Below are 72,089 nucleotides of genomic sequence, written 5' to 3' on the forward strand. Positions count from 1 at the left end.
CCCCCCCCCCCTGGAAAACCCAGCTCAGTAGCACCACCTGCTGGACGGTGCAGCTTGTTGCTACAGAAGCCATTGGGTTTCTAGAAAGAGGTTCTGTCCTTTGTAGATGCGGGTGTCTGTATAGTACATCTGGAATTCCTTTCCTGTTCATCTACAAGCTTCAGTAACATAGAGCAGCATGACCCCCATGTTCTCACAGCACAGTGGCCAGACAGATGCAGAGTGTGACCTCTGACCCCACTCTGTGGGTGGTTAGCTGGTGTTACCCACACAGCTGGAGCACATCCGCGAGAGACTGGCGGAGAACCTTCATCAGCTGAGGATGATGGAGGAGATTGATCTGGGCTGGACGCACGGCACGGTGAGTAGGACTGCCCACGCAGTCAATTTCTACAGCAGGGGAGGCCGGTGAAGGTTGAAATTGGAGGACGGGCTCATTGTAATGCATGGAACCTGCCTCCACTGTTGTATAAAACAATGAGTGTCAGTTACAGCCGTGTTTATCGTTGTTCAGTGAATGTCAGTGACTGCGGTCACATAGTGTTAGTTCAGTAGCTTGTCTTGACAGTGGCCAGTGTTGTCATGCAGGTGAGAGATGAGAGTAAGAGGCAGGATCCCTGTCTGGTGGAGTTCTCCAAGCTGACGGAGCACGAGAGGAAACACAACCTCCAGATGTCCCAGGACACTCTACGGTGAGCCCCTCCCACTCTCATCACTGTCTTGTTCTCAGTGACCTTGTCATGTCATGTCCAAGGAGGGAGAGAGAGGACAAGGTAGCACGTGATGCTGCTGATTACATAATCACAAAGATATTTTGACTTACGGAACCAGTGGAGGCTGGTAGAGGTAGAAATCGGAGGACGGGCTCGTTGTAATATGTGGAATGGAACACACGCATGTTTGATACCATTCCTCATTCCATCCTATGCATTACAACGAGCCTGTCCTCCAATTTCTACCTCCACCAGTCTCCCCCGTATAGAACCCTTTGTATCATACTTTATAGATAGCTGTTTCTAGTGTACTTTATATGTCTCTCTCTCTGAAGGACAATCCTAGCCCTTGGCTTCCATATTGGCCTGGCAGACGACCATGCTGATGAGGGAGTGAGATACATGAGGCTCTCCACCAAGTATGTTGCTCCCCAGACATTCACAGCTTAGGAGGTGTTGATGGGTTCATTCAGCCTCCTCTTCACTGTCACAGTACTCCAGCCACAGCTACTCCAATCGTACATACAGACCAGGGGAGGCTGGTGGAGGTCGAAATCGGAGCTCACTGTAAAGCAGGAAACGGAATGAGGAATGGTAAACACACACGTTTGATACCATTTGTGCAGGGTTCAGTGTGACGTAACCCACGTCTATGGTGGGCGTGCCATGTGTTTGATACCGTTCCTCATTCCGTTCCATGCGTTACAATGAGCCCGTCCTCCGATTTCTACCTCCACCAGCCTCCTCTGGTCCGTATTGTAGGATTGCTTTGTGTCTTGTGTTTTGTGTGGTCTTCGAGGAGCAGTTGCTGGAAAAAGCAATCCTCCGATGTCTAGCTCCCCGAGCTTCTCCTGATACTGTAGTGACCCTGTAGATAATCCAGTGTGGTTTGGATCGGGCTCTCTCTATACGTCTACGACGAGAGACACACCATGACCTCCCCTCTCCTCCGCCATCCGTAGGTACGAACAGCCGAGCGGGTACAGGCCCGCCCCCGTAGATGTGGGTCACATCACACTGATCCCTACCCAGGAGGCTGTGGTGGACCTGCTGGCTGAGAACGACCACAACGTGTGGTCCAGGGGCAGGATCAGGCAGGGCTGGACCTACGGCTCACAGCAGGTACTGTCGGGGTAGAGCTCGCCCCAACCCCTACTCTGTTTCACTTCATGTCTATTTATCAGTGTGAACCAGGGAAGGTTGGTGGAGGCAGAAATCAGAGGACGGGCTCAAACACGTGGTATCAATGGAACCCGATTCCATTCCGTGCATTACAATGAGCCCAGACAATTCAGACAAGGAACCGTCGCTACTAAACAAGGGTAAGTGCAACATGGGGATGTGATGAACTAACTGAGACTAGGCCACCTGTTTGTTTCATGAGGTCCTCAGTTAACTATAATGAACTCAGGTTCTACTATCAATGAGGGGGTTATGGGAGTAAGGCACACAATGCAACAATAATTTATTGTACAGCTTATAATCACACCATCTTCAGCTCTATGAGCTCAGCAAATATTTATCATTAAAGGCAGAATTTCAAATGTTAGACGTAGTAATGTATATATACTGTAGTTCAATGCGTACTGTAGCAACAGACTGTGTTGCAACTCTCCCTAGAAGGCTTGTCCACGGAGGAGGAGAGTGGATCCTGGAGGGAGATGGCCACTAAACACCTAAAAGCTACAATACAGATATATTAATTGGAATGGCTACATCAATGTTATTTTTAAGAAATATTAATCTGACCCAAGAACTATGTTTAACTTTAATATTCCGTTTCCGGGTTACGACGAGTGTTTGTTTTTGCTGCTGCAGCTCGACAGCGCTAGAATCTTAAAAACTGCTATCTATACCAAACTCTATTGAGAAAGCATTTTTTGTAAATAAATAGCTTTCCTATCCTATATAACATCGGGACCTCGCTCCGCCGAATCCGACGCCGGGAGGCTGAGTCGGGATTACCAGCGTTATTAGTTAGCTACCGCGGCTAACCAGCTAGCCACCTTTACACTTTTTAAACGGGCTTTTTTCTATCGGGATACCTCCCCGAACTACTAACTACCCCCACTAGACCACCACTACCCCTACTAGACCACCACTACCCCTACTAGACCACCACTACCCCTACTAGACCACCACTACCCCCACTAGACCACCACTACCCCTACTAGACCACCACTACCCCTACTAGACCACCACTACCCCCACTAGACCACCACTACCCCTACTAGACCACCACTACCCCTACTAGACCACCACTACCCCCACTAGACCACCACTACCCCTACTAGACCACCACTACCCCTACTAGACCAACACTACCCCTACTAGACCACCACTACCCCTACTAGACCACCACTACCCCTCTACTAGACCACCACTACCCCTACTAGACCACCACTACCCCTACTAGACCACCACTACCCCTACTAGACCACCACTACCCCTCTACTAGACCACCACTACCCCCACTAGACCACCACTACCCCCACTAGACCACCACTACCTCTACTAGACCACCACTACCCCTACTAGACCATCACTACCCCTACTAGACCAACACTACCCCTACTAGACCACCACTACCCCTACTAGACCACCACTACCTCTACTAGACCACCACTACCCCTACTAGACCACCACTACCTCTACTAGACCACCACTACCCCTACTAGACCACCACTACCCCTCTACTAGACCACCACTACCCCTACTAGACCACCACTACCCCTACTAGACCACCACTACCCCTACTAGACCACCACTACCCCTCTACTAGACCACCACTACCCCCACTAGACCACCACTACCCCCACTAGACCACCACTACCTCTACTAGACCACCACTACCCCTACTAGACCACCACTACCCCTACTAGACCACCACTACCCCTACTAGACCACCACTACCTCTACTAGACCACCACTACCCCTACTAGACCACCACTACCTCTACTAGACCAACACTACCCCTACTAGACCACCACTACCCCTACTAGACCAACACTACCCCTACTAGACCACCACTACCCCTACTAGACCACCACTACCTCTACTAGACCACCACTACCCCTACTAGACCACCACTACCCCTACTAGACCACCACTACCCCCACTAGACCAACACTACCCCTACTAGACCACCACTACCACTACTAGACCAACACTACCCCTACTAGACCACCACTACCCCTACTAGACCACCACTACCCCCACTAGACCAACACTACCCCTACTAGACCACCACTACCCCTACTAGACCACCACTACCCCTACTAGAACCTTATATACTTTTATATCACATATCTCTGAAATACTGATTGATCATAATCAAATTGTTTTTCTCTCTCTCTGCAAATAACACCACTTTTCTCTTTCATGGCCTGTCGGCGCTGCCTGGAGCTTAGCTACCAGGTTGAGGAGATGAAGGGACGAATCTCGAATCTACACCAGATCAGACAAGGGGAGTCGTATCTTAGTTCACTTTATGACACATTACATAAAACAATAATTACAGACATAGAAAGCACACAAACCACAACATCAACATCAAAGCCTCCACCTGTAAGCCCAATCCCAGGTGTAACTCACACTGTCCCTACATCACCAGGGACTTGGACCACCGTCAGGAAGAGGAGTCGTACCAACGACTCCTCTGGCACCAACCCCCATGAGGCCCTCCTGCTGCGGAACAGCTTCGAGGCGCTGCAGAGCCACCAGTCCACACCGAAGCCGAAGAGAGCCAGGGCCTGCACCCCCACCCCCAGAGACCACACGCCTGGCCCCGCCCCCGCCCCTAGAGACCACACGCCTGGCCCCGCCCCCGCCCCTAGAGACCACACGCCTGGCCCCACCCCCGCCCCAGAGACCACACGCCTGGCCCCGCCCCCGCCCCAGAGACCACACGCCCTCCCTCTCTCTCTCCCCCTCTCCCACCCTGGGCCCCCTACAGGTCCATCACGCCGCCAGCAGAGGAGACTACAGTTCGTATCTCCTCCCCCCCCCCGCACCCGCTCTTCTCCCCCCCCCCCCCCCCTCTGTGCTTGTAATAGGCTCGTCCATGGTCCGCCATGTTGCAGTCCCGAAGGCCATAACCCACTGCATCCCAGGTGCCAAGGTGAGGGACGTCGCCGCGGTAGTCCCGATGCTGGTGGAGGATGCTCCCCCCCAGGTCACCTCCGTCATCGTCCACGTGGGTGCCAACGACATCGGACGGGAGAGGTCGGAGGAGCTGAAGGACGACTTCCGAGCCCTCATCGCCACCGTCAAGGGCACAGGTAAGACCTGCATCATCTCGGGCCCCTTCCCGAGTCCCAGGTATGGCGACACCAAATACAGTAGAATTCGAAGTCTTCACCTTTGGCTACAGGGATACTGCTGTCATACGCAAATCCCATTTATAGACAATTTCACCACGTTCTTTAACCGTAATGAGCTGTTTGCGAGAGATAGGTTTCACCCAAACAGGTATGGTGCCCGCCTGCTGTCGATGTCCATGGACCTCGCTGTCCAGCCCTGGACCTGGCCGGTGCCCTGTCAACGCTGATGTGGGATGAGTCCGATCCATTCCTCTAACACCAAACATGCCATCCAGACTATTGTCTCCCATCGGACTCCCTCCACCACAAATAAGGCAATACATGGGAAATGTATTACCCATTTCATTAAGTATGCCCTCGAGTCAGTCCCAGTGTCAAAATGACATCTCCATGGCAATTTTGAATATCAGGTCCCTATCAAACAAAAAAACATTTATCATAAATGAGCTCATTTGTGATAGAAAACTCGACTGTATGCTACTCACAGAAACCTGGCTAGATACAAATGGAGCAGCAGCCCTTATTGAGGCATCTCCCCCCAACTACAGTTTTTTCCAATCAATCAGAAATGGAAAAACGGGGGGAGGAACAGCTACCATAGCTTCAAATAACCTAAACTGCAGGAGCATATCCTTTGATATATTCTCCTCCTTTGAATATCATGCCACAGTTATGGCATGCCAACCACCTATTCTTACGGTAACTGTATACAGGCCGCCGAAACCAGCCCCTACCTTCCTACCTGACTTCTCTGAGTTCCTATCCATTATCCATCCCAACTATGATAGGATTATTATCACTGGTGATTTTAACTTTCATGTTGATAATGAGGCTGACTTGAGGGCTAGGGAATTTATTGACCTCTTGGAATCTATGGATTTTGTCCAACATGTCAATGAACCCACTCACAATCATGGCCATACCCTTGATCTTGTGATTACAAAGGGTCTTGAGGTCTCAATATCAGGTATCAGCGACCTGGCCCTCTCTGACCATTTCTGTATTTTCTTTACCATTGTAACACGTAAAGCTGAAAGCAATGCTGAACGTGTTGTTAAAAAACGTTATCTTACCCCTGCAGTGGCTGAACATTTCAAAGCTTTAATGAACAGTATTCACACAACTCTCACGTTATGTGAAAACGACTTAGTAATTACCTTTAACAATAAAGTAAAAATGGCCCTAGACTCCCTGGCACCTACCAAACTAAAAAAGGTTGGAGCCAAGAGGAGAGCACCATGGCGAAACAGTGAAATAAATCTCCTAAAGAGAACATGTAGGAAAGCTGAGCGCAGATGGAGAAAGAGCAAATTACAGATTGATCAGAATATTTTTAAAGAACATCTATCTGCCTTTAACTTGGCAATGCGAAATGCTAGAAAAAATCACTTCTCAAAGATAATATCTACAAACAAGAATAACCCCAGGGTCTTGTTTTCGACAATTGATTGCCTTGTAAACCCTGCTCCTAGAACTCTAGACGGCGCAGCCTCTGTCACCAAATGCGAGGAATTTGCAGCCCACTTCAGGGATAAGATAACAAATATTAGAATGTGTATTACTCAGGAAAGACTAGGTTTGTGTAGCACCACAGATCCGCCACCACAGAACATGACTATGAGCATGTTCACCATGATTAGTACGGAAACATTAGGTAAAATTGTGTCACAGCTTAAACCATCTACGTGTCCTCTTGACCCTATTCCTACCACCTTTTTTAAGGACATTTTTGAATCTGTGTCTGATGACATACTAGGCATTGTAAATCACTCCCTACTTAAAGGGATATTTCCAGCGGCGCTTAAAACTGTCCTGGTTAGACCCACCCTGAAGAAAAGTAACCTAGATCCTTCTGATCCCAAAAACTGTAGACCAATATCCAATCTCACTTTTCTAAGCAAAATTTTAGAAAAGGCAGCGTATAGACAGCTTCATGAATTCTTAGTCCTAAATAATAGGTATGACCCACTTCAGTCAGGTTTCCGATCATACCACAGCACAGAAACCGCTTTGCTTAAGGTAACTAATGACCTTAGGATAAATGCAGACTCGAAAAAACTCTTGATTCTTGTACTCTTAGACTTAAGTGCAGCCTTTGATACGGTAGACCACTCCATACTTATTGAGAGACTTGAAAACTGGGTTGGCCTCTCAGGTCCGGTCTTAAACTGGTTCAGCACTTACCTGGCTGACCGAGACTACTTTGTAGCCCTTGGTGACCATAAGTCAAAAAATTATAGCACAACCTGTGGAGTTCCCCAGGGGTCCATTTTAGGACCGTTGCTTTTTAGCCTATACATGCTACCCCTCAGTTCTGTTATCAAGAAGCATAGCGTTAACTACCACAGCTATGCTGACGACACTCAGCTTTATATCTCAGTAACTCCCAACGACTACAAGATGATCGACCACCTGATAGACTGTATTGCCGATATTAATATTTGGATGACACAAAACTTTCTCCAACTCAATCAAGAAAAAACAGAGGTATTGATCATTGGCGAGAAAACTGGGAGAGAGAAATTATCTGCACACTTGAAAACACTAGCTCTTAACACTAAGTGTCAGGCCAGGAATCTTGGTGTCATAATTGACCCAGATCTAAATTTTGAAACTCATATTAATAACACTATTAAAACATCCTTCTACCATCTAAGAAACATCACTAAGGTACAATCATTTCTCTCCCAGGCAGACACTGAAAAATTAATGCATGCGTTTGTTACTAGTAGGCTAGATTACTGTAATGCTCTCCTGACAGGTCTCCCCAAAAAAATGATAAATAGACTACAAATGGTTCAAAATGCTGCTGCTCGTGTCCTTACTAGGACCAAACGGAGAGCGCACATCACACCTGTCTTGAGATCACTACACTGGCTCCCTGTCAGTCATAGAATAGACTTTAAGATCCTTTTACTAGTTTATAAATCACTTCACTGTGATGCACCCAATTACATGGTGGACATGCTCATAAGATACACACCAGCTAGACCCCTACGGTCTAGTGGCACGGAACTTTTAATAGTGCCAGAGGCTAGGACAAAGAGATTTGGAGGATCAGCTTTTAGCATATATGCTCCTAGATTGTGGAACACCCTACCTGAGGGCCTGAGGTTGTCTAAAACTCAGGACATTTTTAAGCGTGACCTCAAAACCTACTTATTCAATGTCGCCTTTTGATACTAAGGGAGACATTGGGCATTATAGAACTAGGATCACTAGGCCATTACACCATACTCGTGTTTTGAGATTTGTGTTGACAGGAAAATGGACCCGGGTGCTGATGAGGCACTGTCAGCTCCAAATAGCACCTAGAGCAGTACTGGAACCGGTACAAGGGTGTACCAGGACCACCATCAGGTTGTATTGCTGTCATCTTTATTGTCTCTATTGTGTTGTTGCATCATAACTGTGCTTAAGTTTATCTTTTGGCAGGACCTGTGACCATACTGGATGCAGAACGATGCAAATACAACACTAAATTTATGGACAGTGTGTACGCCGATAATATGCAAGGAATTTTTCCTGGATACATGGTGTACAGGTTTTTGCCCTTGCTTGCTTGCTTTGTGCCGGTGGTCCTTGGCCTCCACTGGGGGACCGCTGGGTACTGGTAAGCAAACTGGCTAGTAGTCGCTCTATTGGTAGAGGGCTGCAAGGGAATTTTTCCTGGCTACATAGTATACAGGTTTTTTACTTTTGCCTGCTCGCGGCTCTGTCAGTATTGATTGATTGATTGATTGATTGACTGATTGACTGAACATTTTCATTGTGTGAAGCGCATTGAGTTGCATCTTGTAAGAAATGCGCTATACAAATAAAATTTGATTTGATTTGATTTGATTTAATAACCTTTTTTCAATATCCTGACGACACACAGACACACTCATATGAACATGTGACTTCCATTATCTTCTGTTAAACATGTGGGAATGTTGGTGTCTTTGTGTTTGACAGGGTTCAGCAGGAGAGACCAGCCTCACCTGTACCCAGCTGTGTGTCCATGAAGAGTGACCGGTCTATGGATCATCCAATAACCTCCAGAGAAAGACCTCCTCCTTCTGATCAAAGTTCGAGGTTTAATCACCATAGTGGTCTATGAGGCTGCCAATAACATTCAGTAGTGGTATACACTCTTAACTTCTATTTGGGAAACTAGGCCTCATTCACACTTCTCTGGATAAATACATCTGCTTATTTTTTTGTTTTTACCCAGAATCCCCAGTGACAAGGTGGAGAGACCAGAGTCAGAGATTCCCAGTGGTCAGTCTGTCCAGAGTCAAAGTGAACTGGCCTCCATATTCAGGGTGAGCTAAAGAGAAAGTATGACATGGAACATGGCTAAGTAATCCCCATACAAAAGTGATTTATTTCTTGATTCAATTGCATACCAAAGTCAAGTGATGTGATGTTTGTATTCAGTCTCTCTACTGGGTGTAAAGGTTTACCTATTATTAACTATCTCACATCTTTTTTATCTAAATGTTTCAGTTGCTTGAAGACAATGTCATCACTTTAGTGAGAAATCAGCTGAAGAGGTTCAAGAGGCTTATTTCTCAAGACCACCCAGAGTGCCTTGAGAGTCACGGGGAGGAAGAGGAAGATGTAGAAGAAGAGAAGCAGGAGAGCAGTGCCAGAGAGGGGGCTCTGAAGATCACTCTGCACGTCCTGAGGAACATGAACCAGAAGGAGCTCGCTGACACACTGGAGAAACGTAAGAGACCTCATATGTTTTCACAGAGAAGTGTTACTGGGCTAAAATATTATTGGAAATATAAACACCACTAACTGTAATTACTACGTACTGTATATCCCTATTTGGTCAATCTTTATATTGTGTTGCCTCTATAACTTAGTATCTCTGTAATTATAGCAGGAACTATTGGTTGTTTGCGTATAATTGCAAAGGGTTGGACAGTTTCCTATATCATTCAACTACACGACATACTATGTAATTAATTACTATATAACAACTTGTTGATTAAACCAATGTATTTAAACAATGTAATAACAGTTACTGCAGGTATTGGGTCAACTTAATGTAAAGTGTGCCACGAATACTTTGTTAATTGTTTTGTCATTCAGATGAGCTCGCTGTGGTGTGCCAACATGAACTCCACATGAAGTCCACCCTGAAGAAGAGGTTTCAGTGTGTGTTTGAGGGAATAGCTGAGCAAGGCAAGCCAATACTTCTCGATAAGGTCTACACAGAGGTCTACATCACAGAGGGAGGAAGTGGAGAGGTCAATAACGAACATGAGGTCAGACAGATTGAGACAGCATCCAGGAGACCAGCAACGCAGGAGACACTAATCAAATGCACCGACATCTTCAAGCCTTTACCTGGACAAGACAAACCAAGCAGAAGTGTGCTGACAAAGGGAGTCGCTGGTATTGGAAAAACAGTCTCTACTCAGAAGGTCATTACGGGCTGGGCTGAAGGAGACGCCAATCAGGATGTCCAGTTCATATTTCCACTTCCTTTTCGGGAGCTGAATTTAATGAAAGACAAGAAATGCAGTTTGAATGAACTTCTTGGTCATTTCTTCATTGAAATAAAAGAATCAGGAACCTTCAACTTTGACAAGTATAAAGTTCTGTTCATCTTTGATGGTCTGGATGAGTGTCGACTTCCTCTAGACTTCCAGAACAACGAGACATGTTGTGATGCCACAGAGTCAACCTCAGTGGACGTGCTGCTGACAAACCTCATCAAGGGGAATCTGCTTCCCTCTGCTCTCCTCTGGATAACCTCCCGTCCTGCAGCAGCCAATCAGATCCCTCCTGAGTGTGTTGACCGGGTGACAGAGGTACGAGGGTTCAACGACCCACAGAAGGAGGAGTACTTCAGGAAGAGAATCAGTGATGAGAACCTGGTCAGCAGAATCAACACACACATGAAGTCATCAAGGAGCCTCCACATCATGTGCCACATACCAGTGTTCTGTTGGCTCTCAGCTGATGTTCTGGAGAGACTGTTGGGTGGAGCAGAGAGAGGAGAGATGCCCAAGACTCTGACACAGATGTACACACACTTCCTGGTGTTTCAGACCAAACAGAGGAATGTGAAGTACCTTGGAGACAATGACAGAGATCCACACTGGGATAAAGCGCTAATTCTGTCACTGGGAAAACTGGCCTTCAAACAGCTGGAAAAGGGCAATCTGATCTTCTATGAGGAAGACCTGAGAGAGTGTGGCATTGACGTCAGAGAAGCCTCAGTGTACTCTGGAGTGTGCACTCAGATCTTCAGAGAGGAGTGTGGGCTGCACAACGTGTTCAGCTTTGTGCATCTGAGCATCCAGGAGTTTCTAGCTGCTTTATATGTGTTCCTCACATTCAACGACAGCAATAAGAATTCACTGGTCAAACAGAAATCCTCACAGTTTAATCTATGGTCATCACCCAGACGCAAACCTCTAGTCGACTTACACAAGAGCGCAGTGAACAAGGCCTTACAGAGTGAGAATGGACACCTGGACCTGTTCCTGCGCTTCATCCTGGGCCTCTCACTGGAGTCCAATCAGAATCTCCTACGAGGCCTTCTGACACAGACAGGAAGCAGCTCACAGACCAATGAGGAAACAGTCAAGTACATCAAGAAGAAGATCAGGGAGAATCCCTCTCCAGAGAGGTGCATCAATCTGTTCCACTGTCTGAATAAGCTGAATGACCATTCTCTAGTGGAGGAGATCCAAAGCTTCCTGAGCTCAGGACGTCTCTCAGAAGCCTCACTCTCACCTGCACATTGGTCAGCTCTGGTCTTTGTGTTGCTGACTTCAGAAGAGGAGCTGGATGTGTTTGACCTGAAGAAATACTCCAGATCAGAGGAGGGTCTTCTGAGGCTACTGCCAGTGCTCACAGCCTCTAAGACAGCACTGTAAGTAGATGGACAGAATGACTCTATTAATTAGTGAATTAGGACGATTTCAGGGTTATGAAAATGCATTGTACAATAGTAATTAGTGAGTAGGCCGCTTGATGAAAAATACAACAAACAACAACAACTTCATAACAAAGCCTAACAAACAATACTTGGTGTGAAAAACAAAATGATCTTTTGGAGATTTTGATCACTGAAAATAATTTAATGATTATCTAAAACGTATTACTATTGTGTACTTGGTCAAACAACACATTCCTTGATTGGCTCCTTTTCATTTATACTTTATTGACACACAAATGTATAATTTATATCATAGTACACACAACAAACAATACATAATTCATGCAATAAGCAAGTGACTTTATGATCACTTATTATGATTTACAGATTAAACAGAAGAAATTGAGTTATATTATCTTTAATGTTTTATTGACACACAAGTATGTGACTTGCTCCATCATTTTCAGTCTCTTTGTGTCTCAACTCTCAATAATGAGCGAGAAAGAGACAGTTATAGTTGGAGTACTAAACACTTATTTGGAGGAATCCATTCCTGACATTTGCTTTATTTTTAACGTAATGACTATCGCATTCCACTCGCGGTACCCCGGATACTCACACCACAGCTCAAATGAAGACTTTTTGTCTGACATTAAGTATGGTGGAATGGGGGGGCTGCTCTGTCTGCACTCTGAATATGTTTGCCCTCCTCAAATCCTGACCCACCTGGCCTTAGCTCAGCACATGGGGCTACACAATGCTGCACTGAACCAATAGCTACCAAATACATTATACCAGACGTAGAAATCCAGTGACTTCAAATGTATCCATGGTTGCTTGCTTCCCTGTTGAGAGCAACTATAACTCTCACTAATGAATTCTTGCATCACAGTGATCGTTTGGCTAAATATATTTCTTTGTATTCCTCATTCAGGCTGAATGGATCTCACCTCACAGAGAGATGCTGTGAAGCGTTGGCCTCAGCTCTCAGCTCAGACTCCTGCCACCTGAGAGAGCTGGACCTCAGTAATAATTATCTACGTGACGGGGGGGGAAAGCTGCTCTCTGCTGGACTGGGGAGTCCACACTGTAAACTACAGACATTGAGGTGAGGTCTTTTGGGGTGTAGAAGCATGAGTTTTGGGGGTCATTATGATGCACTAGTTGTTCTTCACTTAAATACAATGTGTCTAGCCTTTCAACTGCTGAATTCAGGGGATTTACAGCTGTAAAGATGTACATTAGAGAGGAACAATCAGATTCTTGATAACAGATGGAGTCACACTATTTCCCCAGGTTGTCATTCTGTGGAGTCCCAGAGGAAAGCTGTGCTTCTCTGGCTTCAGCTCTGAGGTCTAACCCCTCCCACCTGAGAGAGCTGGACCTCAGCTACAATCACCCTGGAGACTCAGGACTGGCGCTGCTCTTTGCTGTACAGAAAGATCCACTCTGTAAACTACAGACACTCAGGTAAAGGCTGAATATGTGGCTGGACGCATCTATGAGATTAATGCACAGTATCTATTTCCCACATGATTGTGAGTGTGTCATCCAACCACTGTATGTTCTTCTGTGGTTGATATAGTGTGGACCCTGGTGGAGGGTGCTGGTTCAAACCTGGGCTGATCAAATGTAAGTCTCCAACACTGTAGAGAACAGGACTGTGATATTACTCAATAATCAGGGTACAGCTGAGTTCAAACAGAGCACCAGTATTGTATTCATTTGTAAATCTAAAATATTAGTAAATGTGAATTAGTTCTATCCCTTGTAAAATATTTTAAATTAATAAGTAATATTTAGTGAAAAACATGATGTTACCATATAAAGCCCAGTTCACATCTATGCGACGCAATGCGACAGAACTCGCAGTCACAAGGAATCGCCAGCGATTTGACATGTCAAATCTCAGTAGAACGTCCAGATTTTATGGAATGTCTGATATTTCTCTTCAGCCAATCAGGGAAGTCACTGTCGCTGTCAGCCATCTTGCAGGATAAACACAACTTATTTTGTTGTTATGGAAACCGTTGTTTGTGTCGTCTGTGTCTCGTTGCGTCTCATCACCCATCTGTCTCACCACCCATCTGTCTCATCTGTCTCGCCACCCATCTGTCTCACCACCCACCTGTCTCACCACCTATCTGTCTCATCTGTCTCACCACCTATCTGTCTCATCATCACCACCCATCTGTCTCACCACCCATCTGTCTCATCTGTCTCACCACCCATCTGTCTCACGACCCATCTGTCTCATCTGTCTCACCACCCGTCATTCGCAAGTAGTTGCCAAGTTTTTTCTCTGCGACGGTCTAAACGTTCTAAAACTGACCCGTCGTGTTGCGTTGCATAGATGTGAACTGGGCTTAACAAGATCACAATGTGAATATTGTAATTTATCCAATTGTATTGATTTGATGATTATTTTGGCCCTCTCATTCAGATGCCTGTGAGCTCACACTGGACCCAAACACAGCGAACAGAAGCCTCTCTCTGTCTGAGGAGAACAGAAATGTGACAAAGGGAGGAAGGCAGCCGTATCCTGATCACCCAGAGAGATTTGAGGGCTGGCCACAGGTGCTGTGTAGAGAAGGTCTGACTTGGTGCTGTTACTGGGAGGTAGAGTGGAGGGGAGATTCTAATATAGGAATGACATATAAAGGAATCAGCAGGAGAGGAGGGGGTAATGACTGTGTGTTGGGATACAATGACAAGTCCTGGAGTCTGGAATGCTCTGACACCTCTAACCGTTACAGTGCCTGGCACAACCATAAGAGAACTGTCATACCTTCCCCCTCCTCTGACTCCCACAGAGTAGGAGTGTATATGGACTGGCTGGCCGGCACTCTGTCCTTCTACAGGGTCTCCTCTGACACACTAACCCTCCTGCACACATTCCACTCCACATTCACTGAGCCCCTCTACCCAGGGTTTTGGGGCTCAGTGACCCTGTGTAAACTAGTCTAAGGGAGATCACACTGAACACCTAAGGCTCACACATGATGTCATGGTGTAGTTTTACATTCACATCAAGCTTCATACACTCAAACTCAAAGGTTGTGATTTTCCACTAAGATCAAGCCTACACACATGCACTTGGACAGCGGTGTGTTTTCCCTGAGATGTTGGATGTACAGATGTTCCCTCTCCCCCGTGTCTAGTGTGTAGGGGGTTATGTGCAGTGCTTAGGGGGTACTAATAGAGCTGGAAAAGTATTTACACAAGATAACGTTGAATTTACACAAGAATGTTGAATTTGAATTAAAATGTTTCGTGTAACTTTATCTATCTATAGGGACTTCGATGCTACTGGGATCTCATGTTATCTGACACACCAGCTTACGACGCCCTTTTTCAGGTCTGATGTTTCAGCTGCACTGTGTCGATCTTGTGTAAATACTTTTTCAGCTCTATTATTTAAGAGTTGGTCAGATTTTGTGTTTCCCACCCAGGATTCCCCCCCCCCCCCCCCCCCCACTGTCTCTTTATATTGTATGCTTATTTTATGTTCTTTTTTCAGGACTCATCTCTATGCATTAGGCTACATGGTATTTCTATCTAGCCTACACCGACAGATCTATTCATGTGCATAGAACCTTGAGTTAGTGCAGTGGTTCTCAAACTTTTTATGTCAAGCCCCCCTTGGGAGGACAAAAAATGTGTGAGCACCACCTCACCCCCAAAAAACTGTCACAACATGGGGCAATTTTACATGTATTGAACTGAACCACATAACACTGTCTCCCAACAAAAAACCTAAAAATACAAATAACACAATATAATAAATCAACACAATAACAATATTTTTCAATTACAATTCTCAAGAAAATGAACACTAACAATCAAGAACATCATAACATTACAGCATTGGTGGCTGCAATGAGCCTGTTTGGCACTGCAGATCTTTTCAAAACGGGGTAGCAGGCCTGACACTGCCACTCTCAAGTCCTGCTCAATGTTGAGCCTAGATCTGTACTTTGTTTTCAGTGAAGCAACAGCTGAAAAGCCAGCCTCACAGAGATAGGATGTGGCGAAGGGAAGTAGGATGCCGACAGCCCTCTGCCCTATGAGTGGATACTCCTTCTCCACACCAAGCCAGAATTCACTCAGTGTCTGACCATTGAACCTCAGCCTCAGGGTCGACTCAGAGGTCAGCTCGATGAGTTGGTCCTCTTCAGCAGAGCTGAAATCAGCAGGTGCTACGGATAGAGATACCTTATTTGTAATTAATTGCATATTAAACACAACATGATTCAATTTTACAACAATCCATTCCAGGTAGTTAGTTAGTAACATACATACAACATTAATAAAATATAGGCCTACAGCACAAAATATTCACAGTTATATTTAGTCATCAAAATTGCCTACCAACCTGCTGCATTGAATGGATCCACCACCCAGTCATACTCAGCAGTGTTGTGTGGGAAGTATTTCTGGAACAATGCTCCCAGGGAAGAGATGTGTTGCTTCAGGCAGGGGATCACTGTGGTGGCATCACAATCACTGCTTTCTACAAACGTGGTCAGGTTCTGAAAAGGATCAGTATTTCCTTCATCAGAGCGCCTGCCCCACACCTCCAGCTTTCTGGTGAATGCGCTGACCTTATCTGCCAGGTGGGGTAGGTGTTTGTCTTTTCCTTGAAGCTGAAGATTCAGCTCGTTGAGCTTTCCAAACACATCACTGAGATAGGCCAGTTTCATCAGGAATTCTAAATTACTGAACTTGCTTGCAGATTCGTGCATTCCCACCTCCTCCATAAACACCCGAATCTCCTCTCTGAGCCAGGGGTGAAAGTGGTTTGAGTTTCTTACAGGAACTATAGGCTGCTACCCCAACCATCGTTTCATATTGTTCTCCTCCTGCCCCCAGCTTCATGCATCCCTGAACACACACATCGTGGTGTTCGTGTCGAAATTAGAAACACTTTAGGGCTGCCAAGTTTCACCAAAAGTTTGGAGTGAGAGTTTTTGGTGGTGGAGCGACCCAAAACTGTGCACGTTTTGGTAGCGGCGACCCCTCTCTCCCACACAATTATTTGTGCTAGTTTCCTGCAATTTTAAACCAGCACAAGAAATGAAATAATTGGAACATTTGATAAAACAAGAGAAATTCAGATAATATATCTTAAGTCTTAATAAACAAATACAGTAGCCTACAGAGTCTAAAACTAAATTGGGCCTCATCAAGTGAACTCAACCCCTTGGTCAGCAGCAGAAAGACCCTTGGTCATCATCTTATATACAGTGCATTGCTCATAGATGGCTATCATGTTATACAGTACATACCAGGGTTTTTCCTGGGTCAGAATCAAGCCTTGGAGGTTGATGTTGTGCGCGCGCAGTGCGCCCAAATTTTCTTTGAGGGACCCCCAATTGTTGTATTTGTATTGTAAATTGTAATTATTATTATTATTAATAATAATAATAATACGATGCGATGCGATTTGAAAGTACCAGTAGGCTACCAGATACGTATGCACATATTTTGCTACCAGGGTTGCCAGATGGAATTGACAATTTACAGCCCAACCAGTCTAAAAGCTGTCGAATCAACCCGTCCAGTGTGACCAAAAGTAGCCCAATCTGGCAACACGGCTTGCTTATGGAAGCATATAGTGGACCTAATTCAAATGTTAATGCAATTTGAGATTGCATTTGCATGTTTCACTTTTGCATGCATTCTTTCAGACAATATTCAAATTCAAATGCAATTCTAATGAGCGGATGTGTTTCCTTGAACATATAAATGCAATTGCTAATCACATTATTGCATTACAATTTGAATATTGACTCAAATAACGGCAAAAGTGGCAAATGAATATGCTATTTTGGGATTGCATAGTCATTTTCACATTAGAATGAAAATTTGAATTTTGTCAGCTACAAAGCGGATGTGTTTACTAGAACATGTAAATGCAATTGCGTATCACATTATTGCATTACAATTTGAATATTGACTCAAATAACGCTGGCAAAAGTGGCAAATGAATATGCTATTTTGGGATTGCATAGTCATTTTCACATTAGAATGAACTTTTGAATTTTGTCAGCTACAAAGCAGCGCATGACTTTGAAAATTAAATGTCAAATTGCTTTGCATTATCATTTTAATATTGACAGCGAATGTGCACATCAGGTACATGAAAATGAAAATGCAAATCATTAGAATTGCATTTGAATTTGAATATTGTCTGAAAGAATAAATGCAAAAGTGGAACATGCAAATGCAATCTCAAATTGTATTAACATTTGAATAAAGTCCACTATATGCTTCCATAATTGCTACGTTACATGCAGCTTGCGTGAACACAGGTTCTTCCATCAGCGCTCGCCTCGTCGGGTCTACTGTAAAGCGGGTTAACATGTCCTTTTCAAAGGTATTAAAATAGACGCAAGGAAACATAACGTCAGCCATGTGTTTCCTTGTTGGAAATTATGGATCGTGAATCGTGATTGCTTCTGCACTCTGCAGCAATCGGATTTTGATTGACAGGCAGCTGCATCTCTTCCCCCAACGGCGTTCCGGCACAGAAAGTCTTGCCGGAACGCAGCACCGGACCGTTCCGGCCCACTTTCACCTATGCTCTGAGCTCAAAGACTCGGGACAACACTTTCCCTCGGGAGAGCCACCTTGCTTCACTGTGAAACAGCAAAGCAGAGTGTTCAGCTCCCATTTCCTCACACAGTGCAGAGAACAGACGTGCTTTCAGCAGGCGGGTTTTGATGAAATTTACAACACCGATCACTTCGGTCAAAACCTCATTTAGCTCAGGGCTAAGCTGCCTGGATGCGAGCGCCTCTCTGTGAATGACACAGTGTGTCCATTGCGCGTTTGGTGCGACGCGATTTATTAGCGCCTGCAGTCCCTTCCTTTTCCCGGCCATTGTCTGCACACCATCTGAGCAAAACCCCACACAGTTCTCCCATTTCAGTCCGTGTTCTGTCAGGTAAGTGTCAAGAATCCCAAATAGCTCATTAGCTGTCGCTCTCCCTGTCACATGCTTGCAAAACAGCAAGTCTTCATTCATTGATTCCGAATCTACATAGCGGACATAAGAAATAAACAAGCAGTCCTTATTACTGTCAGTAGCCTCATCAACTTGCAATGCAAAACGTTTGTGTAGTTTCTCTGCGAGTTGTTCCTCAAGGTCCTCTGACATCTCACCTATGCGTCTTGCAATGGTGTCGTTGGACAGGGGAATGGTCTTCAATTTTGCAGCGGTTGTCTCATCAATCAAAGTTGACACCATATCCAGTGCAGCTGGGAGTATGAGCTCCTCAGCTATGGTGTGCGGTTTCTTGCACTTCGCAATTCTGTATGCAACCTTGAATGACGCTATTTGCGCTTTGGTACTTACGGATGCCGCTTTTGTCATATGAGTTTCTTGCTTTCTGTACTCTGTAAGTTTTCTTTTAAAGAAGGCCAGTGGCTTCTTTGCATTATTGGGGTGTGTTGTCTCAAGGTGCGTTTTTAACTTGTTTAAAGCTTGTTTTTTTTTTAATGTGGGAGTGCCAGGCCGGTCACATGGCGTCTCTCCAGTCTGCTCTGACAAGTGTCGGCCAGGATGCATTTCAAAAGAGTCAGCCGATGTCACAAACAGAAAGAGGAGCAGAGATTTCACTAGAACAAGGTCATTATAAACCTGTACTGATTACAAGACATGTACTGATTATGTGTTCTCCTTGGCATTGCATTGTGCGACAAGCTGTCACTTGGTAGTAGCACCTCAGTGCTTACTAAAATATTCTAATAAACTGATAACCAATACAAATCCTCTTGAATATGTGTCTCATGTGACAGGACACAATGAATTTATGAAAGTAGTAAGGTTGGCCTAGGAAAGTGAAACAGATTTGATTGCTGTAACGTACCATATGCTACATACACACACACATCTACATACACACCTAGATACTACACACCAGGAGCCTAAACTGGCTCGACGGGCTTTGCTCTCCTGAGTGGTGGGATGTTTTTTTTGTCTAAAGGTGTGTGTGTGTGTGTCAGGGTTTCCGTTTGTCCGGGAAGATTTCGATTTACCGGACAAACGTGATATATTCCGGTCATCATATTAAAATATAATATAGCTGTTTGTCGCGGTGATTACTGTTGTGTAGCGGCCTATATATGCCATTTAATGTCTATTTCTCATCCGATACGATTAGATGCGAGCTATATAATATATAATAATATAACATGATTCGCATGCGCGCTATGCCATTATGTCCAGCGCTGAACGGGCGCCTCACTGGGAACTGAACAGACAGCATCGATCAATGAACGGACTCCACATTACGTTAACTGAAGTTTGTTAAATTGTTTGGGATTAATGTGAGTTTTCTATTTTCTCTTTCCAGTTTTACCCTTTTTTTATCAATAAAACAACGTCATTTCTATAACCAGGGGGGTGTTCCATCAACGTCGCTAAAGGAAAATCTAGGCTTATTTCGTTAAGTCTCGCGAGACTCTTAAAAAGATCCAGGCATATCTTGATAGATCTCGCGAGACTTGTCAAAATAAGCCTAGATTTTCCTTTAGCGACGTTGATGGAATACCCCCCAGGTCTCGCTGGTTGGGAAGGCATTTCGTTTAGCTGCCTGTCAAATCATACTTAATCGGACTCGGGAGTATGACAATGAGGAGAACATAACTGTTTATTGAGAAACAATTGATAGGCAGGCTGGGATACGTATATAAAGAAATACCACAATGTCTAGATGTATAACATTTTATTGAACAGTGCAAGCATGTAGGCTTCTGGCGTGACACGGCTAGCCTAATTTCCGTTCATATGCCTTTTATCAGATAAAATAAAATAGAATAAAACTCTTTGAAAATAAATAGGCTTTAAATTAACTTGCAATGCGTATAGGCTAATTTCCGTTCGATGTTACAGCCGGCCTATGCCTTTTCTCAGATAGATAGGGGATAGCCCTGTAAGCTCATACGGGTCTGTATGTCGTCCTGAAGACCGGCTGTTAGATCATATCGCTGAAGTTTGTCTCCATCTTAGTGTAAATGTTGTCCGTTTCGTTTGTTATCCTTGTTATTGTGCGATAAAGTTAAGGCGCTCCGCTTCGGGCCACCATTTTCAGCTGAGCACCAAACACACACACACGCTCATACACACACAACACTGCCCGAGAGAGAAGGACCCGCCCCCTTTAGTTAGCCTGTATATCGCTACGAATTGTATTCAAATTGTGCTTAGAGGGAATTATTTTCACCGGACATTATGTCCGACGAGTTTTCAATTTGTCGGACTTCAACAAATTTTACCGGACAAAGACCGGTAATTACCGGTTAACGGAAACCCTGGTGTGTGTGTGTGTATATGACTCATGAGTGTTTGCTTATGTTTCTACATTCTCTAGATGACACCTGTCAGAGATCAACATGACCGCCCCCCGTCCTCGACATCAAACCCTCCATCCCAGACTACGACTCCCCACACAGCAGACAGGACATGGACACAGACGCTGGTGAATGTGAAGACCTGGCCCAACCTGAAGTCACCAACGTGTCAGCAGATCATGTCACCAGTGCCGTGAGCATGCGTACCAACTCAGTGGTCTTTCCTCCTCCAGAGATGCCCAGTGTGAGGCTGAGAGAGGGGACATGCGTCATAACCCAGACCATAGGACACTCCTGCCAAAAGACAAATCCAAGGTCCACATCCTCAGCACAGACGACACCTCCCGCTCCTCCACCCCCGAGCCCCCCAGGCCCCTCCACTCTGACCAAAGACCTCCACACAGTCCTGGGGGAGCTCAAGGCCTATGTCAGCCAGGGAGATAGCCTGCCCCTCACCCAGGCAAGCTCCCTTGGAAAGTCCCAGGCTTCAGACGGGCCTAAGATGAAACCCTCAGATCCTACGGATGATACTACCGCTCCTTGCTATGGGGAGGAGGCCTACAGCACCATCGCTGGCTGGATCAGGGACCCCCCCAGCGGCCAGTCTGGAGGTGCGCTTCACCCCCAATGCTGAGAAGGAGCTGGAGGAGTTCCTGTCCCCAGACACTGAAGGTAAGCTTCTGGAATTACTGGTTTTATATGATACAACAGCATAATAGTTCATCATTGGGACTGTACCGAGTGAAGTGTCAAAGAAGGTACTTGTGCTTTTAGTCCACAGGAGGGCGCCATTGTTACAGAAATGGCCAGTTCTCTCATAAATCGGGAGAATTACAGTCTTGCAGAATATGTCTTTTGATTTCACTGCATCTCATTGGGATTGTACCCAGGGGTCAAAGACGATTGTTGTGCTTTACTTCACTGTATCTCAGGCTTAGAATCACAGAGAACATGCAGTCAAATGAGTTGCAGTACAAAAAACAATAGAGAATGTCTATTGTTTTTTGTTCTGTTATGTGTATATATATATATATATATATATATATATATATATATAGTAAATATTTGATGTATTTTGGTGTTTCTTGTCTCAGTGAACACTTGTGTATGTGGCTTTTGTAGTCCACTAAATCTAGAACTACAATTTCCTTGATGTCTAGCATATGATGTCTAGCAATATGAAATATTTGACACAGGTGTTGTGCATTGGCTGATCAAGTGATGCTGTTTGAACTCTTTGTACTGCACTTAGTACTTTGTACTAACTGCATTCACGCCTGTAGAAGGTCTATGAGAGAAAGCTTGCAATAAAATAATGATCTTTACACAGATTTGAGTGTGCGGATGCTGCTTTTTTCCACTCTTTTTGATACTCTACAGTGGTATTTTCTACTATTTTGAAATGAGTTGCAGTAAAAAGCAGTTAAATTATTGAGAGTAGTTTCATGTTGGTGTGGTTCCATAATATGTTATGTTAACGTCCTCCAGAAGCCCCCGGGTGTGAGAGGAGACCCAGGTTCTGGTTCCTGCAGGGTCCGGAGGAGGCTGCTGTCAGCTGACCCCAGGTCAGAAGCCCTCGTCATCCGATCCCATCTCTCTGTTTCATAGCGTCACCTTGGACACACCCATGAACAGTAAGTTCATGTCAGACATTGATTTGCACTTCCTGGAAACCTCTGGACTATGGCTGTGTTCGGAATGGTATACTAGCATACTGCATACTAGCATACTCAATGAGTATATACTGCATACTGCCTACTAAATTCATAATAAGTATGTGAAAACCAGCTGACCATTTACACACTATGCATACTGCCTCCCAGAATGCATTTCGCCTGGAGCGGCGAATTTAAACCTCCATTTTAAACCTCCATTAGCTAAAATATGTAATTTTGACTTTACAAGTGTTAACATGTCATTTTATGAAGTTTTAATATGTTTTCAGGCGAGAAAGTAACCACATATATTCCCAAAATGTGTCCAGTTTACCAAAATAACCAGTTTATATATCTGATCTGACGATTTTTTGCGTCTTCTGTTTGCTAGCTGCGTTCGTAAATTCGCCCTGGAAATATGATCAGCACTCATGGAATGCCTCTTGTCCAATCAAATTACCTGGTCCCTTTATGACGTTGCACCCAGTGTGCGCTCCGGCGCTCTCAGAGCGATTTTAACTTCTCCCTTCATCCAGGACACCTTGTGCATTGCAGGCACGTGCCGTGAGCTTTTAGATTGGGTAAGCATAAGATATAGAAATACACATAATTACACATACACGCTATCAGTGAACGCAGTTTCAAGGAAATGCAATTTTGATGCCCTAGAACCCGCTAATAAACTGTAGTGTCACTTTGTGATCAGATTACCAAAAACAAAACAAAAAGTTGCCAGTTTCGACTATATCAGGGGTGCTCATTGTTCAATCTTTTTTGAACCAAGATCTTTTCAAGTAGCCAGCCTGCTGAAATCTACAAGTCCAGTTTCAACATCGCAAACGCACACACGCACAACACAGACACACACCGTTTCCATCCTCCATAGTAAACTCACAACACACTTTCTTTTCACACTTTGTCACACAGGCACTTGACATCACATCACAAACCCTCCCTCTCTATCTCTCTCAAACACTTTTGGTCCAGAACCAATGTCACGGACAGCGACATTAAGCCTATCTCAGCGATTGATTAAGCAGCTCTCTCTCCAAACACAATGACACAGGCCTACATTCAAAGGTATAAGCAGAGGAAGTCTTAAATAAGAAGCCATAACCAGCAGCACAGCAGTACTCAAACCATATAAACAAGCACAGATCGCCACCAGCCTCGCGAATCATATAAATCATATAAACCGCTCATACCAGGCTCGCTGGAACCCCCTAGCGACTCTCCCTTTCTGGGTGTGAAGATCGGTGAGCGGTGGCTTCGGGCGGCATTTAGCCAGTAGTTCTGTTTTTCCAGTCCAGTCCAGTCTACGAAATCCCTTTAGGTCGCTGACAGTAATGTCCATATTCACAAAATCAAGCAAGTTATCCTTATTGATTATTATTATTTAGATCGTTTGAGCTAGCTAGCTAGTTTAATAATAAGCTATTCTGCCGGGCGAGAAGTGAAATGTTAAGTGAACTTGAAAGTGATAGCCAATCAGTAGCTCTTATCGGAATTAAAGAACTACTGATTGGCTGTAAGCATGCTTACCCTGGCCACATTAAACAGCGGGCTGAGGCATCGGAAAAAAAAAATAAAGACATTTTCACGCATTCGAATGTACGCGAGGGAAAGCAGAGAGAGAAGTGCTTATAATGTAACGCAATGCAAGCAGCCCAGCTAGCAATTTTTGGTTCTAAAAATGTTCAAAGAATGTTACCTAGAACGTTCTCGTAATGTTTTCAGCAGGAAGTTTTCTTTAAGTTCCCAGAATGTTCTAGGATAACGTTCTCTAAAAACATTTTTAAAATGTTGTGTGATAACCTTCTTAAAATGTTAAGTGACAACATTGCTAGAACATTATGCCCTAATGTTCTTGAAAACGTTTTCAGTGGGAAGTTCCCAGAATGTTTTAGGATAATGTTCGGTAATAACCTTCTTAAAATGTGAGTTGACAATATTGCTAGAACATTACACCTTATGTTCTCAAAACATTTTCAGCTTAAGTTTTTTGTTTGTTCCCAGAATGTTTTAGGATAACGTGTGTTACGTTTTGGAATAATGTTCTAAATGTAGAGTGGTGTTGGACCCATGTGCGGTGCGACTCAGAGGAATTGAGGTCGAGACATGAATAAAATAAAGTTCTCTTTACTGAGATGAATACACTGAATATCTATAGGACCGTGATACAGAACCACAGAAAAATAAAGGAGAGCAAACAAGGCTCTGCGTAGCCAGTCGATAACTAATAACAAAAACAAAACACTTGCGAGTAGCGAAAACAAAAGATGAGCAAACAAGGCTCCGTTTACTAAAAGCAAACTTCACTTAAACACAAACAAATCAAAACACACATATAGTCAATAATACCTGGAAGTAGCGACAGGTAAGGTAAAGTCCTCCAGGACCGAAAGGACAGGGACAAGTATCATGCACAATATTCTTAAGGGAAAGACGAGGGTTCACAAGACGCTAACAAGTACGAACAACTGACAAGGGAACAGGGAAATGGGACACACCTAAATACACATACAAACACTCACAGGTGACAATAATCACGTAATTAGTCCAGGGCTGGAGTGATGCTGCTCTTCAACCAGCAGAGGCATCGGGGAGTCGTCCTCGCTGACCCCCCTCGTAACAAACGTGCTCTAAAAACCATTCTAAAAACGTTTGCTTATAACCTTCTTAAAATGTTTACTGAAAACCCTGTTAAAACATTATGCCCAAACATTCTTAAAATGTTTTTAGCTAAACGTATTAACACATGTAAAAGTTTGATAACATCAATATTCAAGTCTTTCAACATAATGTATCATTATTTATTAACATTAACAACAGAGGTGAGACAGGGAGAGGCAGCCACAGCTTCATTTGAGAATGTTTTTAAAAAGCAAAACATTTTAACTGTACATTTTACTGTACATACTGAAAACATGGAAGTCAGAACCTATCATCACTGCAACAGTACATATCTCTGACAGTACATATCCTCATGACAAACAGGCATTCCCAAAGTGTTGATTGCTTGATTTAGTCCTCGAACAGTGTGGGGCTTCTGCTCCCCTCAAGTCCTGCTGCTGCACCTGGACACATTCCAGGTAAAATCTGAACGTTCACCAATTTGTCGATTTGGACGGTGGATAAAAGTAAATTTTGCGCCCAGCTTCCTAGCAATTTCTGACAACACACACGCTCGACGTTATTCACATTAACGGTTAGTTTGTGGTCAAGAAAGTAAATGTATCCATACAAAGTACTGTTAATCAATTAAAAACAGTTATTGTAACCTTACCGTTTAATCCACAGTGTCCCGTTCCCTTGTGCTGTCTTCAACTAAAACGGTCTACCTGTGCCCGACCACTGAACATCTCAGTCAGGCGTGAAATCTAATCAGAGTCGTTTGATTGGTCTGCCACGTCCTCAGCCTCCTCGATTATTGGTGCAAGTCTGAAACTTGAATTTTTAATAACATCCCAAAAACATTTTAAGAATGTTTGGGCATAATGTTTTAACAGGGTTTTCAGTAAACATTTTAAGAAGGTTATAAGCAAACGTTTTTAGAATGTTTTTTAGAGCACGTTATCCTAAAACATTCTGGGAACAAACAAAAAACTTAAGCTGAAAATGTTTTGAGAACATAAGGTGTAATGTTCTAGCAATATTGTCAACTCACATTTTAAGAAGGTTATTACCAAACATTTGTAGAATGTTTTTTGAGAACATTATCCTAAAACATTCTGGGAACTTAAAGAAAACTTCCCGCTGAAAACATTTTCAAGAACATTAGGGCATAATGTTCTAGCAATGTTGTCACTTAACATTTTAAGAAGGTTATCACACAACATTTAAAAAATGTTTTTAGAGAACATTATCCTAGAACATTCTGGGAACTTAAAGAAAACTTCCCGCTGAAAACATTTTCAAGAACATTAGGGCATAATGTTCTAGCAATGTTGTCACTTAACATTTTAAGAAGGTTATCACACAACATTTTAAAAATGTTTTTAGAGAACATTATCCTAGAACATTCTGGGAACTTAAAGAAAACTTCCTGCTGAAAACATTACGATAACATTCTAGGTAACATTCTTTGAACATTTCTTAGAAAAAAAATTTGCTAGCTGGGAATGTTCTTCCTTTGTTATTGTGTAACATTGTGGGAACATTTTATAAAAGAACATTCTATAATCTGTTACCTAAACAATGTCCCCAAAACATCCTTGGAATGTTGCAGGTAAAATGTTCTTCCTTTGTTTACATATCACATTACAGGAACATTCTAGAAAAAACGTTTTGTGATCTGAGGCATCAATAACATCCTGAAAACATTATCGAATGTTGCTTTGAAAATGTCCTTCCTTTGTTATCATCAGGGGCGGCGCTAGGGGGTGGCTACTTGGGCTCAAGCCCCGGATGTTTTCTGAAAAGCCCCGAATGTTTTACTTTTCAAAAAAAAAAAAAAAACTCTCGTGAGTATAGTGCAGTACCGGAGTCCAACAGAGAGGCAGCAGCTGCGCGACATTAGCCTGCGTACTGCGTCGCCTGCCCTGCCCTGAAGAAGTGATCTCAATCAGTGCCTGACTTGCAAAATTGTAAGGATGGAAGCGCCAAGAACTGTTGCAGCAGCAGTTTCAGCAGCTGACAACAATGACATCACCAGCAGTGATGACATAGATGATGTTTCAGGTTTGTGAATCTTATTAGAAAGGTGACTGACTCACTGACACTACTTTTCCGGTTTGCTAATGCTAGCTGGCTATCATAACATAACGTTATGTTATAATGAAAATGAAACATAGCACGGTACTGTTACGGTACATGGTAAGAAATCAAACAAAGGATAATACTTGTACAAATAAAGTGAATAACAGGCTGATAGTCTTTGATATCTGCACTCTGGTTGACTGAGTAACAAGTGAAAAATAATGATGTAACGTTAATGTTACAGCTAGTAAACATGGAGTTTTCGGCAAAAAAAAAAAGCTATTTTTTCCGGCGCGCTCCGAGCGCACATTATATTCTCCCTCTGGGCTAAGCCCCGGATCTCCTACAATCCTAAATCCGCCTCTGGTTATCATGTAACATTGTGGGAACATTTTATAAAAGAACATTTTATAATCTGTTACCTAAACAATGTCCCCAAAACATCCTTGGAATGTTGCAGGTAAAACGTTCTTCCTTTGTTTACATATCACATTACAGGAACATTCTAGAAAAAACGTTTTGTGATCTGAGGCATCAATAACATCCTGAAAACATTATCCGAATGTTCCTGTTACGGCTGGGCCTTCACACACGCCCTCCCCCGCCCCCACAGCTCGAGCACCCGCCCCCACAACTCGAGCACAGCGTGCTCTCCGCCGCAGCTGAGGCTTGTCCCCCTAATTAGATCTTCAGCCAAACCTGCACACCTGTCTCCACTCCCAATCAACCCTCTGTCTACATCTACCCTGGATTTCTACTCACTCATCGTCAGTTCTTCCCTAAGAATGACCTGGCAAGTATCCTCTGTGACTAGTCGTGAACTTTGCTCTCGTGCCTAACTTTGTGATTCGTTTATATCTTATGTACTGGCCTACCGTGGAGACTTACCCTGTTTTTCTGTTCCTCCACAGCCCACGCCAACCACTACCGCCAGCCCGCCAGGTTGAAACCCCCGGACTCATCCTTTCAGTTTTTCCACTGTAAATAAATACCCTACGGGGCTTCACAGTATTCTGCCTCCGTTGTCGTGTCCTTGAGCCCCCTCACCACCGTGGCTTAACAGTTGCTTTGAAAATGTCCATTCTTTGTTATCATGTAACATTGTGGGAACATTTTATAAAAGAACATTCTATAATCTGTTACCTAAACAATGTCCCCAAAACATCCTCAGAATGTTGCACCTAAAACGTTCTTACTTTGTTAACATTTAACGTTATAGGAACATTATTTGAAATGGTAAACATCCTTAAAATGCTCTTTGAACATTAGATGAAAACGTTTTCTTTAAAACATTAGCAGAACTTGTAGGGAATGTTAGCCAATGTTGTGGGAACATTCCCTGCTAGCTGGGAGAGTAGGAAGTGCTTACTCCTGCAGGTGGCGCTAAAAATGCAACGTCAAAATGAATGACTCCTGCTGCCCCGGGACCTAAAATACGACTCTTTTAATGAAAACAAACAAACGGTTACATGCACTTTTATTGTAATATTTTCAAGGTCCTTTTTTTTTTTTTTCGTTGGGTAAGCACTGCTTACTCTGCTTATATGGACGACACGTCCTTGGTGCATAGTCTACCCACAAATAGAGTGCTTATATAATAAAGTTCCATGAACAAGAGTGCTCCAGGCACAGGCATATGGATGCTTAGGGTCATGGTCCTCTTGCTCACGGCCATACCACCCTGAATACGACCTGTCGTAAAAAGTGCGGTTTAGCAGCGAGAGCGTTTGGAATTTGTTTGTGTGCATGAGAGTTTAGTGTTTGAATATTTGCGTAGTTTGTGTGAGTGAAAGGAGAGTCAGTGTGTAAGAGTTTATTCCCCCAGCAGCTTGCTGTTAGGGGGGATATTTTTGTTTTTTCGTTTTGTTTGTACACGGACGGCTCAACATGGTAAAGGAACGCGGAACGACAGACGACACGGCTAAAAAGAACACGGACACAGGCATGGCGAAAGAAGGAGAGAGAGAGAGAAAGGAGATGGAGAGACAGAAAGTGAGAGATGAAGTGAGAGAAACAGGCAGCGGAAGCGAGGGCGCAGGCGGAGAAAGAGGAGCGAGAGGGAGAGAGGAGAGAGGAGCGAGAGGAGCCGGCCTACAGTAAGGAGTTGACGGTGGCGGTGGAGCTGGTCGGCGAGGAGAAGGTGACGATGATGGCGCTGCTCCGGGCGACGAAGGAGGTGTGCGGGCTCGTCGTGGGCTGTCGCTATATCGGATTAAATAAATACGAAGTCACGATGAGCCATCCGAAGGGCATCGGGCATCGGAGTTGCAAGGGAGCGCACAGACGACCGGGGGGAGAGGTTCCCAACAAGAGCCTTTGCCCCCGAGAGTCGTGCGCCCGAAAGAAGCACAAGAGGCAGGCAACAAACCAAAGGAGGGAACCCCCATGAACTTACGGATACGAGGGGCCGTATCCGTAAGCCCCCCCCCGAAAGCATCTGAAAAGATGTTAACAAACAGTGACGATGGGTGCGGGGAGCAAGACGAGTCTGAGCTGTTGACGATAGTGGGAGGGAGGAAGAGGGCGCTTTTAGAGGGGAAACTAAAGCGCAAATCAAAGCAGCAGAACGCGGAGGGAAAGAAGAAATGAAATTAAAAATGGCAGTAAACATATTTATCCTCCTACACTTGTTTTCAATGGTCACGCTTTCCTCCATAAACAACAATGGGCTCAACAATATGGAGAAGCTGGAGGAGGTGCTGGTGACTTTCACGTCTGATGTTCTGGTACTGCAGGAGACAAAGTGGACAGACACAAAAATGACAGAAATCAAGGGGAAATGGAGGGGAATGCTGTTTACAAATAATGGGACAAATAAATCATGTGGGGTAGCGATATTAATTAAAGAGAATAGGGTAGAGAATGTAAGAGAGGTTTTGAATGATGGGAAGGGTAGGGTAACAGGGATAGAATTTAATATAAATAATGTTATGTTTAGATTAATTAATGTGTATGCACCAAATAGAGAGGTTGAAAAGAGTTATTCTTTTGTAGAACTGGGCTTGCACTGCACAGGGAATTGTATTTTGGTGGGTGACTTTAATGTATTTTATAAGATGGATGTTTATAGAGTAGATAGTTTTAAGACAGATTCAGCTAGGAGAGGGTTATTAGAAATGATAGAGCAGAGAAATGTAATAGATGTATGGAGAGTTAGGAACACAAGTAAGAGAGAGTTTTCGAGAAGACAGGTAGTTAGTGGGGTTTTGAAGCAGAGTAGAATAGATTTATGTTTAGTGTCACAGGGGATAGAAAAGGAAATAGGGGATATACAACACAAATTCACGGGGTACAGCGATCACGCAGCAATCACTTTTCACTTAGGGGGTAGGCACACAGGGAAAGGGGGAGGTGTGTGGTGTTTGAACACGAGGGTATTAGGGGAGAGTGAGTATATTAGGGATATGGTGAATGAGCATATTAGTGAGCGAATGAAGTGTGGAATGTATGAAGAGAATGTGTGTGAATGGTGGGAGTGTGTTAAGAGACAGGTAAAACAATTAAGCATTAGTTATTGTAGAAAACGAGGTCAGGATAGAAAGAGAAAAGAAAGTGTATTGAGAGGGAGGATGGATGAGGAACTAAAAGAAATAGACAGGGACCCAGATAGAAGCGTAGGGAAATACATGGAGATTAGGGGGGAATTAGAAGCGTATGAAAAGGAGAAGTGTAGAGGGGCTATAGTTAGGAGTAGGGCACAGTATACAGTAGAAGGGGAGAAATGCACAGCGTTCTTTTTAGGGTTAGAGAAGCAGAAGCAGGGGAAAACATACATAGAAGAGATAGAGAATGAGAAAGGGGAGATAGTGAAGGACTATGTAGGGGTTTTGGAGACAGTGCAGGAGTATTATGAGAATTTATTCAAAAAAGGTAGTGTAGACAGTGTAGGAGAAGTTTTAGGGACAGTTGAGCATAGGTTAGCAGATAGTGACAGGGAAGGGTGTGATAGGGATTTATCAGAGGGGGAGGTCACCTTAGCCATTCAGAGCTCAAATAATGACAAAAGCCCGGGCTCTGATGGCTTACCAGGTGAATTCTACAAGTGTTTTAGTGCAGTGCTTAGTAAGATTTTGTTGAGGGTTTATAAGGAAATGGAAAGGGTAGAGAAGGTTAGTGAGTCGATGGCAACAGGGTTAATTACTTTATTATACAAGAAGGGTAGTAAGTTACAGTTAGGGAATTACAGAGGGATTAGTTTATTGAATACAGATTACAAAGTGTTAGCGAAGATTTTAGCCAATAGGATTAAGTCAGTAGTAGGGTCCATAGTGTCATCGACTCAGGCGTATAGCATACCAGGGAGAGATATAGCGGATACAATAGGGTCAGTCAGGGATACAGTGAAACACATGAAGGAAGAGGGAGGGATAGTGTTGAGTGTAGATTTCAATAAAGCTTTTGATAGAGTAGAGCATGAGTTTATGTTTAGGACGTTAGAGAAGTTTGGTTTTGGGGAGAGGATAGTTCAGTGGATTAGGTTACTGTATAGTTGTGCAAAGAGTAGGGTAAAGTGTAGTGGAGTTTTGACAGATAGTTTTAGTTTAGAAAGATCAGTTAGGCAGGGTTGTCCGTTGTCCAGTCTGCTGTATAGCATTACAGCAGAGCCACTGGCGACGTTGTTAAAATCAGACAAACACATTCAGGGTATACATATTCCAGGGGGTGGGAGGAGTTTAATACATCAGTATGCAGACGACACAAACATAACAGTTAGGGATGTAGACAGTGTGAAGAGAGTAGTCAAGTTATTAGAAGTATATGGGAAAGCATCAGGGGCTAAAATGAATGTAGAGAAGTCAGAAATACTGTGTGTAGGGAGTGTAGACATGAGTGAATGCGATTTACCTTTGAAAGTGGCAAATGGAATGATAAAAGTGCTAGGAGTGAATGTGGGTGTGAATGAAAAAGAAGCAAGGGATGTAACATGGACAGGGATTTTGAACAGGGTGAAACATACACTGAATTCATGGAGAAGGAGAAAACTGAAACTAAGGGGGAAGGTGACGGTAATAAACTGCCTGATCCTATCCAAGGTGAACCATGTGTTGAGTGCACTAGATTTACCTTTGTGGGTCACGAAAGAATTGAATGGGGTGATAAATAGTTTTTTGTGGGATAGCAAGCAGGCACTAATTAGGCACAGGGTGTTAATAAATAGTTATAAGAATGGGGGGTTAAAATTGATAGATATAGAGGTGAAGAAAAGGGCACTTAGGGTCAAAATTGTGAAAAAGTTTTTGTATGGTAGGGATGAATATTGTTGGATGGGTTTCTTTGAGGATTATTTGCACAGATATGGAGGGTGTGGTGTGAATAGTCTTTTAATGTTTTTTAATAAACCACGGTATGAGGGAATGTCACTGTTTTATAGAGAGGTGTTTGAGGCATGGGGGAAATATTTAGAGCAGGTAAGGTACAAGTGTGTAGGGAAAGATGAGGTTTTAAATCAGCCCATCTTTTTTAACCCCAAGATAAAGTACAATAGCAAGATGATAGTTAGTAAGCACTTTGAACAGGCAGGGTTTAGACAGGTAAAACATTTAGTGTCAGAGAACAATTTCAAAACAGAGCAGGAGATAGTGCAGGGAATAAGGGCAGTGAATAGGGATATAAGAATAGGTGGGATTGCAGGAGTGTATAATAGAATTAGGGACAGTATAAGTAGGGAATGGAAAACTTTAATGTTAGGACAGGGAGAGGCAGGTGAGGAAAAAAAGGATGGTAGAATTACGGGTAGAAAGGAAAGGTTTAGAGGTCAAGTTTGAGGATGTGAAAACAAAAGGGATATACATGGATTTACTGGGTGATGGGTTGGTGAGGCCAGCGTCAGAGAAGGTGTGGGAAAGGGTTTTTGAAGGTTTTGATGTGGGAAAGGTATGGGCAAATTTGGGTGTGAAATATAATAGCGTAGAATGTGAGCACAATGATTTTAAGATTAGGCACAATAGGGTTTACACAAATGTCGTATTGCACCAAATGGATAGGAATGTAGGTAGGGTATGTGATGTATGTAAAGGGAGGGATGAACATTTTGACCACTTTTTTGTTGAATGTCCAAGTTTGTCTGTCTTATTTGTGAAAGTAAAGGGGTTGTTAAGTGTACACTGTGGGGTTACCGTCATGAATGAGATTGAATGAAAGGAATTGTTATTGTTTGGGGTGGTGGGAAAAAAGAAAGAAGTGAACGTAGATTTGGTTAATTTTTTGTTGAGTCACGTAAGGTATGCAATTGTATGTAGGAGGAATGTAGCACATTATGAGGGGAAAGTTACCAGGGTGTGGGATTTGTTTGTGTCACTATTTAAAAAGGATGTTAGGTTAGTGCACACACTGGGGAAAGTAGATTTTTGTAAACACTTTGTCAATAATAGCACTTTGGTGACTATTACGGGATCAGGGATGTTAGGTTTTAATATAGAGGATTAGTATCTGTGTTTGGTTTTGAGTCAGTGTTTATGTTTGTTTTATGTTTTCTCTGAGTTGACCAAGGGCTGCCAGGCATAAATAAGACCTGGTATGCTACTTGGTCTCATGTTGGTTTGTCTATTCTGTTTTAGGTTTAGGGTTTAGGGTTAGGGTTAGGGTTGTGTCTGTCCCACTTTTTGCGCTGTCTGTCATATATATGTGTCATATCCTTTGCTTTATCATTCTTTATTGTTTTATCATTTCTTTATTTGTTGTAGCATTCTTTATTGTGTCTTTGTTTGGATTATTTTGCATATGGTTTATTTGTTATGTTGACGTTATGATTTTTCTGAGTTGACCAAGGGCTGCCAGGCATAGATAAGACCTGGTATGCTACTTGGTCTTTTTTGTTGTCGTCTTTTGTCTATTCTATGTCTGTCCCACATTCTGTGTTGTGCTGTCTGTCATGTCTCACTGTGTTATTTACGTATCGTATCTGTATGTGTTTTGTGAATAATGTAAATAACCAACTGAACAAATTATCTGTGAAATGTATTTTTGAAGAAAAAAAATACGCCCGATCTCGTCCGACCTCGGAAGCTAAGCAGGGTTGGGCCGTGTTAGTACCTGGATGGGAGACCGCCTGGGAATACGCGGTACTGTAAGCTTTTCGTTCCTCCGCGTTACCGAGGAGAGGCGCGTGCAGCGGCCGAGGAGAGTGCACTCTTTCCGGATAGACATTTATGCATGCTCTCGGGGTTCGAAAAATAACTTCCCGGGGTGCCAGTGGGTTGGTTGATGGCTCAAAATGACCGTATAGCGATGGTGGAGTTAGCAAAGTAGTATTGTGTTTTTACCACCTTCCTAGCCGGTGTTATTCACGGACAAATACGGTGCCCGGGGCACACTCTTTGCAGGTTAATAACGTCGCTTTACCGGGGCTTACGGTGAAAATTCAAATGTGTCCGGACAGGGGAGAGGGGCGGGATCGTAAATCACTTTGAATGGAGTCGATTGGAGACCCCCATCGATGTTGACACTGCTCGGAGTGAATTTAAGCATTTGACGCATGTTGAACTCCCTGTTCATTGAGATTACTCCCGGTTCACTTCTCGGGGTGGCACCACGTTGGTTCAGTTCACTCACTCGACAGAAATATCGTAACATAATTACAACACGTTGTAAAATGATTTGGGGGGCCAACATCTTTAGCTAGCTCAAGTAACTAGCTTACTATATTGTTGTCTTAACAGTTGGTAAAATAACATGATTAAAATAAATATATATGAGCCCCGCGGTGGCGCAGCGGTCTAAGCATCAGCCTCTGGTGCAAAGCTGCCCACTGGGGACTGGGATCGAATCCATATTGAGCGGCCGCTCCCAAGGGGGGTATAGGACTATTTCCGGACAAGGATCCGTCGCGCAACACCGCCCCCGGGGTGCCGGAATAACGGTGTCGGGCTCGAGGAGCCAGACAGCTAGTCTGCCTGGCTTTCTCCTCTGGGCTGCCGGCCACGGGGTCGTGCGGCGGATCCTACGCAATAGGCAGGGGATAATTGGATACTAGGTTGGATACTAAATTGGGTGAAAAAGGGATAAAATCAGAATTAAAAAAATAAATTTATATATATATATATGTGTGGTGGCCTGGGAAAACCCGTCGGATGTCGCTGGCGTTCGTTCGTGGCAAAGAGCAAATATAGATGGAAATCGCGATTTTGGCGATTTTGATATTATGTGGTATTCTAGTACTTTGAACTCCATACTACATTATGGTGAATAAACATTTTAAGAAAACAAAAGAGAAAGTACTTATTTTGATGTTTTTGTGGCGGGTAGTTTGCTAGCGAAACAACATCACGTTGAACGTGTCTCATTCTCAGTTAAGCAACGCACGCACACATGAGCGAAAGGAGAGACGATACTTCCACCTGTGTTATTGCCAGTTTACTGATGCTCACAATAAGCATAAAGTAATAAAATCTTAACTAGAAGACACACAAATGGATCGGTCCCTCGCATACCGACGAGGCGAGCAGACTACCACCGCATCACAAGCAGACAAACGAGACCGGCCGATCTGCATAGGCTCCTCCCCCGACCCGGAGGAGAAAGGGGAGGATTTCTCCCCTTTCACTTTTTTTGACATGCTACATTAAAATGCTCATAACTTTTTAAAATAAAGGGCTATCTCAGTCATTCAACCAGTTATGAATAGCTGAGAACTTCTAATTTATGGAAATATAAAAAAATGAAAATGTCAAAATGCCACGATGTGAAGGGTTTTCCCAGGCCACCACACATATATATATACGTATATATATGTATATATGAGCAATAACATATCGTGGGCAAGCACTACAACCAACTTGTCCGTCTGAAGCTACAATACTGGGATCATTCGTGATTGGGCTACAAACAGTCAAATACTAGGTGAACATGTGTGTAAGACACAAATAAACTTGGATTTCATGCATTTCAAGTGGCATATTTGTAATCATGACAATGTAGTCATGTCTAAGAATGCATTTCACCATGTTAATGTTAATTATTGTTAATACATGTTAATTCCCAGTATAGTGAAAATACCACCGCTCATCCGTGATCAGACTTAGCTGGGGTGCTGCAGCTGAACAGTATCAAATAGAGTGCAAAAAAGCAGCATCTGCACTCTCAAATATGTGCAAAAAACGATGTTTATTGCAAGCTTTCGGTCCCCAGGCTATCGGACAAACAAAAGCTGTATGACAAGTTTGTATGACGCAGTTTGACGAGGCTGAAAGCGCACAGGGTTGCCAGATGGGATTGACAATTTACAGCCTAAACTTTCTATAACCTCAAAATCAAGTAGCCCATTCGGCAGTAACCCGCCCCATCTGGCAACCCTGGACGCAACTCTGCAACCCTGGACGCGAAATGCATTTTGGGAAATAGGACCCGAGCTAGTGTCCATCGTAACTGACTTCAATTTTCACAGAAGTAACTGCTCGCCTACTAAGTTTCTCGCATACTCAAATCTCACATACTGTACAGTGTGAACGTACTACATACTCAAAATCTATGTCATATCTAGTATGAGTAGTATGCTAGTACGCTATTCCGAACACAGCCTATGTTGCTGAGTGAGTGTCTTTGCCCAGCATGCAGTTCTAATGGTCCTATGAAGTGTGTGTGTGTGTGTGTGTGTGTGTGTGTGTGTGTGTGCATATGTGTGTGTGCATATGTGTGTGTGCATATGTGTGTGTGTGTGTGCATATGTGTGTGTGTGTGTGTGTGTGTGTGTGCATATGTGTGTGTGTGTGTGTGTGTGTGTGTGTGTGTGTGTGTGTGAGAGAGTGTGTGTGTGAGTGTGTGAGTGTGTGTGCTTGTACATGGAGTAGCTGTGGCTCTTCAGTAAGATGTTTGACTTGTAGACAGTCAATGAGATTCAGATGGGTTTAATTTCCTACAAAAAAGATATGTAACTTTACATGTACATGTTTACATGCCATTTAGCATACACCTTTATCCAAAGCGACTTACAACAAGTACATTTGTCTAAAGTAAGTGAATCATCTATATACATCAGCCATCATAAGGAAATAATCTATGGTAGGATCAGGGGCCATCGGCAGTCACAATGATAGAAGAAGGACGGATTACTTAAAAAAATTAAAATAATATTACAGTCAAGATGTCAATATGTAGCCTGAAGAGATGGGTCTTCAACCTACGGTGGAAGATGGGCAATGACTCTGTAGTCCTCCCTGTCATGATTAGATTAGATTGTCCCCCAGGGGAAATGTATTTTCACACCACTGTACAGTATACATCTATACATACAACACAGTATAACACAGACAACAACAGACAGTACTACACATGACAGATACACAAGTACACACACTCAGCGCAGTCTGTTATTTAAGGCCACAATGGCTGCGGGGATCAGGCTTTTGCCAAAGCGAGCCCTCTTGCACCGTAGTGTTCTGTACCTATGCCCGGATGGCAGTGAGTGAGTACAGATTGAGTGGGTGGGTGATGCAGGGTTTCCGTTAGAAAAATTTGCCGTCGGACATCGTGTCCGGGAAGAATTCGATTTACCGGACAAACGTGATATATTCCGGTCATCATATTAAAATATAATATTTTTTTTTTTTTCAAATTCAAATTTTCCAAATCTAATGTTTGTCGCGGTGATTACTGTTGTGTAGCGGCCTATATATGCCATTTAATGTCTATTTCTCATCCGATACGATTAGATGCGAGCTATATAATATATAATAATATAACATGATTTGACGCATGCGCGCTATGCCATGCGTCAAATCCAGCGCTGAACGGGTCCAGCGCTGAACGGGCGCCTCACTGGGAACTGAACAGACAGCATCGATCAATGAACGGACTCCACATTACGTTAACTGAAGTTTGTTAAATTGTTTGGGATTAATGTGAGTTTTCTATTTTCTCTTTACAGTTTTACCCTTTTTTTTTTTTTTATCAATAAAACAACGTCATTTCTATAAGTCTCGCTGGTTGGGAAGGCATTTCGTTTAGCTCGGGAGTATGACAATGGGAAGAACATAACTGTTTATTGAGAAACAATTGATAGGCAGTCTGGGATACGTATATAAAGAAATACCACAATGTCTAGATGTATAACATTTTATTGAACAGTAACAGTGCAAGCATGTAGGCTACGGGGAACAGGGATTTTGGTCAGTAGGTCCTTTGTACAGAGGGCGTTTCTCTCCGACAACGCGTTCCCAGGTACCATGGAAGTCATAGGTAGTCCAGCACACTGACAGAGAGACAGACAGACAGACAGACAGACAGACAGACAGACAGACAGGCAGACAGACAGACAGACAGATAGACAGACAGACAGACAGACAGACAGACAGACAGACAGACAGACAGACAGTCAGCTTACTTCTACCCTTTTGAGTGGAATTACTCCTTTAATTAGCTGTTAGCCATCTCAAAGCCCCCTGAGTTGCTCGTCAACACTGAGAATAGACCACATTATAGAAACCAAAACACCGTTTTTTTAAATCCACAGGGAATAACCGAGAGTGTAAGGAAAGGCACACCCAGCGCTGTCAGTGGTGGGGAGACTTGAAGTGGCTTTGCTTGATTTCCATCACAGATTCAAGGATTGAAACACTGATGAAAATAGGGAGTAATAGTGATGGGATTATTTTAGATTATTTTAGATTAGATTAGATTAGATTAGGTGAGATTCAACTTTATTGTCATTGCAGAGTACAAGTACCAGACAACAAAATGCAGTTTAGCATCTAACCAGAAGTGCAAATAGTGATATAAAAACAAACACTTAACTTTCGGGGAAACTGCTAAAATAAAATAAATTAAATAAATTAAAAAAGAAAGCGACTATTAGCACCGCCGAATGACAACAAACGTATGAGTAATGAGTAAAACAATGTCACTTTTATAGTATGTTGTTTAACTTGCCGTTCGGTCGCCATGGCTCTGGTGTGTGTAGCAGCTTCAGCTAGCTGGCTGGAAACTTCTAGGGGTGCGTTCGTAAACACGCTCTGAGAGCGCCGGAGCGCACGCTGGCTTCGATGTCACAGAGCGACCGAGTCGTTCGATTGGACGAGAGGCGTTCCGCGAGTGCTGATCGGATTTCCAGAGCGTGTTTACGAACGCACCCAGCCAGCTTTAGCGAATTGTATTCAAAGGGAATTATTTTCACCGGACAATATGTCCGACGACTTTTCAATTTGTCGGACTTCACCAAATTTTACCGGACAAAGACCGGCAATTGCCGGTTAACGGAAACCCAGGGGTGATGTCCTGTTCTATTGTGGTGGCGATGCGTGAGATGGCCCTGTTGTTTAGTGCTGTGAGGTTGGGTGTGGTGTGAGTCCAATATCCTGGCAGCAGTGACTCTGTAGTCCTTCCTGTCATGACTCTGTGCATTTGTTGTGAGCAGCTTGGTAGTGTAATGGCATGGACCATGCCCTATGTGCAGAAGGTAGCTGGTTGAAATGTCCATGCTACTGATCTTATTTTTTTTGCAGGTGCTTGCTGATGTAGATCAAAAAAGAAAAGTGATGTGAGTTTGTTGTGAGCTCAATTTACCTTTAAAGACTGTGAGATAAACGGTACAGTATGATATACAGAGGGATGTGAGATAAACGGTACAGTATGATATACTGAGGAATGCGTTGGGTTCTGTTCCCACAGTGTAACTACATCGTCCCTGCGACCTCGGTCATCGTCATCATCGTCTGCTTTCAACAAGACACCTACGTGTCTTCCACTAACCTGCCTGTGCTGGCTCTCCTGCTGCTCTTCTATGGGTGAGTGATACACAAGCTCACAATAACAACAACAGGGGAGGAGGGGGTGCTTGGTGGTGGGGGTGCCCCACCTATTCAATGTTAGAGGAAACACTGGCCCACAACACATCAGACAATTGCCCAAGGAAGAGCAGTTGAATTGATTATGATTGTTAACTGTGAAACTGTGTAGAGGAGGGAGACATGTTCTTCAACATCACCAGCACAGCCTACGTGGTAGGGATAGTTAGTTCGCTAGTTCGCTATCCTTTTGGATTAGGATCAGGGAAGAGGTGTGTTTTGATATTTTTGTTTGTTCTATGGTGGCCCACTTGCACGTCCCTGGGGGAGGACGTAACACTATAACTCTCACAACTTAGAATACATGTCACAATGAGTATGTGAGGTGCAAACGATATCAGATCATCGCTGTTTCAGCCAAATCCGGCGCCGTGTACCCTGTGAGGCGCCGGAGACCAGCAGCTATTACCGCTCTACGCTCTCAGTAGTAACACATGAACCTAAGCAGCGAGAGGTGAACATTGCTGACAAACCGGGTATTTTTTGCCACGAACGGTGTTCGTCTGAGAGGGGGGGGGGGGGGGGGGTTGTACTGTTTGTTGGAATAAGAATCAGAATCGGTTCTTTTGTTGACTGCTCCAAGAAAGAGGAGAGATGTTTTCTATTGCACAAGTGGTATATGTATTGAAAGTTACACCTACAAAGCAGTGCTGCAGCAGCTGGACCCAACCCTGAGAGGAAAGGTGTTTCCTCTTCAGTTTACAATATATTATATACTTTTAGAAAACACAGAGTCCTTCCCCTTTTGGCCACTATGATGTAAGAGCTGAATGGTCTATTAAAATGTTCTAAAACTATTAATTGAGTGTTGTGTTTGACGTGAGAACTGAAAAAGGAGTATCCTGCTACACCTGGTAGGGTACAATACTGATAATGTGAATATTAAAACAGGAAAACTGATAAGATATGTAACATCATAGCTAAGCAGCTGGTGCTAGACGAATTGACAATAGGACCTTTGAAAAAAATATATATCCTAACATGTTATCCTGATAGGTGGTGGTCGCCTCGTGCATACTACACAACCAAATCATATTCCATCTGCGACTATAGGACTATATTTGCATAGCAGCGGCAATTAAGGAGAGGCTGGAGGACGTTGACATCGGAGGACGGGCTCATTGTAAACCGAGTGTTTGATACCATTCCCCATTCACTTCCATGCATGACAATAAGTCGGTCCTCTGATTTCAACCGCATCCAGCCTCCCCTGGTGCGCATAATGCTACAACAGTGATTCGTTTGCAGGAAAAGTGCTATACATAAAATAAAAGTTATTATTATTATTATTATTATTATTATTATTATTATTCAGGAGAAACAGGCATATTGGACAAATTGGACAACAAGAATGTACATACATAAACAGATGTTCTGATTAATCATTAGCGGGTGAACGAGCACGGAGCATGCAGCCTTATGAACCACAACTGAGCGCCATCATTTCGCAAAATTGTCATCTATCCTTTAAGAGCGCTTGGGCCTTTTTTAAATCTAAAATTGTATATAATGTATGTGAAACGAATATCTCAGTCTACAAAGGTGGCGGCTATGGCTCCGGAGGCAAGCCCGGATTATCCATATATCGGGTGAACGCCCTGGGGCACCAGCCAATGGGGGGGCACCAAATTATTCGGACAATGAATAGACCTTTAAAATATTTTGGGCACATTTTTAAAATATAGGCTATATTTACTGGAAGACATCCACACAGGTACAAAACTAACGGTTATATTTAGGCTATCATGTATAAAAAGATAAATAATTGCGAGTTCGGTGTAAGTGCCCCCCCCAGTCACAGACAAGTGCGCGATGACGCAGTGCCGCCAAACTATCAACTATCAACGAAGAAATCAAAATGTACAGGCGACAACTGAGTGGCTCTGCCAAGCGAAAAATTAAGCAAGGCAAAGACTCCAGACATACGGCCACTCTTAAAAATGTCCCAACATAATTTTTTTATTTCACCTAGGCCTAAAATTAGCACCGAAGTTAACAGTGGGGGGGGGCAGCAGAGCGAGCGAGGGAGCGAGCCCATTCACAGCCACACTGGAGCAAGTCTTGCTGAATGTGTAGTAAGCAGAGGTGTCAAAAGTATTCACATTCATTACTCAAGTAGAAGTATAGATACTATGGTTTAAAAATACTTCTGTAGAAGTTGAAGTATCAACTCAAGCTTTTTACTCAAGTAAAAGTATAAAAGTACTGGTTTCAAAACTACTTAAAGTATAAAAGTAAAAGTAATGTAAGGGGAAAAAAATGCCATTAAGGACAAAAGCTTAGGCCACGCCACAGGGGCCTATAGTGCACTACCCCACCTCCCCCGAAAAAAAACATTTTTCTAAAGGCCATAATGACTATTATGTTATTATTAAAATGTTAATGTTGAAAAATTTGGGATGCACTTGTTTCAGACGCATTTATGCCCATTGAAAATGAACACATTTTAGTACAATGCAAATACATTAAAGAACCATATATGTGTACTACTGAGCATTAACATGTGAACACGGAAGATATGATGACTAGTTGCCTAAGTATTGTAATGGTGCAAAAAGTCAAACGTCAAAAGTCAAACGTCAAAAGTAAAAAGTCAATAGCCTTTATTGGAACTGTGAGGGCAAAACCATACAAACCATAACAAAGTAGTGATTCAATATTTCCTGAAAAAAAACACACATACACACAATCTACATCAGCATCAGAGTTACCAATAAGCTTTGTTCAGCCGCAAAAGCAGCAGGTTCTCAAAGTTCTTTGAGCCAATGCATGCTCTTTTTGGCCTGAAGATCAGCCCTGCGACACTAAACAGTCTTTCACAGGCTGCTGAGGCAGGGAGTCCCGTATTAAGTTTGAGTGATAGCTGGCACACAGCTGGGAAGGTCTTCAGTACCTCTACTGTGTCTCCTGGGCACCCCAGGTACGCATCCAACTGCTGGGACGTTTCAAGAGGGCCGGTGTTCTTCAAGGAGGAAAATAAGTCCTCTTCCTCAGACGATTGGGAGCCCTCACTGAAGTGTTTCTCGGCCTGACAGTCCAAGTGGCTTCTGATATAGTGAAGGCCTGTGGAATAAAAAACAAAAATCATGACAATTTAGACTATATGGCAGTATTGTAACTGTGTATTGGATAGTGTTGTGTGTGTGTGTCATTAAATGTAATTTCAAACTAATTTCACTGTCTTCATAGAAATTACACATATTAAGCGGAAGTGAGACACTTACCAAGTTTGAGGATATTTTCGTCACTTGTCCAACAGGTCTTAAATTTGGGAACTAGAATGGCTGCGGCTATCAGTTCTGGATCTGCAAGCATCTCTCCAAAGCGTTTCTCAAGGCCTGAAAGAAGTGCAGCAATCAAAGGCTCACAGAACTTGGAGGCGACTTGAAGGTGCTGTAGCTTGGTCCTTAGCAGAGTTATGGTGGGGACCAACCATCCCATCTGCACACCGGTTTCTCCCTGAAGAACATCCAGTGCCTTTGCAACTGGGCTCATTGTCTTCGCATATTCTGCAAGAAATGCAAGTTCCACTGGAGTAAACCTGTACAAAGAAGAAGAGAAAAACACAACATGGAACATTAAGTCTACTTGATGTAGCACCTTCAACTGGAGGAACTGATCATTAAAAAGGAAAAATATTGTCATCTGAGACTTTTAGAAATTAAGTTGTGTTGCTACAAATCACATTCATAGTAAATATGGGGACTGCATATTGGCATAGTGCATACGTGTTCTACAGTATTCCAAGTATAAAACTGTGACTTAATCTATTGTTAATCACTTCATTAACTGTAAGGCAGAAAAACAAGCACTTACTTGGGTGTATCTAGTTCACTGCAGACAGCTGCAAGGGCTCCCTCGCCTTGTTCTCGTGTTATTCTCACTATTCTTTCTACGGCTGAGAAGAGTGAATTCCACCTTGTAGCAACAGGCCTTACGAGTTGGAGTTTGCAGTGGTCTTCAATTACTTCAGATGCGGTGGTTGATCTTGAACTTTTATTCCACAGGCTAGAGCATTTGGCAAATGTGGACCTTGACACGCGCTTGTACAGTGGGTTGACCTCTGCTTTTGAAGCATCAACTGTGGACACTAAATTGAGGAGGTGGCAGGCGCAGCGATGGTGCTTGGGTAGCTGGTATTCTAAGTAGTCATCTTCTTCCAACAGGGCTCCGGCATCAACAAATTCAACACCCTCAAGGCTTTCCTCTTCTTCATCGTTATCATCATTTTGGCCACCATCATCCTCTTCTCCATCACCCTCTCCTACAGGTTCAGCATTGTTGTTCTCGTCAGTCTGCCCATAAACTCTGAAGGCTTTCAGGAAGTTTGATCCGTTGTCAGTTGTAGTGCGAACGATCTTCTCTCTGACATTGAATTCTGTGTGAATATCATTTAGGGCACCAGCCAGGGCAGAAAAGGTATGTGACCCTTTAAGTTGCTTGCATGCCAGGGCAGCACACGATCTCTGCATGGTCTGGGGGTTAAACCAGTGCGCAGTGACACCAATGAAACCGCGACGGTGTGCCGTCCAGCAGTCTGTTGTTGTTGCTATGAACTCAATTTCACTAAGGGCAGCTTTCAGTTTTCTTTTCATTTCAACAGAGGCCTTTGTGACTTTGTTAACAACAGTATTACGCGTCATGATATTTGTATTTGGCTGAAGATGTTGCACAAGCTCAATGAAGCCCTGTTGCTGAACAATGTGTGGTGGGTGCAAGCCTTGGACAATGAATTTGAGGACTACTTCATCCACACTTGCCTGGGACACTCTTCGAGCCTCCCACAGCTTGGTTTGTTTGGAGGGTGGGGTCAAAGAACCTTCAGTGGATGACTTCCTTTTGAGGGCTGTTGAAGAAAGTTGCGTGTACCTCTCTAGACGAGTGGGGTGTTTCTTCTGTGGAGAAAATGAATGCACAGGCACAGATTGAGATTCATATTATTTCTCTCAAACCACAAGCTGAGACTATCTAGGACTTCCGCTGTATTAAATGTCACGCTGGAAGTTCATGAATGGAGGTCAGACTACAAGTTAGGGAGCAGTTTCACTGGTCTATGCAATTATGTTGAGCAGACCAGAATATTGCCACTTAAAGCTGTTTTAGGACCACAAGCAGCTGCTGGCATGACTGAAAAGTAACATTATTGTTAATGGCACACACCGCGCACATTTCTTCTCCCGTGGGAACATAATTAACTCTTTACAGCAACAAACACGGTAAAACTCCGACCTCAACACATGAAGGATTACAAATGAAACATTGAATCATAGCCTACTGCTAGCAAGCAAACCATGGCATGTTCTTAGCCATAGCAAACATTGCAAATTTACCATTAGTACGTTACTAGGTTACTACAAAATGTCGACTGATAATAACAAACTTTCAGCTTACCTCAATATGCTTTTTCAAATTAGACGGTGAGTTTTTGAAGGCCATTAGCTCGTGGTACTTGGGTGCGCAGAGCTTGCAGCGCATTCGAAAGGAGTTGTTTTTGCATCCAACCATTTCAAAAAATTCTTCCAGGTACGGCCAGGGATGGAGAAGGGTTGGCTGATCTTCCTGGCTATCAACCTGGTTGATGCTGGTGCTTGGTTGGGACATTTCGCTGTTATTTTGAGTCTCTGGCACGGTCACGGACATCTTTGGCTACATACATCTGCTTTCCTTGCTGGAGTGTGATTTGTGTCATGTGCAGCAGATGGAATGCATCTCGTACAAACCAATAGGGTGTCGGAATGGTATAATGTTTATACTTCTCATCCAACCACAATCAAATTCACTCTATCCGGATGGCGCGACTTATCTGGATAGGTTTTTTTTGTGTGTGTTTTTTTTAACGATGAAAAGCTGTAATGAAAACAAGCTGAAATGAAATAGGAGTAACGAGGCTATTTTTTAAAATGTAAGGAGTAGAAAGTACAGATAATTGCGTGAAAATGTAAGGAGTAGAAGTAAAAATTCGGCTGAAAAATAATTACTCCAGTAAATTATAGATACCCAAAATGTCTACTTAAGTAAGGTAACAAAGTATTTGTACTTCGTTACTTGACACCTCTGGTAGTAAGAATGGTTCATGTCATGACCTGGGGTTAGACTTGTTGAATTGCCGGGGACAAAGTTACGACAACGCCAGTAACATGTCGGGTAAATATAACGGCCTCCAGGCGCATCTTAAAAAAGCAAACCCCCTGATTCATTACGTGCCCTGTGCTGGACATTCCCTTAATGTTGTCGGTGTAAACAGCATTAACACTAGGAAAGCCGTGAGGTGTTAAACAGCACCAGTGAGTACAAAAAAAAATCGACCTTTGCACTCGATCAAATTTCAGGACCCTCCTTTCATGACTTTTCCTAGATATGTGCGTTCTACCACCCAGCATCTTTACATTTTCAAAATCGAGTTAGTATAAAGCGATTTTGCAGTATTTCTGTGTGTGCCTGTGTATTTGCATTGGAATTCAGCTGACATCTTTTTCTCCAAGGCTGCAATTCTCTTTTATATCAGCAGAGGGAGCAAGGACACACACACACACAAGGGGACACACACAAGGGGCTTCAGTGGATAAGACTGATATTTGTAAACATATATAGGCTAAATAAAGCAATAGGGATACATAAGATATGTATATGTACAGACAGTTATGAAAATTATAAACTGTACAGTATGTCTCCCAATCCCTTCAGACGTTTGAAGTAGGATATTTATATGTTTACATAAGGTTTAGGAAAAGTTAGGGTATTTACAGCATAGTGAACTGGTTTATGATAGGAAAAGATAGGATATTTATATGTTTACAGGAAAAGTTATTCCTTATTTATAGCATAGCGTACAGCAAGTGTTTCTATAGTAGATTGTACGGTACTTGTTACTGTATAAATGACAATAAAGACCATTCATTCGTTCAACTAATAGTTTCTTGTGTCTTACAGGCAGCAGGCGATCATGTCATTGAATCAGACGCAGATGCTTCCGAATGCGACTGTGACACTGAGGACGCATGTGAAGCCACGAAAGAGAAGGGCCGAGACGGCACAGTGTGGACTGAGCAACCAGGCCGAACACAGCGCAACCCAGGCGCTCGGAGAGGCAGAGAACGACAGGCCAATATCATAAAGACAGCTCCAGGCCCGACTCGTTATGCCAAATCGACCATTACAAGTCCGTTGAGCAGTCTACTGTGTCTGATTGACACGGAAATGTGGCAACAGATTCTAAAGTACACTCAGGCAGAAGCTGACCGGAGTAATGCTGAGAAGTTCAATTTGACAATGGACGAACTAAAGGCATTCGTGGGTCTCCTTTACTTCAAAGGAGTTTATTATGCCAAGTCCGTGAGGATGGATGACTGCTGGTCATCACATCTTGGAGTCGATTTCTACAGGGACACAATGAGTCGCCAGAAGTTCCGAGATATCATGCGCTATCTACGCTTTGACGACAAGAACACACGAGCCGCCCGCGTTCCGGTGGATAGATTTGCCATGATTTCAGAAATGTTTGATACATTTGTGAAAAACAGCATTGCATCATACACACCTGGTGACAACATCACCGTGGATGAACAGTTGTTCCCGACCAAAGCAAGATGTCGTTTCACACAATACATGGCCAATAAACCTGACAAATTTGGCATAAAGTTCTGGGTTGCAGCGGACGTCGACAGCAAATACATGTTGAACGCACATCCCTACCTAGGGAAAGATGCAAGCAGGTCGGCCGGTCAGCGGTTATCAGACAATGTTGTGCTGCGTCTGATGGAGCCGTTCGTGGGCAAAGGAAGAAATGTCACGACAGACAATTACTTCACCTCCTTGCCACTGGCAAACACCCTTTTGGCCCAACAAACCACAATTGTTGGCACAATTTATAAAATCAGACGGGAGTTTCCCCCATGTACACGGGCACAGACTGAAAGATTTTCCAGCAAGGTGCTGAGGGCTGGAGAAGCCACACTCACAGTTTATCAGGCGAAACCTAAAAAAAATGTTTGCCTCCTCAGCACACTGCATCAAACCGTTTATACTGATGATGGCCCAAAGAAACTGCCCGAAACGGTTGCCTACTACAACAGCAATAAGTGCGGTGTTGATGTTCTGGACCAGATGACGAGGAAATATACAGTAAAAGGAGGGACCCGCCGTTGGCCTGTAGCTGTGTTTTACAACATTTTGGACATGGCTGCAATTAATGCACACATTCTGTACAGCCAGTGCATGGGCATCAGTATAAGCAGGAAGCAATTCATTCATAAGCTAGCAGGGGAGCTGTGTGAGCCACTGGTAATGACAAGGCTTCCTTCTACACCAGCAGCGAGAAGGCGACGAAAGTGTCAAGGCGCCAGGTGTCATGGGAACAAAGCGATCAAGATCTGCCAGTCGTGTGGAAGATTTGTCTGTGGTACATGCACACAGCCAGCAACGGTGTGCTGGAAGTGCTGACTGTTATATATGCTATATTTACGCAGACTGTCCTATATTTACACAGTGTGTGTCCCCTTTTTATTTGGAATAATTGACGTGAACATTGCAAGTAAATAAAAATGTTCCTTGAAATATCTGTCTCTCCGTGTTCGTCCGTAGTATGCCTGGATAATTTCCACTCATCTTCAAAAATTCCCAGAATATTCTGTTCTATGAATATGTAATCACAAGAAAGACCTTCTTCCTGCACACAAAATCTTCTTCCTATAGTCAGACCTGCTAGTCAGAGGCTATACGCGCTCCTGTGAGATCACTCAAGCCTCAAGTTTATTTGTCACTACATTACACTACATTACACTACAAGTGTACAGCCACATTATGCAATCAAAACAAAACGAACGAACCCCTGTGAGCAGTTGCAGGGGCTGGCTGACAATATTATGACTAAATAATATTGTATATAATAATATTGTTTATATATAAACCAATAACATTACATTACACTACAAGTGTACAGCCACATTATGCAAACAAAACAAAACGAACGAACCCCCGTGAGCCATGTGTAGCCTATGTGTTATGAATTTTTTCATTTATGAATTTATGAATGTTGTGTGTTATGAATGATACACTGCACAGTATGTACCTATCAAGCTGTGTGGTATTACATAGGTACCGCAGCAAAGTAGTTCATCAACGAATATTATATAACAAACGGATATTTATAATATTGTATATAATGTATTTTTTGTATATCACTGTAGACCACATTGTAGTAGTAGCCAATTGCAGAGTGTATTAATTATTTTGTTTGTTTGAATCCTCACTGTGTTCATGTTGTGCAGTGAACAAACAATTGTTGGGTGAATAAACTGTCTCTTGCCGTGAAATGTGTACATCAAATAAAATGATGTCGGCGATGATTATGCCTGTACAGCGCTGTCAATTTTCAAATAATGCTATAGGCTATATATATTTATCTACCCTCCCTCCACCCCCACCCAGAGAGCTTTGGACTGTCTGGATATGAACACTTGAACACTTGATCTCTGCACTTTATATTTATATTAATTATGACTCTTGCTCTTAATATGAACACCAATATATATATAAAAAAGTAGAAAGTGAATAGGAGGTCGCCGGAGCGCTCAGTGTGGGCGCTGTCAGGTACAATTAGTAGTCTCCTAATCTCGCTACAGTTTGAGCGAGACTGTAACTGTCATTGTTTGAATGAATGAATGAATGGTCTTTATTGTCATTGACTGTCAGCCCCTAAAACTGCTGTAAGCTTGAGAGCCGTGTTTGAAACCCGCTTGGCTCCCCTTGGGAGGTGTGGGGGATGGAATCCTTTGTTTGGCTGATCTGCGACAATCATCGAGAATAAGATTACCATCCCCCATGCTTCAACCATTACATCAAGTGAATGGAACTGACTTTAGAAACGAGTTATTCTGGTTTATTTCCAAGACGCTGAATAGTTATGTTTCACATTTTTACTGCATATGCTCTTTGCAATTCAAATGTGTTCACAGCATTGTGCAAAAGAAAAATACAAACTTATTTACAACAAACATAAGAAACACCCTTTGGGTAGTGCTGTGCACAACTGTAAACAATATTGCAGTACTTATTGGACATACAGCATACACAGTACTGTAAATTATTCATTCGCATCCAGACGTTCCTGTCTCTCTGGCCACATATTTTCATCAACATCACAGCGAATATCATCCCTGGCAATGCAGCGAGGAAAGTATCTCCTTGAGTGGCGAAACCACCCTCTGCAGGACTGTGCTGTGATGTCATCACATGCTGCATCCATGGCTGCTAGCAAGGCCATTTGGGTATGTGGATGCCGGTCATATACCTTCCACCTCCAGGCAGAGAAAAACTCCTCTATTGGATTCAGGAATGGGGAGTAGGGAGGGAGATATTCCACCAGCATCCTTTCATGTGCTGCAAACCACTGTCTGACCAGATCTGAGTGGTGAAAACTCACATTATCCCATACAACAACAAACTTGTTCAGATGGTCTCCATTTAGATCCCTCTCATTCTCAGGGATTATGTCCCTGTAAAGAGTGTCTAAAAAAGTCAGCAGATGTTGTGTGTTGTATGGACCAAGACAGGGTATATGGGTGAGGACGCCGTTTTCTGAGACGGCTGCACACATTGTAATATTCCCTCCTCGTTGGCCTTGGACATCAGTGGCTCTCTGTCCAATGCGATTTCTGCCACGCCTTCTACCTTTTGCCAGATTGAAACTCACCTCATCAAGATATATGAATGTGTGCAGCGGTTCCCTGGCGTCCAGCTCCAGTACATGCTTTATCCCAGAATAGAGAGAGAGAGAGAAACTATAACAACTTTTCCTGTGTAACATAATGCATTTTGGACAACATATTGTACAGTATGAACTGTCATGTAACCAGTTTACAGCACTGAACATTAGAGTATGCATAGAACACATAAATGTTTTACCTGTACATACTGGTGACGGATCTCCTTCACTCTGTCACTGTTCCGTTCAAATGGCACATTATACAGTTGTTTCATGCGCATTTCATTTCTCCTGAGCACTCTGTCAATTGTAGAGATTGAAACGGATTCAATATTGCCAAAGATATTGTCATCCTCTATAACAGCGCTCTGGATCTCTCTCAACCTTATGGCATTGTTTGCAATCACCATTGCACAAATGGCTTCCTCTTGTTGCGGAGTAAAAATGGGCCCTCTTCCACCTCTGTGAGGTTGTCTTGCAATCCTATGTGGTGCAGAGTAAAATTAGAGTAATGTACAGTAAACATGAGATATACTGCTTTAACCCATATTACTGTAGTGTACAATAACAGTGCTTCCCACTTGTAAAATGCTGCAGTACAGTACCATACTGTAAATATTGCAAATATTTACTGTAACACTACTTTACACTACAATACAGTAAATCTGTAAATCTAAATGTAAAATGTAAAAAGTGACGACAAGTTCTTGTCCCACTGTAAGCTTCATGTATGACACAATGACAGTAGTGCAGTGCAGATAGTTTAGTGCTGAATTACTGTCCAATATACACACCTGTTCTCCCGACGAAATGTTTGAATAATTGAATTCACAGTGGTTCTCCCAACATTTGGCTGCACCCTTCGACCAGCCTCAGCCATTGTGAGGCCGTGATTGACAACATGGTCCACAATTGTAGCCCTAATTTCATCTGAAATCTGCCTATGTACTTGGCCTCTTCTTCCTCTTCCCCTGTTTTGTCCTCTTACCCTTCCTCCCCGCATCCTCGCCCCTCTTCCACGATGCTGACCTTCCATTTCTGTGTCACAGTATTGTTGAAATGGTACACACTATGTCCTGCTCGGTTCATATATGCTTGCCAATTGAGGGTTCATGGGATTCAGCTCTGAGTGACTGTGGAGAAGTGGCTTATCATTGGTTACAATGAATGCTTCACACACTCCTCCTCATCAGTGAAAGCTGAGGTTCACCTGAGAGAAATTGTTCAATTTGTTTCAATTGTTTCAATTTTCAGGAAAAATGATAAAGAAATGTATACAATTTGCTTGACAGATTTTGACAACTTGTTCAACATTTTTGGATGTAATGACTCAAGCAATGAAATTAGGACTATTAGTTGTATAGGGAATGACTATTCAGCATCCAAAAGTATAGTTCATTTTGACTGACATGACATAAGCAAAGATAATGTTATAAAACAGAAGAGAATTGTATGACAGCAATTGATGCATGTCCAAAAGCATTTGCAATTTGTTTGAAGGAATGAGAAACTGCTACTACTAAGTGCTTCAACACAGACGGGGGGGAATTTTATGAATGAAAGTGAAACCGCAGGGTGCGTTCGTAAATTCGCTATGAGAGCGCCGGAGCGCACACCGGGTTCAACGTCATAAAGGGACCAGGTAATTTAATTGGACAAGAGGCATTCCATGGGTGCTGACCAGATTTCCAGGGCGAATTTACGAACGCATGCTAGCGAACTTATAATATATAAACGGGTTATTTTGATAAACTGGACACATTTTGGGAATATATATTGGTACTTTCTCACCTGAAAACATATTAAAACTTCATAAAATGACATGTTAACCCATGTAAAGGCAAAATTACAGCATTTTTTTTTTTTTGAAAAGAAATGGAGGATTCAAATCGCGTCTGCTCGCCGGTGCGAAATGCATTCTGGGAAAAAGGCGTCGGAGCCTGGCAGACGGCCTTGTGTGACATCGCCCTCCAGCGATCCTTGTCCGTCAGTACACTCTTCTCCATGTTAAAATCTGCTGGTGCTGTTTAACACCTGATTGCGGTGGAATGAATGGCGATCCCATGGCTCTTCTAGTGTTAATAGCTGTAAGGATGCGAGTGATTTCTTTGACCTACTTCAGTCATTGTATGCGTTTTGTGCAGCATCCCCTCACCGATGGAGCCGGATATTTAAAAATAGGGATGTGAACATCAGCAGGACTCTAAAACCACTGTCCAGTACTAGATGGAGTTGTAGGACTGACTCTACCAAAGCGTTGAGAGAGAACTATAGTGCAATAAGAGAGGCCTGATAATAATAAGATTCCCTGCTGGCAATTGAATCCGAGTTGGTCAAAGAAATGGACTTTGAGGATTTAGTAAACGACTTTGCCTGCGTAAAATCAAGAAAAAATAAGTTCTGCTAAAGGTAAGGCTTACTTATGATTATTTGGGGCTAATATGACGCTGTGGCTGATTTGGGCCTGTGTGATGCACAGGGCTATAGCCTACGTCTGATACAGCATCACAAAGGTGAGCAGAGCGGCAAAGAGAGAGGCGCTGTTTATTTCCATAATACCTGTAGTACGCTTCATTAATGCGGACAGAAAATATGTTCTTATTCTTATATGCCTGCAACAGTCGTTATTGGACTTGGTTGGTATTGAGCTTGTTTTATTGTAGTATACAGTATGTGCATTTTCCCCCTTTGTTATGGTTTATGTAGTCTCAGGCCATTTATGATGGAAATAATTAGCCTATATTTAGAAAGTCGTGTTGCATTGTGATGTGAGTTGCATTCAGATTTGAGCATCAGTGTAAAGGCTATACCACGGCATTAGGCCCAACTGTGATGAGCCTGTACTGTAGTTATATGCTCTTGTAAATCTATGGGTTTTGTAACCATAGTAAATATCACACTTTCACTTGCAAAGTAGGAGGGTGTGTGTGTTGGGGGGGGGCACACATAACGTCTGGTCACCCTAGGGCACCCTAGGGGGTTAATCCGGGCCTGCCTACACACCACCACCCCTTACACACCACCACCCCCTACACACCACCACCCCCTACACACCACACAGCTGACACTACCTGAGGGAGATCATAAGATACGGATGAGATGATACATGATTCATCATAAGTAAAAGACCATGAGATCAAACAAAGGTATGACGTTTATTTTCTGCAGTGGCCTCCAGTGGGTCCAGGTAGAGATATGTCGATGTGCCACACGCGTGTTCCCTGTGTGCTAACATATGAGGTGTGTGTGTGGGAGGGGAGTGTTTATATAGTGTGTGTATGTGTGTAAGATATGTCACATAAGATATGTATGTGTGTGTGTGTGTGTGTGTGTGTGTGTGTGTGTGTGTGTGTGTGTGAAGGGAGTGTTTATATAGTGTTTGTGTGTGTGTGTGTGTGTGTGTGTGTGTGTGTGTGTGTGTAAGATATGTCAATCACGTTGTGGTGTATGTATGTGTATGTGGTGTATGTGTGTGTATGTGTGTGTGTGTGTGTGTCGTCACTTCCTTGTCCTGTCCTGGCTGGGCCGGGGCCGGAGCCGGGGGTGGGGGTGGGGCTGGGGGCCGGGGCTGGGCCGGGGGAAGCCAGGGGGGTACGGGGGGCAGGATGTGACCTCCCTTATGGGACAGGACGTTGATCTCCTGCCTCAGCGCCGCGGGCCTGGTCCTGAACCAGCCGGGTCAGCCTCCTCCTCTCCTCCTCCTCAGCCCGCCTGCGGCCCTGGAACTGAGCCCCCTGGTAACACACACACACACACACACACTGCAGGAGTGGTGAACATCACACACTCCTGCAGATTCTTCCTCTCTGATGCTTCTTCAGGCTTCCTGCATGACTGAAACTCTTCCCACACTCGGAGCACTGGTATGGTTTCTCTCCTGTGTGAATTCTCAGGTGGCTCTTTAGGTTTTGTTCCCGATTGAAACTCTTGCCACACTGTGTGCACTGGTATGGTTTCTCTCCTGAGTGTATTCTCTGGTGTTCAATTAGGGATCCTGCCTGAGTGAAACTCTTCCCACACTGTGTGCACTGGTATGGTTTCTCTCCTGTGTGTATTCTCTGGTGTACAATTAGGGATCCTGCATGGCTGAAACTCTTGCCACACTGTGTGCACTGGTATGGTTTTTCTCCTGAGTGTATTCTCTGGTGTACTTTTAGGTTTACTGCTTGATTGAAACTCTTCCCACACTGGGAGCACTGGTATGGTTTCTCTCCTGTGTGTATTCTCTGGTGTACAATTAGGTCTCCTGCCTGAGTGAAACTCTTGCCACACTCAGAGCACTAGTATGGTTTCTCTCCTGAGTGTATTCTCTGGTGTGCTTTTAGGTTTACTGCTTGATTGAAACTCTTCCCACAATCAGAGCACTGGTATGGTTTCTCTCCTGAGTGTATTCTCTGGTGTGCTTTAAGGTTTACTGCTTGATTGAAACTCTTCCCACAATCAGAGCACTGGTATGGTTTCTCTCCTGAGTGTATTCTCTGATGCTTCCTTAGGGTTCCTGCACGATTGAAACTCTTCCCACACTGGGAGCACTGGTATGGTTTCTCTCCTGTGTGTATTCTCTGGTGTACAATTAGGTCTCCTGCCTGAGTGAAACTCTTGCCACACTCAGAGCACTGGTATGGTTTCTCTCCTGTGTGTATTCTCTGATGAATCTTCAGGTGTCCTGCACGATTGAAACTCTGCCCACACTGGGAGCACTGGTATGGTTTATCTCCTGTGTGTATTCTCTGATGAATCTTCAGGGCTCCTGCTTGACTAAAACTTTTCCCACACTGGGAGCACTGGTATGGTTTCTCTCCTGTGTGTATTCTCTGATGCTTCTTCAGGTTTCCTTTTCCACTAAAACTCTTCCCACAATGTGAGCAGTGGTATGGTTTCTCTCCTGTGTGTAATCTCTGGTGCCTCTTCAGGTCTCCTGCTTGACTGAAACTCTTCCCACACTGGGAGCACTGGTAAGGTTTCTCTCCCGTGTGTATTCTCTGATGTGTCTTCAGGTGTCCTGCCTGCTTGAAACTCTTGCCACACTGGGAGCAGTGGTGTGTTTTCTCTCCTGAGTGTCTGTGTTGTTTATGGTTTCCTGATGTGGTGGAGCTGGGCTCGCTGTCTGAACCTGGGTTGGAGCTCTGCTCATCTGTAAGAATATGAACATATACAGGGTTACAAACACATTTTGTGCAAAACATTGAGCAAAGTTGTCAAAAAGAAGATATATATATATAGATATAAATAGATATATAACTATAGTTTATACTGCAAAACATGATGGTGTCTCTCTGGTTTCTCAAATATATTGTTAAAGAAAAGGTGTAATATAATAAAATAATATAAACATGCCTGTACGTCATATACGTGTGAGTTTGTCCCAACATAATACAAGGGTCAAAAGGTCAAATTGTATGAACAAGTGGATTGGGGGAGTAACACAATGGTTAACTCATTTAAACCGGGGGCGCTGTTGCGTTGTTCTACCTTTCAAGCCGGGAAAGCGGATACGTCATTTTGTAGTATGTGTATTTTTTCCACATTCTTCTGGTCTCTTGGCCAATGGAATGCATCAACATATACACGTGGGAGTATCTACGCACGTGCAGATTATATTTTTTTTTACGATATCTTGGCAACAGCGGAGAAGTTTCTGAAGTTAGTTTTGAAGGGAGTGATATTGATGATGCAACGTTTGCAGGAAAAGCGCTATACAAATAAAAGTTATTACCGTACTATTATTATTATTATGACAATGTTATAACTGATTCGGATGATTTAGAAGGCTTTGAAACGGAATGGAAGACGGACAACTAGCACCGTAATCCTAGGAGGCGTTTCATCAAAGCTGGCTGAACTGCGCCCTTCAGTTGCCAGGGCAAGTGCTACTAGACTGGTTTAGATCCTACCTACAGGACAGAAGCTATTATGGGCCAATCCCAATTCCCTTTTCTACCCCTATGGCTCGTTTTCGAGTGTGACTCGATTCGAAGCCAAGGCCTTCGAACAGAGCCACAAGCAATAGGGGTTGAAATCTACCCCTATGAATTGGGACAGCCCTTCATGACGTCAACAACAGTGGTTTAAATAGACGCGGTACGGGTGACGCGATCTCGCAATGCCTTCTTCAGCTGTGTTTATTTCTGTTGCGTGTAATATAAGGATCTTTTTTCGTTTGTTATCAACACACTGTAGTGTTTAGACGTTCCTTTTTTAGTCTCTTCCGTCAGCGATGTCTTTTTTGTGGACATCGCAATAATGACAATGAATGACTCCAACCAAAACACAGAGTATTAACCAGATCTGTCAGCGCACAATGTTCCTCCAAAGATACCCGTGACTCAATCCTCAGCCACCACATACACACGAGTCCATCAGTAGTCATAAAGCGTTGTCCAAAAATCACGTTACCAAGCACCTTTCTCAGAACAATTCGGCGTCTAGAATCCAAAAATCAATCCATCATAGTGGTGGTCAAAAACGTAGAAAGAGGATCTCTTGGGGACGCGGCCACATTTGCCCGTGAAGGAGAGATGACAAATAAGCGGAAACATTTCTCAGTAGAGTCGAACGGTGATAGATCATCATCCTTTACGCGTATCCTTAACTGTAGTTACATTTCGCGTGTCATATGCCATTATTAGACATGGAAATATGTCAATGCGCGGCTGTCATGCACAAATCAGCTTGTAACGTTAGACACACAGCACACAGCACATCGGCATAATAACGTTTTGTTGTTGTTGTGCTTGTTATAAAGAAAAGGTCTAAAATGCATTGAAATGACATTAGTACATCAGACATTAGACATCAGACATGGAAATATGTCAATGCGCGGCTGTCATGCACAAATCAGCTTGTAACGTTAGACACACAGCACATCGGCATAATAACGTTTTGTTGTTGTTGTGCTTGTTATAAAGAAAAGGTCTATAATGCATTGAAATGAATGATACAACCCATTAATAATATTACATAATAACAACTGCTCGGATTAGATTGCGGGTGGAAATAGGTCAAAATGTGCATCATGTACAAGTCAGACGAACGTTTGATAGATAACTTTACATATGTGTACCATCATCCACTGTCAAACGCCACAGGTAATAATTGATTTATGATTGTACATCTCTGAAATGCTCGACTGTCATGCAGCGTTGCGTTACTGTAACGTTAGACACAGCACCGACATAAAAGCGATTTTTGGGTTATGCTTGTTATAAATAAAAGGTCTATAATGCATTGTAATGACATTAAACTAAGACAATAAGATGGTTATCATAATTTTTCTAATCTTTATTAATAAGTAATTACAGAGAAAGTAAAATGACATTTCCGCATTGAATAGAGCGACATAAGATTTCTGTAGATGATTCGCAATGCATCCTGGAATCAAGGGGTAGCGTACCCCTACGGCTTCAAAGCTAGTCTGGTCCTGAAATCGCTCGAAACGAAGTCATAGTTAGCCCTCGAAATGAAGCCATGGCTCGATGAAATATGAATTGGGACAGCCCTACCCCTAAACGTGAACGCGCAAATCGAGCCATAGGGGTGAAAACGAAGGGCTAGGGGTGAATTGGGACGGGGCCTAAGTCTCCATTGGCAACTTTGTGTGCGACCAAATTAAAATAACATGTGGGGTTCCCCACTCCTATTCAATCTCTAGATGCTTCCATTGGGACACATCATAAAAAAGAACAAAATTGCCTACCACAAATATGCAGATGACATACATAGCCCTCTCACCGAACGACTATAGCAGGGGTATTCAGCAAAAATTCAACAAGGTCCAGTTAGAGAAAATATCCTCAAGCAAAGGTCTGGAACATTATAATGTCTAGATTGCGTTATGATTCAGTGCCTATATATAAACTCCTCAAAAAAAGTTTGGAAACGTTATTTCAGTCGATTCTTATTCTATATCGTTGGAAAGCCTTATTAGTCACCTTTACAACGAGCTACAACTTGTAAGGATCATGCATTCGTGGAATGAGTAACACAGCTAAACGTGTGGGTAGCGGGCCAACATTTTTGGACAAAATCCCCTGCAATAAGTTTCTCAATAATAAGTACTAATAAATGTTATTTTCTCATGTAAAATAAGGGCTGCATTTAAATGTAAAGATACATAAGAGCTTTTGAAAAATGTGCATCTTAAAATAAAGTGCACATTTTTGAAAAATAAATTAAAAAACGAAATATAAAGTGTAGCTTGAGTTTCCCTCTCTCTTCTGTTTTGCTAGCATGTCCTGGGTTAATATTTCGGTTTCCCTTGTGGCTGATGATGCTGACGTAGGTATCTGTACACCTACATAGGTACATCGCTATCTGCTTGATCTTTTCACAAAACTCTTATTTTTGTTTCCCCTCAAGGAAGGTTTCAGCTACCACTCATGCACTCCTTGACCGTCAGTAGAGATGCTCCGATCAGGGTTTTTGGTGCCGATCACCGAAATCAGTGATCTGCCGATCCGATATCACCGATCACCGATCAGAGCGTCGAAAATGGCAATTGAAGCATTCTATTTATTGTGTAGCATTATTTATGTTTTTAATTATTCTTAACACCATTGACATTGTATATTAAGTATTCAAATGAAATTAGGAGATGAGAAAGTATCATGAATTGACAACCATCTGTTTTATTGAATTCACAACCACCTGTAGCTTACTTCAGGAAAAACAAATAAAATGTGAAAATAAAAATCATAATGAATAAAATGTACACTGTCACATCAAATGTACAACATTCCACTCGAATGAGAGGAACTAGGGGCTCTTAGAGAACTTGGAGCTTATACTGTAGCTTTCCTGAGGAACAATAAACATACCCAAACTAAACTGCAACATAAACAGGCTATAGCCAAATATAAAATACTGTTTCAAGTCAGTCAGTTTCAAGTCATATTTAGGAGGAGATAACTTAAGACAGCAAGTCAGCAATAATCAATAAAACAAAAAAACAAAACATTGCACCTAAGGTGATTTCAGACTCAAACCTTACTTCTGATTAAGCAGCATCACTGGCAGATTAGCCTTGAGAAATACAAGCATCTCAGCGTTTTTGGCACTCAGCCTGTTCCTCTTATCATCTAAAATATGTCCTGCTATGCTGAAAAGTCGCTCGCTATCTACACTTGTGCAAGGTGCACAGAGGAAGACCTAAAACTCACGCGCTAATAGTTGTTGCTATGGGCCTTAGCCTAGCTTAGTGACTTCCTGCTCGCGGGGTCACATGACGTCACTGAACACTACCTACACTACGCTCGTGAAGTCACGCTGGAACTCTGACCAGCACTCGTGGAACGCCTCTCGTCCAATCAAAGCACTCGGTCCCTTTATGACGTCGAGCCCAGTGTGCGCTTCGGCGCTCTCGGAGCGAATCGACGAACGCAGCAAATGCCGTATGATATTCGTGGTATTGAAAGACCTTGCGTGCGTTCCTCCGCGAGGAATTTCTTTTGAGCAGACATTACAAACTGCATATTTGTTGTCTCTTTCCGACACTGTGTAATATTGCCAGACTGGCGACGCCATTTCTCTATGTAAACTGATCGGCCGTGTTTGATCGGCCGTTTTGAGAACTCCGATCAAAACCGATCAAGGGCATATCGGCCGATATCGATCGGCGCCGATCAGATCGGAGCATCTCTAACCGTCAGTAAATGTGTTTTATGTTGACGCAAAATGCAAGCAACTTTAAGGGAACATTCATTAGCACGTTGTTGGGCAGTGAATGAATGTGTTTGAATTCTGGTGGATCGATCATATTGGGCTCTGTATCGTGCAGGGCTTGACGCTTACCTTTTCCCCAGGTAGCACTGTGCTACCATGTTGAACAATTTAGTAGCACACCAAGAATTTCAGTAGCACAATGACAATTGTGCAGTTTTCGTATGACGACAACAAATTATCATAATCATAACATATCAAAATTACCATAACCGGCTCTTGGCTGTAATAAAAATGGACTCACACAATGTAAAGGGGAAGTAAGAATATTAATTTCAGTTGGCCCACGGTTCGGTATGAACCTCGGTTTTTGGGTCACGGTTCACCGTTCCTTTTTTTTTTTAATGCTACTATTTATTTACAAACTGTTTTTTTTACTTTATTTTGCTTATACTTATGGAACTTTAACATTTAGACACATTCCAGAATATGACTGGTATATTGTATAATATAAATATATATAAACAAAAAACACTTCCAAATGTAAAAAAATTACATAAACACTTTCAAATGTGACGTGTTGTGGATTGGAACTACAGATCATAAGCTTTCAAATGACGTGTCATACATTGAAATCCGAAAAAAGATGACGAAGTTAGTCATTTGTGACGCGATCTGGTGGAATGATCAAGGAGGGGGCAAAGTCATTTTTCTGTTTTTTACATATGCTTAAACTACAGATTGTAAGCTTTCAAATGATGTGTCATACATAGACATCGGGGAAAAAATGTAAGACAACATGAGTATTTGAAACTTGTTAACCCTGAAAACTAAATCCTGAGGAAACGGCCTTCAAAGATTTCGTACTTTTTCACACCTTCACACAGGCAGGTAATGGGCGGTAACAATAGCTGGTCAACCCCACCCCCAACCACTCCCCCTCTAGATTGACAGCTATCAGCTGTCAATACTGGTCACTGGGTCAGACAGCTATAGTTATACAGCTATAACATTATTACCTAGCAAGGTATTACCTAAGCTAATTACCCAGCTTATTATTATTTATGGTTGTTGTAACTGTTATTGTTAGTCTTTTAATGATACAAAAAAGTCTTCAATCAGAATCAGAATTTATTTTACAGTACACAAGAATAAAAATATTTCGCTTTGGTTCTTCAACAAGGTACATAGTCACAATAATAAGTAATAAAGTGATGGTAGTCGCACTACAGCAGAACAATGGTGCGACAAGCTGTGCAAAGTACAATCAGTGTGCAAACATTAGTGTTAGTCACTGGGTCAGATAGACTTTTCAAAGAGAACTTTACAGTACTTAGCTAGATATTGCTAACATTATCACCTAGCAATGTTATTACTGTAGCTAATTAGCCAGCTTATTATTATGGAGGCATTAAGAGTAATTTGCTGATGTCTTGTGCTGGAAATAGTGTAGTGCTCAGTAGTCAATGTCCAGCCTTATAGTTCAGTTTCAAGTTTCAAGTATAGTTGGAACTGAGAACATACAACAGACTATACACAGGTAAGCATGCAAGGTCTGTGAATTGACTATCAATAGATAATAAATCATGACACAGTTCAAAATGCTGTATCTATGCCCAACTGTTCTTGTTATTCAACAAAATATTGCCAGAGTGTGTGGTGTACTTCAATGAGCACTCGGCTCTGAGTTGTTGAGCTGCTGTGTCTGGTGGGGTGGGGGGCATCAAAGCTGCAACAAAAGGAAGATAGTACATTAAAATATTGTACATTAAAATATTGCCTACAGTTACTGGCACTCCATGTTCATAAAATACTACCATACCATGTTCATAAAATAGCTAGCCTAATATATGACAATGATAATTACCTAGTGCTCAGAGTAGTGTTAGCGGCTAGCGGCTAGCTCGTTCATAACAAACAAAGGAACACATGTTTTTAAACTTTTAACATTTCTGTAATCTATTACACTTGACATGTTACAGTATTCCAGTATTACACACTAAACATGAGTCTTACACACAACTTTTACAACGTAGACATACTAACCGTACTTACAACTTAGACAGACATTTCCGAGCTACAATGCTAGAATGCTAACAACAATGGAACCAGCCAGGAACAATGTGCTTTCAGTTAGTTGCTAGTGGGTAATAATAAAGCAATGTCTAAATCAGGGTTTCCGTTAGAAAAAATTGCCGCCGGACATCGTGTCCGGGAAGATTTCGATTTACCGGACAAACGTGATATATTCCGGTCATCATATTAAAATATAAAAAAAAAAAAAAAAAAAAAACTAATATAGCTGTTTGTCGCGGTGATTACTGTTGTGTAGCGGCCTATATATGCCATTTAATGTCTATTTCTCATCCGATACGATTAGATGCGAGCTATATAATATATAATAATATAACATGATTCGCATGCGCGCTATGCCATTATGTCCAGCGCTGAACGGGCGCCTCACTGGGAACTGAACAGACAGCATCGATCAATGAACAGACTCCACATTACGTTAACTGAAGTTTGTTAAATTGTTTGGGATTAATGTGAGTTTTCTATTTTCTCTTTCCAGTTTTACCCTTTTTTTTATCAATAAAACAACGTCATTTCTATAACCAGGTCTCGCTGGTTGGGAAGGCATTTCGTTTAGCTGCCTGTCAAATCATACTTAATCGGACTCGGGAGTATGTCAATGAGGAGAACATAACTGTTTATTGAGAAACAATATTCAGGCTGGGATACGTATATAAAGAAATACCACAATGTCTAGATGTATAACATTTTATTGAACAGTGCAAGCATGTAGGCTTCTGGCGTGACATCGTACCCCTAACGTTCTTAGGGCTTGTTTGAAAAGCTTAGACTGAAAGTTAGTGCCCTGGTCAGATTGTATAACAAGAGGAAGACCGAATGTGGAAAAAAACGTTGTTAAAGCTTTCACCACTGAGCTGGCTGATATGTTACGCAACGGAACAGCTTCGGGAAAACGAGTAGCAGCGCACATAATAGTAAGCAAATACTGACTTCCACTTTTAGTCCTAGGCAAAGGTCCAACACAATCAATTATTACACGTTCAAATGGCTCCCCTATAGCAGGAATGGGATGCAATGGTGCGGGTGGAATGGATTGATTAGGCTTACCCGCCATCTGACAAGTATGGCAACAGCGGCAGTGCTTGGCAACATCCGCCTTCAGTCCGGGCCAAAAGAAATGTTTCAATATCAGCTGATAAGTTTTAGTTATACCTAAATGTCCTGACCACTGGCTCTCATGTGCTACAGATAACACCTGTTGTCTATAACCCACAGGCACAACCACTTGTTTTACAGTATTCCACTCACAACCATTTGCATTAGGAGGAGACCATTTACGCATTAATATCCCATCGTTAAGGAAATAAACTACGTTGCCCCCTATTTCAGATTCCTCACTAGCTGCATGTAAAAAACATTTCTGATCAGCTACTTGAGCGACACGCAATCGCTCGCCGGTTACAGGCAGAGATAGGCTGTCAGCGGATGGTATGGTAGGACTCGGGGAGGATGGTAACTCTACCACTTTCTCCCTGGGAGAAGCTGAAACAATCGGGTTATCATCCCTTTCAGAAAAGGCTTGCATAATCACACTATCACAGAGAGAAACATCGCTATCCTCCTCTCTGCCTCGACTCGATTGTGCACGAGTTATAGCGCACACCGGAAACAACCGCTGTTTCGCATAGGCAGCCTACACATTAGGAGTCATCATCATGCCGGTGTCAAATCATATCATAATAAAATAAATACATAGCCTATATATTCGTCTTTTTTAAAATAGAAGGAATCAGAATGTGAACTTTAGCGAATTGTATTCAAATTGTGCTTAGAGGGAATTATTTTCACCGGACATTTATGTCCGACGAGTTTTCAATTTGTCGGACTTCAACAACTTTTACCGGACAAAGTCCGGGAATTACCGGTTAACGGAAACCCTGGTCTAAATACACGAACACACTGGTTTCAACTAGTAACTAACAACTAACTTAACTAACAAAGGCGCTATGTACATACATAGAAGATCTTACCTTAGAGTCTGGTCGAACACATTCTGGTATAAACAAAGCAGCTGCTTCCTGAATCCTCCCCCGTCGCCAGTCGATCGACCAATGAGAAACAACCTGGAACCAGTTCCTCCCCTCCCACAAAGGGAAGATTTCCCAGCAGATTTCAGGCGAAAAATAAGGTTATTTTGTTGACTAAGTACACGTATTTAACTATCGTAAAACTGCTCGAAAAAATAACGAGTGGGTAGTTCAAAACCTTAAATTGTGTCTGGTGACAAAAAAACGAAATCAGTTTTTTGGTCTAAAAAACATTGAACGCAAATTTGAAGCCCACATCGCAGTTTGATGACGTTGCGTCACATATGGTCTCTTAAACTAACATGGGAAATAGACTTAAATGTATCATTTACAGAGGCAGAATGGGGAAGAATTCTCAAGAATGGGAAACAAATGTCAAGGGAACTCCGAATGAGACTGATCCAATTAACAGAATCTACTGGACACCATCCAGGCTACATAGAGTGGGTCTGGTCGACAGTTCGGAGTGCTGGAGGTGTAGTGACAGGAATGGTACTCTAGTGCATATGCTTTGGGGATGTCCAAAAACCCAGGAGTTTTGGCTAGCCATCCATGGTTATCTGGAAAAAATTGTCGGCCTTGACATTCCGTTCACCCCCAGTCTTTTTATTTTGGGTGACCCCACAGCATTAAGTGAGGTGACTCCACCACTCGCCAATTGGATCCAGACAGCGTTAATGCTAGGACGGAAACTATTAGTTAAAGAGTGGAAGGCCTCATCAGCACCAGCACCGTCTCTGTGGCACATTTCTCTTGGGCAGCTGGCAGCCCTAGAACAATTATCATATAGGCTGCTAGATAAGGTGGAGGAATACCGCTTGAAATGGGGGCAGGAGAAATAATGGCAACTCCAGCTCATGTAAATAGCAATATTTTTATTTATTTTATTTAATTATAAGTAGCAATATCCCAAATGTAAAAAGTGAAAGTAAACTGCTATAAGTATGATTGTTAGACAATGCTGTAGATTTACATACATTGATGTACATCACCTTTATGTTAATGTTAATGTTAATGTTAATTTTATTTATAATGCGCCCCCCATCCAACTTTTACATCGGCCCGGGGCGCAGATGAATCCCTTTGTGAAGACTATAACGAAATAAAATATGCCTCGAGAAATAAATGCATAGCTAAAAACCAGGTACCAGTTCCTTGAGGGGCCATTTTCATTTAGGGGAATCTCACGCTCTTGAGTAACAAGCCACCTGCAGTGCTCTCACAAAGGCTTTATCAAATGTATCACTCCATTATCATCAGCCATTTGAATTTGCTGACACTCTGAGGATATGGGAGCTCAATGGCTGGCTGCTTGGGAGAGACTCCTGATAATGTGATTTCAAACTTGAGATCTCACAGTTTTTTATGTTTTGTTGTGTCTATTTTTTGTCTTTTTAATTTATTGTTCAATGTCAACTGTTACGTGTGATGGATGTTTGTTCATTGTCTGTTAATTGAAAATAATAAAAAAAACTATTAATCATAAAAATAAAAATAAATAAAAAATAAAAATCTTACTTTTGAGGACACCAACATGAGCCGTGTTTACCCGTACCTCCGCCGTTCTGTTCGTGGTGATTTTAGAGGCAATAGATTATTTTTGCCCCGCGCATATTGCTATGAATAGTTCGATCTCCACACATGAGTCGGCGATGTTGTCATTTAGCCAGCTCTCAGAGAAGCACATCAGGCTGCACTCCCGATACACTGAATGATGCATCACGAGTGCCTCCAACTCGTCACATTTGTTGGGTAAGGAGTTAACATTTCCCATTACGATTGATGGTAGAAACGGCTTGTATCTCCACCGCCTCCTCGATTTAGCTTTTAGCTTCGCTCCAGGGGGGTATTCCACGAAGCTCGATAAAGTTCTAAGCCTAGATAAAGTTCTAAGCCTCGAAAATGTTAGCTTGCGTTCGGTGCCATCAATGTGGCTCAAATAATTCGCTGCTTGGTTGAGCTCCTTCTGAGTCAGATATAATTAGCCTGGTCGCGACCAGGCTAAAACACAGGCTATGGTAAGACGCGCGTCAAAAAAGGCTCACAGGCGGAAACTACATCCCGAACGACAGTTCCTCTTTTAGGAAATATTAGTTCCCACTTCACACGAGATAGATAGATGGATAGGTTGACTGTGTGATAGATAGATAATTTGATATTTTGAAAGTGTGATCGATCGATAGATAGTTTGATTGTGTGATAGATAACTTGATATTTTGAAAGTGTGATAGATAGATCGATAGATCAATAAAGAAAAGAGTGTAAAAAAAAAAGTAATTGTCTCAACTTGCATTGCTGTCATCACAGCGGTCTGGCTGGCGTAGTGGTTAAGGCAGCCGGCTGGAGTTCCAAAGGTTGCGTGTTCGAGACTTGACTAAGTGATTCTTTTTTTTCTTTTTTTTTACATTTAACCGAAGATTTCATGCAAAGGCTTCAAACACCATTGTAATCGTGTCAGTTCTTGTAAATTAGCCTGCACCATCATTTTATAGCCTACATACTTTTTTAGATGAGATTTTAGATTAGATTCAGACAACGAAATGCAGTAAAAAGTGCGTCTGAAGAGGGATTTGAACCACCGATATGAAATGACGAATAAATCCTATGGCAGCGGTCGATACCACTAGGCCATTGTGGCGATATGACGGTTTGTAGCCTGCTGCGGATATCACCACAGTAGTAATATTCATTTATTAAAATATGAACATATAACAATAACTGGGGCTAGTATGACCTACGCATTTAATCGGTCAGCAATTTCTTGCCAAACCATTTCCCTCGCCTTGTTAATTGCGGTTAATTTTACATCTTATTTTTCCGTCTTCATAAAAATCTATAATTCGGAATGCTGCGCAAATGTAGTACCCCTGCAGAGTGGAGTATCTTCATTTCGACAGATCGACTCTTCGGGGCTCTTTATGTCTGCGTGCACGCGCCCATATCGAAGATTGGTAAGCCTGTCTTCTGTGAACACTCATCACACAAGGCTGATCCTCGTTCGAGGAATCACCTGAGGCTTGAATTCCAATCTCGAGTTGCCTGAGCGCCGCATTTATTTATATCGCCGCTATACTGATCCACCTTTAGTGGAATGGCCCCCAGCTTTGCACCCCCGGTATTTCTTCCGTAGTTCCTTCGGTAATGAGTGTTTGAAACCCTCATGTTTTGCAGTCTCTCTTAGTGCAAAGAGGGCACTTCTGGTATAAACAACTCTGGCTGAGGTTGTAACATTAGACATTATACAACAAAAAACCGACAAACATTAAAAACAGAGCAGCGAGACCTGCTGCCGCTCAGAACGGTGCAACGTGCCGACGTCAGCTACCACCGCATTTAATTGACCATGAACATCAGAGACTAGACTACATTACGAATGTTCATTTAAAATACTCTATACTGAGCACTGGTATAAGAACATGAACCAGAGAACAGCAGTAAATGCAATAACCCACAGTCGTCGCTGATGATGTTGCATTTTCGATTAGGATACGGGATTAAAGGCACCGGCGACGGGCTAAGAGAGAGAGAGGAGAGGGATTTCCTGAAATCCAAATGTCCCGCTAAATTCGGACCAATCACAAAACTGTTTTGAAAGCGCGTCGCCTCGCGAGTCATTTGATTGGACGAGAGGCATTCCACGAGTGCTGATCGGATTTCCTGAGTGAGTTTACGAACGCAGTCAGTTTTGAAAGCGCGTCGCCTCGCGCCGCGCGCCTGTTGAGAGATTCAGTCTCGATTGCAGTGCGAACACAAACGACGAGGTTAATTGCAACATATTGTAAATAACTACCCCTAAATCGTAACGAAATGTTGGTCTAGAAGCGGCCTAAATCTAGCTTCAATCTGCTTTTTTTCTGTTCTACCGGGGGGTAGTGGTGGTCTAGTGCAGTGTTTCTCAACCCTCTCCTCGGGGCGCCCCAGCCGCACCACATATTTGATCTGTTCCACCACCAGCTCACCTGATTCCACTAATCAAGTACAAAGCAATTATGGTTTGTACTTGATTAGTTGAATCAGGTGAGCTGGTGGTGGATCAGATCAAATATGTGGAGCGGCTGGGGCGCCCCGAGGAGAGGGTTGAGAAACACTGGTCTAGTGGATAGTGAGTTGGACTTGTGATCGGAAGGTTGTGAGTTCAAATCCCGCCTGAAACCACACCACTACTAGTGTGCCCTTGAGTAAGGCACTTAGCCCTCAGTTACTCCAGGGGGAATGTCCCTGTAATTCGTAATTGTAAGTCGCTTTGGATAAAGGCGTCTGCTAAATGGCAAAAATTAAATTATAATAACTCGCATATAATAACTGAATCATTTGGTGGCGGAGGAAATTCTTTGGTGGCGGCCCGCCACGAATAAATGCATATAGAGGAAACACTGAGGCGATTCGACTGTAGGCATGTGAAGTTATAATTTCTTCAAACTTGCAGTGGTAGCAACGGTGTGTGTGTTTTAGTAAATATAGCGTGTGTGTGTGTGTGTGGCCCTCCTGTGAGAGGTGTGTGTGTACCTGTGAGAGGTGTGTGTGTGTGTGTGTGTGTGTGTGTGTGCCATATCTCAGTATGTAGGCTATATGCAGTGTAAGTAAGTGTGTGAGTTTATTCTGTTATTTATGCTATTTATATCTAATGTGTTGATAAGCAATGGAAATGAATCAAGAATTGATAAAGTAGGCTAACTTACATTATCATTGTTCTATATGCAACAGAACAGATCACCCAGCATTGCTAATGAAAAGAATCAATGAATGCGAGTCTAATACCAATACTTGCTCAATAGGTCTTAAAATCTATTAAAAGTGTTCTTATAAAGGTCTTAAATGTAACTTGTTGAAACCTGCAGGAACCCGCATAATTAATTTAGGAACAGGTTGCTTACATTAATTATGCGGGTGTTACGGTCAGGGCCATCGCTACTTACACACGCATCATTGTTAGACCACTTAATGATAGAGCTAACCATCTACGGACAAAAAAAAAGTGTCACCTTTTTGGTCCATCGCCAGTTTGCACCCCTGCGTATGTAAACCATGAAGGCCACGTTTATGATGTCTTTTATACAGCCATATCGACTGACTTGGGTCTGTGTTTCCTTGGTGCCTAATGGATCAAGACTTTTGTCTAAAAAGCAAAATATATGTAGGCTATTATCCAGTCAGTAGGCCTACAGTTATGTATTTAAAAAAAGATCGGTATCGGTATCGGTAGATCTTGAGGAAAAAAATCGGTGATCGGTATCGGCCCCAAAAATCCAGATCGGAGCATCCCTAGTTGTAGGGGGGTATTTCGTATAACAGGCTAATGGGTTTATTGTGAGTTTACTTTGATTGTTTGTTTATTGCCTTGATCACCGTATTGAGAAGTCATATGGTTATGGGGGGTGATATTGCAAGGTAATTTAAGCACCTGCGCATCTTGCATGGCGGTAGTGGAGAGAGAGGGGAGCGATGTATTTTTGTTGACCGCATTATACGCATTGTTTGTTATTTTTCTGGTTTTGATCGCTTATGGATTATTTTTGTACGTCGCCAAGTTTGATTGTTCTATTCAATAAATGCTCTAAAATGTACTTTTCATCTCAGCGGATTGTTTGGAGCATCATACAATTACCAGCCCAGACCCTGCTGGCGACTCTCAGCGACTTTTTACTTTTGGCTCTATCTATCTAGCTACAGGTGTCATATAACCCTAACCCATATCCTGTCATATAAAAGTACCTTATTGAATCTCCAGGTAATGTATTTCTGACATCGTTAAGATACTTTATTTTTCTGTTTTGGTAGTCTGTCCAATGTGACACTTGCCCTCCTCCACCGGCCCTAGTTTTGGATCTAGCTTGCTGTTCATTATTTTCATGATAAATCGTAGCTAGCTAGCTATAACATCTTCATATACACCATACAGGCTAAATACTGATTAACAGTAGGCTACTTTGGCAAATGCCCATTGAACAGATTTATTCATTATCCTATCTTAAGAAAACAAATGTAACTCTCATCTGGGGATTTACACGGCAAATCAAATGAAGAACTACACATCCCTGATGACAGGGAGATGACGTATGACTGCTCTGATGAATCAACCCCTATTTCATACACTTTCTCTATATAACGATGTCGATCATTGATCGGCAACGACACTATATAATAGTTTGCCTAACTGACCATCGGATTTGGGCTACTAATATCTAAAAAGCACTACGGTTTTCTTATTTTATCGGATTAAAGTAGCAAAGACCAGACATTTCCATGGAATGTTTATCTGAATTAGCCTTTCATCGTCCCTTCTGTATCATATCACACACAACAGGAACCATCACATGGCCCCACCCTCTTACCTCCATCAATGAAATCACCATGGTCCTCCTCCTGCTTCTCTTGCTTGATGATCATCTGCAGCGGCTTGCGGTCGAGCATATCTATTCCATGATGGACTTTTACATCTGACTCTGAAATGCATGGATACAAGCTAGCCATGTTAACTGGTTCAACAAATGATTGGTAAATAATATCTTATGTGGCATAATTCAATCACTTTAGTGGACAGCAAACACCAAGACAAATATGGAAAGTAATGGTGACACACATCTTTGGTGATGTATCTGTGTATTACCAGGGGAATGTGAGCCAACACAGATATTTGTGTAAAAGACCGATAATATGGGTCTCTCTATACACTCTGATTACACTTTGGAGCAAGTAAAAACACACAGTGGAATGTATCTTCATTATCCTGTTGTGGTTCCTCATTGTGTAACATAACACACTCAACAGTTATTGACATGTGCCTCCACCAACTTACTCTGATCAAGTGAATCGTCAGGATCCTCCTCCTCTTCTTTGATGCTCATCTGCAGCAGCTTGCTGTCCTCAGCCTCACCCAGCGATGCCATGCATTTAGCCTGCATGAAGACAGACGCACTTTAATCAGGTTGACCAAACTAACCACTTTGTCTGGTGTCTTTTGAACGTGACTAAGTATTCCTGCAACATTGTCTTGTAAAAAATAGTTTCGTCTTTGAGAATGAAATAAATGTATTCTCCCCAAATGTGTCATTTTAAAGTCACGGAATTCAAATAATATTCAATAGAAATCAATTGAGTAAAGTAAAGGTGGACTTCAATGAGAAAAAGACTAAAAAAAGCCAATATTGTAAAGGTGAACTGCACCGTTTGGCTGAACTGCTTATGAGAATTAGCAGTGAAAT

General features: G+C 42.8%; 1 protein-coding gene across 1 annotated transcript; it reads left to right on the forward strand.

Annotated features, from left to right (window-relative positions):
- Positions 1-1,989: 1,989 nt before the first annotated feature.
- Positions 1,990-14,888, forward strand: LOC308151738 (NACHT, LRR and PYD domains-containing protein 3-like; the record flags this gene model as incomplete). Its single annotated transcript, XM_080524647.1, has 10 exons — positions 1,990-2,035; positions 4,327-4,467; positions 4,769-5,033; positions 8,993-9,112; positions 9,252-9,342; positions 9,527-9,749; positions 10,121-11,915; positions 12,856-13,029; positions 13,218-13,372; positions 14,365-14,888. The coding sequence occupies 10 exons, from the start codon at positions 1,990-1,992 to the stop codon at positions 14,886-14,888; spliced, it is 3,534 nt and encodes a 1,177-aa protein (XP_080380773.1).
- Positions 14,889-72,089: the final 57,201 nt, after the last annotated feature.

Source organism: Nansenia antarctica, assembly GCF_963989245.1.
Source record: "Nansenia antarctica genome assembly, chromosome: 2".
NCBI lineage: Eukaryota > Metazoa > Chordata > Actinopteri > Argentiniformes > Microstomatidae > Nansenia > Nansenia antarctica.